The following is a 69137-nucleotide window of genomic DNA, read 5'->3' on the forward strand; positions in this document are numbered from 1 at the left end:
TCACACTGCTCCCTAAGTACTACCAGGAGTGATCCCTGAGCATAGAGCCAGGAGGAAGCCTTGAAAATAGTCGTATATATACCCAAAGCAAAAAAATCAATAACAAAGATAGGAAACAAGTATTGACAAGAATGGTGGAAAAGAAATTCTGGTACACTTCCTGTGGGAATATAAATTGGTGGGACCTTAAGTGAAAACGGGGGTGGGGGGCACAAGGGATGCCAAGTTGTATGGGTCAGGGGGCAGAGTGCAGCCTGGCGGGCGTAGGGCCCCAGATTCAACTCCCAACAGGACACGGCTTATTGTTTCTTTGAACCACCAAGGCAGCAGTGTAAAGAACTGAAGGGTTTAGCACTACTGGGTGTAGCTTGGGTAGTCCCCAGAGAACAGCATGGAGAACTCGTTTGAAAATAAGGACGGAAGGGCAGAGAGAGAGCAGAGTGGGTAGGTACTTTCCTTGGACTGCTGAACTGAGTTTGTTCCCCATTTCCACAGTCTCCCAAACTCCACCAGGAGTGATCCCTGTGCACAGAGCCAGGAGTAAGTCCTGAGAGTATCTGGGTGAGGAGGAGGAGGAGGAGGAGGAGGAGGAGGAGGAGGAGGAGGAGGAAGAGAGAAAGAGAGAGAGAGAAAGAAAGAAAGAAGAGAGAGAGAGAGAGAGAGAGAGAGAGAGAAATTAAAGTCTGAAAAGAAAGCTCACATCACACATCACACATCACACATCACGGTCCTCCTGTTGTTCACCGATTTGCTCGAGCGGGCCCAGTAACGTCTCCATCATGAGACTTGTTACTGTGTTTGGCATATTGAGTGCGTCACGGGTAGCTTGCCAGGCTCAAACGGATATGAACATGCTTTGCAGGCAGGAAGTCCAGGTCAGATTCTCTAGCACTTCATGATCCCCCTGGTGCCATCAGGAGCAACCCCCAAGCACTGAACTCAGGGTGGTCTCATTCAGATGGCGCCTTACCAATGAAGCTTCCTCTACCACCTCAATAAAATGGCAAATCACCTCCATTACACTAGTCTCTGTCTTACCTGCTTTATCTCCATAGCACTTAGATCCAATACTGCACATACCATAGTATTTATTTCATCGAGTCATTTCTTTTTTTGTTTGTGATAGCACAGCAGGTAGGGCATTTGCCTTGCATGCGACCGACCCAGGTTCGATTCCTCCGTCCCTCTCGGAGAGCCCAGCAAGCTACCGAGAGTATCCCGTCCACACAGCAGAGCCTGGCAAGCTCCCCGTGGCGTATTCGAGATGCCAAAAACAGTAACAACAAGTCTCACAATGGAGACATTACTGGTGCCCCGCTCGAGCAAATCGATGAATAATGGCAGGACAGTGCTACAGTGCTACTTGTTATGAATAGCATGCGATGTACCCGCTCTTAAATTCTATAATTTAAATAAGTGGGGTCCTGAAACATCTCTGCAGAGAACTGATTCATTTGTGAGTCTCTGGGTCATGGCTGTTAACTCACTTAAGTGTCACCCAGAAGAAGTTCATGTGCGTGACAGCCAGGACCTTGAAGGAGTGGGGAGATGGCGAGGAGTGACCAGTCCCCGTTCATGGAGGCCTAGAGTTCTCAGTCACCGGTCATGTGTATCTGGGTTTTTCATCAGATTCTGGAGGTTTGTGGCTGCCAGGATTCGCATAGGGCAGGTGGAGGGACAACGCCTTCTCCCATCTGAGACATCCTGGTGGAATCGGCCTAGCGCAAATTCTGGAACATCTCTGAGTACTGGGTACTGGTTCCAAGATTCATCTGTGAATCTCTGGATCAAGGCGGTGAATCCGTCTAGTCATTTCTTTCCAACTGTCCCACAGATTACAAATTCCATGGACACACAGGAACCAAGCCCAGATTCAAACCCAGTTCTGACTCCAAAGTCAGGTGACAAAGTTATAGTCACGTGGGGCAAAGGGAATAAGCTTCATCTACTTGGACCAAAGGTAAACAACTTTGTTCAAGGGGGGAGCTTAAAGGCAGGCTGATCTCTTGCAAAACGCAGTACCTAAAAGAAGAGAGAGAGAACAAGGGGGAATGCCACAGAGGCAGGGTGGGATGGGGGGTTGGGTGGGTGGGAGGGATGCTGGGACCCGTGGTGGTGGAGGATGGGCACTGGTGGAGGGATGGGTACTTGATCACTGTATAACTGAAACCCAAACACAAAAATTTATAAGTCTATAACTGTATCTCATGGTGTTTCACTAATTAAAAAAAATTAAATAATAAAAAAATAAAAAATAAAATAAAATAAAGGCAGGCTGATATTACCTTGGGCACCCCCCCAACTTCTCCCTCCAAACGCAAGGCCCCAAAGCACCGCATCCTCAGACTCCACATGGTAAACTGCAGGTCAGGTTGAAGGGAGGGTCTTCAGGCCTTTAGACAACTACCTTGAGGCCCAAACAAACAACAGGCAAACAAAACGAAACAAAGATCTATCTTCGGAGGTAGGGAGCAATAGTGCGGCGAGGGGCTTGGCCTGCTCCTCGCCCAGTTTGATCCCGTATTTTCCCCCAGGGCCCCCCAAGTACCACTAGGAGCAATTCCTGAGTGCAAAGCCATGTGCTCACACCCAGCTGGGCATCATTGGGTGTGACCCAAAAAGAAAAGAAAAACGAAAACGAAAACAAAAAACCAGACCTATTATTTTTTGTTTCGTTAGGGGAGCAGACACACCTGCACACCGGGCAGTGCTAGGGGCATTTCCTGGCTCTGTGTCCAGTGACCCCTGGTGGTTTTGGGGGACCGTAGGTGGTGCTGGGGGTTTGAATCAGGATTACCTCCTGCAGTATCTCTCTGGTTCAAAACCCAGTATCCTTTTCTTTCTTTCTTTCTTTCTTTCTTTCTTTCTTTCTTTCTTTCTTTCTTTCTTCTTTCTTTCCTTCTTTCTTTTTTTACCTTATCACAGCACTGTTGATTTACAGTTATTCATACTTGACTTTTGGGCTGGAGCGATAGCACAGCGGGTAGGGCGTTCGCCTTACAAGCGGCCAACATGGCCGACCCGAGTTCGATTCCTCCGCCCCTCTCGGAGAGCCCGGCAAGCTACCTAGAGTATCTCGCCCGCACGGCAGGGCCTGGCAAGCTCCCCGTGACGTATTCGATATGCCAGACACAGTAACAACAAAGTCTCCAATGGAGACGTTACTGGGCCCGCTCGAGCAAATCGACGATCAACGGGAGGGCCTTTACCTTACCTTATACTTGAGTTTTGGGTATACAGTGTTCCAATGCCAATCCCTTCAGCAGTGTCCAGTTCCCTCCCAAATGTCCCAGTTTCCCTCCAACCCCCATCCTGCCTTTATGATGGGCCCGCCCCCCCCAACTTTTTTTCCCCTTTAGGCACTGTGATTTATAACACTGTTACTGATATAGTGTCATGCGTGCCACGTTTTGTTTTTTTTTTGGTTTGGTTTTTGGTTCAGGGGCCACACCCAGTAGTGCTCAGGGCTTACTACTGACTGTACTCGGGGATCACTCCTGACAGGGCTCAGGGGACAAGGATGGAGCGCCAGAGATCAAGGGCAGGTGGGCGACATTCATAGCAAGGGCTATCTCTCCAGCCCCCCCCCCCCCCCCCCGTGCACGCCTCTTTACCATCTCCCAGCAACCCTCCCCACCCCAGAGTGACCCTCCCTTTACTTGTCATAGTATTCCCCTCCCAGGCGATTCCTGCCGCACTCCCCACACAGTGCTAAGTTTCCTAGAAGGATCAGTTCTCAAGTCTTTTCCTATTGCCTTTGAACTTTTGTTTCTTCTTTGTTTGTTTGGTTGGTTGGTTGGTTGGTTGGTTGGGTTTGGGGGCTTGGGGAAGATGGGGGAGCCACACCAGGTGATACTACTCAAGGGTTATTCCTCAGTCTGTACTCAGGAACAACTCCTGGTGATACTCGGGGGACCATACGGGATGCCGGGATCGAACCCTGGTAGGCCACATGCAAAGCAAGCACCTACCCACTGTACTACAGTTCCAGTCCCATCTTTGGGCATTGTTATTCCCCAACTATTTTCTTTATATCCCGCACATGAGAGAGATCATTCTGAATATGACAGAGATAACTGCATACCCAATATCTTATTTACTTATTTTGGTTTGGGGGCCGCACCCAGAATTGCTCAGGGCTTACTGCTGGCCCTGTGCTCAGAGGTCACTCCTGAGAAGTGCTCAAGGGATCCTATGCTTAGGATCTAACCTGGGCTACCTATGCGCTCTACTCTCTGACCAACATCCATTATTTTATTTAGGACATTTAGCTTTTGCTGACCCTAACCCAGCTCTCTTCAATCACTCTACTCATGTAACCAAGGACTTAGCCAAAATACCTGGGTCATCAGATAAGGTTCTTCCCATTTTCTGCCTTAGTTTTAGGAGTGGGGAAGAAGATATTTTGTCTCCTCTAATTCATGGGGAAAATAACTAAAAAATTTGAGCACTGACTGTCCAGTGACAGGACTGAGTCACTCTGCAGGGAGTGAGTCACAGCAGAGACTGGATTCAAACACGCAGGTAGTGTTTGCCTTGCATGAGCAGCGGGGGCCACCAGGGTCTCACCTTACAGTGCTTAGGTTCTGGGGGCTTTGCAGTGTGAGAGAAAATTCGAGTTCTTACATATGCCAATCATTTGAGCTCTCTCCCTAACCCAGGTATGGGACAGTTCTTAAAAGTTTGTTGAATCAGAAAGCAAGATACATAAATAGTCTATATAACTATGGCTCTCCTGTAAAAGAAAGATATATATGACCAAAATGAAACAAACATGGACTGGAGCGATAGTACAACAGGTAGGGCGTTTGCCCTGCGCTCAGCTGACCTGGCACCCCGTATGGTCTCCTGAATCTGCCGGGAGTGATCCCTAAACTCAGAACTGAGTCAGGAATAAGCCCTGAGCACCACCAGGTGTGGCCCCAAAACAAAACAAAATCAAAAATATTTCTGAAAGTTACTCCTTCTCGGTTCCTAAGAATTTGGTCTTTCCCTGACCGTGTTGCTTGGCCTCGATTGTTTGCTTACCTGACCTGCCACCTACAACCTGGGAGAAAATTTGTGGTAGGTGGCAGGTTAGATAAAGGTTAGCAACATTTTCACGTGTCTTGTAACTTTTCCCTTATCACCCATAAAGAACATCCAGTCCTCCCTTGACTAAAATTCATTCGTAGGCTGAAGAGCTAGGACAGAGGGTTGGGAGCCTGCTTTGCATGCAGTCAACTAGGGTTCAATCCTCAGCACCCACTTCGATTCCCAGAGCCCCCCAGGAGTAATCCCTAAGCGCAGAGTCAGGAGGAAGCCCTGAACATGGCCAGGTGCGAGCAAAAAGGTAAAGGTAAAGGTAAAGGCCCTCCCGTTGATCGTCGATTTGCTCGAGCGGGCCCAGTAACGTCTCCTTTGGAGACTTTGTTGTTACTGTGTCTGGCATATCGAACACTCTCGGTAGCTTGCTGGGCTCTCCGAGAGGGGCAGAGGAATCGAACTCGGGTCAGCCATGTTGACCACTTGTAAGGCGAACGCCCTACTGCTGTGCTATCGCTCCAGCGAGCAAAAAACAAAACACAAAAGAATCATCAGTGGGCTGCCCGGGAAATGTCAGTGAAGGGACGCTTAGGCTCAGGACACCAGAAACCAAGGAAGAAATGGCCTTACTCCGGCACAAAATGTCTGTAGGAATAGAGGGATTTTGTGGATACGTTTTGTGGCCTAAAGGTCACTCAGAAGGCAGGATTTTCCTTCCCACACACAATAGCTCTTGGGCGAGAAGACAGAAAACATTCTAAGAGCACACAGATGACACCACCTTCTGGCAGGCTTCCCTGCCTCCTTCCCAGGTCCCTACTGCCCCTACAGATTGCCCTTCTCCCCAAGAGGCCAGGACTTGACTCATTTCCCAATCTTTCTTTGAGCAAATGTCATCGTGGGCAAGGCATTGTCTTGTAAGAAAACAGCACGCAGTCTCGCACTCACATCCTGGCCACTGAATTCCTGAGCCTCAGAGTCGTCACCTGTACAATGGCAATAGTCTCTCATAGAGAACCCTCAGGCCCATTGGCAACTCTCTTTGGGAATACTCTGATACCCCAATACTCCAGTCCTCAAATTCTCAGATTCACATGGCATTCACCTCAGATTCACCAGGAGACCACCTGGCAGGCCAGAATCACAAAGGAACACTTACCAGGCCCAGTCCATGAGCGCGCGCACACACACACACACACACACACACACACACACACACACTCACTCACTCACACTCACACAGAGCCCAGCCTCCCCACCCAGACCTCCAGCCAGCCGCAGTCAGTGAACAGGCAGCCAGCGATGGCTAATGATACCCGTCTCATCTCCTGGACACAATAATTGACAGGTGGGACAACAGATCCCCAATTATTGCGGGTCTGTCCTGAGGTGTGGTCCCAGGCAAGTCCAAAACCGAATGTGGCTTCCCCTCAAATATGTTCTTCGCACTCCCCACCTCAGAAAAAAAGCACTGCCTGGACACGGATGCTGGAAATGAGGGTCTGGTCCTCAATCTCCCTCTTAGTTAGGTCTGATATTCAACCCAGAGCCAAATCTGTCCCTTCTAATTCTCCAGTTCTCTCCACCTGCCCCCTCACACCCCCTCCCCACCACCACCACCACCACCAGCACCGGATTCAAGTTGTCTTTTCACAAATTTGCTGGCCTTTCCTCAGCCCCAAAGCTTAGTCTCTGCTGCAAAACCCTCAGCGACTCTGAGAGAACTTCGTGTCAGGAACTCTTAGCCCCTCCATCCCCACTCACCACACCCCACTTTAGCACAGTCTGGCCCCAGCTTCCTTTTTTCTGTTTGTTTTTTATTTTGTTTTGGGGCCACACCCTGCAGTGCTCAGGGATTACTCCTGGCTCTGCGTTCAGGATCTCCTCCTGGAGGTGCTCTGGGGACCGTACCCAGATTGGCTGCTTGCAAGACAGACGTCCTATCCCCTGTCCCTCCGCCGGCCCCACCCCCTCCCCAGCTTCCTTTTTCACTTCCTCACACGCCGCCCTCTGCCTCAAGCTCTGCAGTCTCCCTTCTGCTGGTCCTGTTTTTGCTCAAGCTAGTCTCTTAAGATTAAGAGCCTTCTGACTGCCCCACCTCTATTTTTGGCTTAATGAGAAGAGTTGGCTCGGAATTTCATTCTTCCAGAAGATTCTTTGCTCCCAATAACTTTCTACGTGCCACCCAACTAAAGCAAAGTTCTCCTCGTCACCACCCCTCGCTGAGCACTCTCCTAAGCAGCTTCGACTGTTCTTTACAACAAACCCTTGTGCCTCTTTTCTCCTCTTGCCATTTGATGGAAAAGAAAAATGAGGCTAATATAAGTTCAAGCAAAATTCCCAAAGTCAAATAGGGAGTGGTTTAGTAGTGCCGACAGCCAAATATACTTTTTTCCTTGGCATTCTTATTCCCTGCACCAGGGGGTCTCACTTGTAAAGCAAAAGTTCCAGCCCTTTGACCCATCTCCTCCACTTTTGGGGATCTTTTTTGGCGGGGGGAGTCACACCCGACAATACTCAGGGTTTACTTCTGCACTCAGGAATTATTCTTGGCGGTGCTCAGGGGACCACATGGGATACTGGGGTCTGAACCCAGGTTGGCCGCTTGCAAGGCAAATGCCCCCCCTTCTGTACTATTGCTCCGGCCCCCAACCCCCACTTCTCAAAGTCAAAGTCTGGATTATTCTTCTACAATGATAAAAATTCCAAGAAAAAACTAAGAAGCAGCCCTTCTTGTGAATTTAGTGGATACTCCTGGCTGGCATGCAGTACACAATCAATGTCGTCTCTACGTGCCTTTACAAACATGCTGACTTCAACAGTACTAAAAACTCACACCTTCCCGCACTTCCTTTACCTGAAGCAGGAGCTAGAGGTGTCCCTGACTCCCCTCTCCCTTGCCACACCCGTCTCACATCGTCAAGCTCCAGCTCGGCTTCCCTGCAAGACAAGGCAGGGTCTGGGATTTGTGGTCTCCTGAGGGTGTCCAAGCCGCATCTACTCAGACACCAGGAGACACCAAGCAGTGCTCTTAGGCCTGGAATCCTGGCCTCCGGCTCCCCACCCCCACCGCCCTCCTCCCCCATCTCTCTACCTTCCTCCACAACCACCAACCACCACTGTGTCTGCTTTGAAACAGGAATAAATCTGGAGCCAGTTTGCCTGACGGCAGCCCCACCCCCAACCTCTCCGCGTGGAAGCCAAGGCCAGCTCCTTCCAGTGGGCACTGAGGCCTGGTTGCTGCCCCTGGAGAATGGGAAGGAAGCGGCAGGAAGTCCTTCAGGAGGAAGAGGATGGCAGAGGTATGCATGGTATGAATATATCTTAAACGACAGAAAGAAAATAGCTCAGGCCACAGAGGGTGAGAGTCCAACAACCCCCAACACTACCAGCCTCTCAGGCATAGACTGTCCTCAGGCGTCCCTTCCTGAGCCCTGTCATTCCTGTTACTATCAGGGCCTTCGCTCTGATGAGCTCACAGAGCATGGACCCACCGGCCTCTCTGCTCCCAGAGCACACACAGCCCAGACCAGCTTCATGGGCCAGCCTTGAGGGCAATTCACTCATCACAGTCAATCTGCGCCCCCTCAGTGCCCCTGCTCTTGCTGTTCCTCAGCAAGAGAAGTCTTCTTTCCCTTTGCAGTAGCTAAAACATGGCTTCTCTTTAGTCCAGCTTAAAAACCATGCCTGAGGGCCAGAGAGATAGTACAGGAATGAAAGCTCACACTTTGCATATGGCCAAGCCCAGTTTCAACCAAGCCTGACGAGTGTAGCCCTGGGGCCCTGCCCCTGAGCTCTGCCAAGTGTGGTCATGGAGGCCCCTGAGCACTGCAGGGTGTCCTGGGTATCCTGGTACCACAGGGCCTGAGCAGCACAGCACTCTCAGGCTCTAGCATTGACCATCATCCCGATTGGCAGAGAAACACCAGGAGGGGCTCCCTGGGCCTCCTGAACACCAGATGGGAGACCTCCCACCACACACGCACAAAAGAACATGCCTGCAGGTCTGTCCCCACCTCTCTGGGCCACTCTGTAAGCTCTGACTCCACTCTGGATGCTCTAGTTTATGCTGAAAAATCTCAAAAACAAGGACGAGCCAGAGAGAGTCTTGTTTGATTGTCTCTCTTTTTTGGGGGGGGCGTCAAGGGGGCCCCACTTAGCAATGCTTGGGGATTGTTCCTGGCTCTCCACTCAGGAATCACCCCTGGAAGTACTTGGGGGATCCCATGGGGTACCAGGGATCAAACCCATGTCTACCTCGTGCAAGGCAAGTGCCCTCCCCACTGTAATAACTCTCTGGCCCCTGTTTGTTTGTTTTGCATGTATGACAATTCCATCCCTGGCACCATGTAAGGTCATTACCAGGAGTGACCCCCACACCTCTGCCCCTGCCGAGCACAGAGTCAGGAATGGCTCCTGCATCTTCCAATCTCCAAGATGACCCAACCTTGGACAAGGCAGGGCTCAGGAATCCATCTGAAGTCCTTTCACCTCCTTTGAGCCGGTTCCCAGAGGCCATCATAGGAGACAGCTGAGGTTAGGAATCCAAAGCTGCTGGGAACCTCAAGGCCAATGTCAACACAGAGTGATACTATGGAAGACACCTGCCAGGTGGAGTCCACAGAGAGGGGAGATGCCCCACATTCACAGCCCTCCCCCAGTACATACACAATCCCCTGGAACAGAGGCAGTGGACCCACAAACCCCTGAAGACAAGCCCACCCCATCTCACTCTACTCCAACACCAACGCAGTCCAGCTATTTCCAATGAGAGCTGAGACTAGCCAGAGTTCCCAATAAAACCTCCCAATAGGGGCTGGAGCGATAGCACAGCGGGTTGGGTGTTTGCCTTGCACGCGGCCAACCTGGGTTCGATTCCCAGCATCCCATATGGTCCCCTGAGCACTGCCAGGGGTGATTCCCGAGTGCAAAGCCAGGAGGAACCCCTGAGCATTGCTGGGTGCGACCCAAAAAGCAAAACAAACAAGAAAACCCTCCCAATCAAACCCTTTGTGCTGTGTTCTATAGTACAAACTATAGGTCCCTATTGCACACTTCCCCAAGAGGAATTTCTAATTTTTAAGGCTGACCACATGACCATTGTTTGTCCCTGAAAATCCCACCTGGAATTTTTTTTTTTTTCCGTGGGCGGAAGGTTGGGCCACACCCAGAAATGCTCAGGGATCACAGTATGCAGAGCTGAGGGATCAAACCAGGGTCAGTCAGATGTGAGGAGAGTACCTTAACCCCTCTCCTGTCTATCTGGCCTCGCCCTCAGAGCCTCTCATTTAACCCACTGAAGCCACAGGAATCATGTTCATCGGAAACCACAGTTCCCAGAACGTAGACTAACCATTCAACCTAGCCAAATGTTTGTAGACTTGCTGCTTACTGTTCCTGAGTCTGAATTCCCTTATCCATATCAGCAGTTATTCATTTGGCCTACTGTTCACTTTACAGGAAAAAAAGAAATCACCTGGCCCAGCCCAGAAATTTACCTTCTTTAACCAAGAAAGAGAGCTTTATTACCCAGCCTTACCTTCCTGATAAAAACACTGAACGCCCTGAACAAACATGATGACCTCTTAATACCTGTGTCGCAAATCATAATGAACAAAAGGAAAGAGAGAAAGAACAGTGCCTGCCATAGAGGCAGCCTGGGGTAGTGAGTGGGGTGTTGAGGGTTTTGGGGGGTGGAAGGGAAACGGTGGACACTGGTGGTGGGAAATGTCCACCGGAGGAGGGACGGGTGTTGGATCATTGTGTGGCTAAAACCCAATCATGAACAGCTTCGTCATGGTCTATCTCATGAATATTCGATTTTTTTTTTAAAAGAATACTTTAAGCAGAATGTGTCCCCCAATTGCATGGCCAGAGAGATAGTGTAACAGGTGTGAAGCTTGCCTTACATGCAGCCAACCAAGGTTGGATCCCCAGTATCCCATATTTCCCCCAACCCCCACCCCCACCAACCTCGCCAAGAGTAATCTCTGATTGCAGAGCTAGGAGTAAGGTGTGGAAAAAAAAAATCCACAACAACTGCACTTGAGGCTACAACTTCCCCTGGATTGTACCAGACCTCCACTCATACCCCACCCGTCTTTGCGGTATATCCACTATGTAAAACACTGATCTATACAAAAGATGGTTGTGGGCCTTACAGAAGTTTATGAAGGTTTAGAGACGTCGTTCAAAGGGTTGAGGTCATGCTTGGCTTACGGGAGGTCTGGTTCAATCCCTGACTCCTCATATTCCCCCACGCCACCAGGAGCAATCCCCAAGCAACACTCCTTGAGTGTTTACAGCTGTGGCCCCAAAGCCAAAAACCCAAAACACCTCATAGTGTCATAAGTACTCTCACATAGGATGTCAAATGTGGGCATTATTTTTATTATCTAGTTCCATCACATACTGTCCGAAGCTACCTGACACTTTCTATAGAAGCTAAGAATGGAGATACAATAACGGATTTGGACAAAACCACGACTATAAAATGCTAAAAGCTGCACTTCGGACCCGAATGTGGACTTCAGAAGAGAGTAAGGGAGGTTTAAGTCCTGGGGAGGGGATAGCGTTTGCCAAAGGTCTCACAGCAGGTGCAAGTGGAACAGCAGGGACCCAGGCGATGGCAGGCGAAGGAGAATGTGGGGAGGGCTCGGGGCCGAGGTGTTGTGCTGAAATCGAGGGCCAAGCAGCCAAGCAAGAGGTTCTCCAGCTGACACGGCTCCGTTTCCCGTGCCCCGCAGGGCCTGGCATTTGCTGCTCTCTGGAGCTGCTCCTTCTGAGCCAGGGATTTTTCAGTAGTTTTCCAGAAATGCTAAGCAAATATCCCTATTGTCTGCTGAGTTAACCAACTTCATAGGTCAGACAAGGGTCCCCTAAAAATGTTGCCTCAAGGTTAGCACCTTCTAGGTGGCCCCCCTCCCACCAAGTACCACCCACACAGACAGACGCCCTCTACGAGGTTCTCTTACCAGGGCTTTGCTGGGGGCTCTGAATTCCATTCTCCGTGGCGGCTTTGGAGCATGACATATTGCTCAAACTTGAGCACTATCTCGGGATTGTGCGTGCTCTTCCCAGCAACTTGGAGGAAAACGTTGTTTGGTGCCCTTCATGGAGAAGCAATCATAAATGGCCTTCCAGGGGCATCTCACCAACCTTTGAAAACGGCCTGGACTACTGGTATTACCTCAAATATAGGGAGGCTAGAGATATTGGAGTCAGTGGATCATGCAACTCTCTCTCTCTCTCTCTCTCTCTCTCTCTCTCTCTCTCTGTTCACACCCCATGGTACTCAGGGGTTACTCCTGGGGAGGCTTGGGAGACTATATACGTTGCTGGGGATGTACCCAGGTCAGCTATGTGCAAGGAACGCACCTTACCTGCTGTACTGTTTCTCCAAGCCCAACAATTTTTCTGCAGGTTGCTTTCTGCATTTCTGTTGTCCCTCTCACTCTAACCCCTGCAGCTCTCATCCTCGGGAACCAGGAATGTGTCATCTTGGAAGACACACATCTTCTGCCTGGGATAGCTTTAATGAAAACTTTCCCCACCCTCCCAACCCAGCTCACGGGGCCCAAGTTCTGTCTCCATCAAAGCCCCCCAGCGAGGAAGCCACTGACACAGACACGGGCCCTAGGTGTGGCTTTATCCACTGCTCACACTCCAACGTAGGGCTATTCAAACTGCATGATCCTGGACCAGAAGTCGAAGCTTCTCTCTTCTCTCAGTTTCCACCATGCTAGAATTCTCTGATGCTAAGAGGTTACAATTTTGTCATTGACATCGTGACAACTGCCAGGCCTGCCTTTTTTATTTTGAGTTTGTCTTGTTTGGGGTCACTCTTGGCAGTGCTCAGAGCTTATTCATGACTCTGTGCTCAGAGATCACTCCTGCTGGGCCTCATGGAGTGCTGACAATCGAACCCAGATCAGCTGCACGCAAGGCACAGTTCTACCCACTGGACTATCGCTCCAGCCCCCAAGGCCTGCATTTTTGTTTTCCAGAAGTTGAAATTTTGTTTGTGGGGTGGTGGCAGATGGACGAGATACCTGAATAGGTGAAAGGTGCTATTGCCGCCTCCCCTCGGATGGCAGCGGTGGGCTATGCCCAGGGTGGGCCATTTCTGGTGGCCGCCACCCCCCTGCCAACTCAGTCCACCCATCTCCCTGCCCAGCCCTGATAACTGAAGATAGCAGAAAATGTCGGCTTCTTTGCAGCCCATTCGCCCTGCTCTCTTTCCTCACGGTCTGCCCCATGGTCCAGTCAAAGAAAGTTTATGGGGAAGTAGGCAGGGCCAGCTGGGCAGGGAGCCAGCGGAGGAGCTGTGGGAGATTCCCTTGGGGGCCCTGAGCTTTCCCTAAAGATGAGGAAGGAACAGAGGCCGGAAGTGGGTGAGAGCACTGGTAAGGGTGGGGTGGCCAGGATTCATTGTGGGGCAGAAGCCCGGCTTCCGGCCATTGACCTGTTGGTGGCCGGGGACCTCTAGCCTAGCTCCGTGGGGGCATCTGGGGCGCCTGTACCCACTGACTGTTCCTACGGGCCTGAGTCAGGCAGATTCCCTCTGCGGATTCTCTGCCCACCACCGCCAGGAAACCGGGCAGCGCTTTCCAAGGGTCTCCCTGGAGTTTGGGGAGGAACAGGTTCCCCCACCCCCCACCCCTGCTTCAGCTTACAGCCTAAACCGGTGCTCCATGCTCCGAAGGGTTCTCGTACAAAATGTGCGCCCTCTCCGCCCCACGTCAGACTCCGGCCCCTGGGTGAAGGTTAGGTGGACTCCGGGCTAGTGGCCAGGCTCCACCCCAGGCCTCCTGCAGTCCCTGCAGCCTCAGGCTGGACCCCTCCTCCAAGCTTCCAGGCTGGTGGCTGAAGCCGCCAAACCCGATTTTCCAGTGACTGCCCAAGGCCGGCACAGGAGTTGGAATCCCTCCATCAGGACTGGACCCCTGCCGTCCTCCGTCCAGCCTCCTGACCTCACCCCGCCCCTGCCGCTCCCACACCTGGGCCACCTCCACTTCCTCCTCCGCCTGCCAGCCTGAGGTCTCTGGCGCCCTGAGGTGTGGTCCCTGGCGTCCCATGCCTGGTTGCAAGCTTAGCCCCAGGGGCGGGACAGGCAAGCCCAGCTTGATGGAATTCTGGAAGGCTGATGGCCGGGCTGAAAGGTGCAGGATACAGGAGCGTGGCCCCCTGGTTCCTCAGATCTCCAAGGGAGACACAAAGACACTGAGCACTTCTCCCAGACCCAGTGCCCCCACCCCCACCCCCCACCTATGATGTTCTGAGCCCAGGGTGACGCTGCCTGTCTCCCACAGAGCTGGAACTCAGGCAGGAGAACTCCTGCTGTCTTGCTCACTGCTCTTTCCTCAGAGCTTGCTCCCCCCCATCCCCCACCCCTGTGTCAGACCGAAAAGCTGAGGCAGAAGGGGCTGGGCACCTGCCAGCCTGCCCACCTCACCAGGCCCCTGCTCCGAGCAGCTGCCACTTCCTCCAGCCTAATAGCCTGGGGTTCTCAGGGGACGAGAGGGAGTGATGCATCCCGTGCTCAGGAGGTCACCTCAACTGGAGGGGGGGGGGGGGGTGAGGGGCCCTCTGGCTGCTGCAGCCTCTGGGAGCTGGAGGGGGAGGAGAGCTGGGAACCTGGCGGGGGAGGGGCATGGACCAGGCGTCATTGCAGAAGGAGCTAAAAATAGCTGGCAGCAATGATGTCATCAGGTTCCCACAGCTCGGCACCCCTCTCTTTCTGGCTCTCTCACACACTCACAGATACACACAGACACGAGTGTGGGCATGCGTGCAGACACACACACACATTCAGATGGGGAGGGAGGCTTCTGGGTCCCAGAGCCGAAGGGGCAGGGAAGCGTGGTGAGTGTTGCAGCAGCATGTCCGCGTGCTGGTTTTGCATGGGTCTGGCTGCAGGGGTCTGGCCCTCTGGGTGTCTGCAAGGTGCACGCGTGCGAACGTGGCCATGGCTTGCTCCAAGAGACCTGCGGGTTGGCTCCATGTGCATGGGGGTCAGTGCATGGCTCTGGTCAGGGGCACACGGCTGCAGGCATGCATGTGTGTTTGTGAGTCCCTGTGCTCCCACGCTGTCGTGGGTTTGTCTACGAGTGGGCCACCGTGTGGACCTTTGGCACCAGACCAGCCGCCTTCTGGTTCTAACTGAGGTCCATGCAAGCCTCCAGCCCGCCTGCCCCTTCCCCTCACTCCGGAGGCACCTCATTCCCTGCCCTGCAGTGTCGGGGTGCTCTGCTGCTGACCCCCACGCCCACACCCCAGGAGAACCACTCTCTGGTCAGCCTGAGCACAGAAGGTCAGCGTATATTCCATCTTTTTAGACAGAAACCCCGGGACCAGCCCCGAATCGCAGGAGTCACTCCCCACCCCCACTCAGGGCAGGAGCCCTAGACCTCAGAACAGGGAGCCTGACCCCTGCGGCCAGGCGTTAAGAGGCAGAATCCCTCACACTGACTGCAGCAGCCACTGGGATTCAGCCCCACAGAGAGTCGCCCCGCAGAAACCCAGTGTCATCACTGACGCATGGTCACACAGAAATGCAAATGGAAAATCCCCAGGCCCCAGTGCTTTGAACCCTCCCAACTCTGGACTCAAACTTAGTCTCGCCCTCTCTCTCCCAGCGTGTTAATCATTGGGGAAATTACCTCAGAAAATGGTTGGGGGGCCAAAACCATCCCTCTTCTCCCTCAGGAGGACTCCTGCCTCCCTCTTGGCCTTCATTCTTAGGGGAGCCAGTGCCCTTTCTCTGTGGCAACCCAGACCCTCCTGGACACACTTGAGACACACAGGCCGCTTCCAGGAATATTCCATGGCTAAGGGACTTGCCATGGGTCTCATTCTCCTAAAGAGCCTTGAATATAATCTCAGGGCTAGGATGAAGGAGACGTTACTGGGGCCTGCTCGAGGCAATGGACGAATAACAGGATGATTTGTGATTGATTTGTGAAGGGACTTGCAGGCACTTGACTGCTGGCCCCCCTTTGAGGTTCACTCTCGCTCACTCACCAGCAACTAGGCCGGGAGGCTCAGGGAGCAGCTCCCACACGACCACTCGTGGGTGATACTCTAAGAGCAAAATCTTTCATCCTTTTTCTGATCTGAGTCTCTGCCTCGCTCCTCAAGGACCTGCCTCCCTTAACCCCTGAGGTGTCCTCCATGGAGGGGCTAGAGCCATAGTACCGTGGGTAGGGGGGCCTGCCTTGCATGCATCTACCCCGGGTTTGATCCCTGGCACCTCATAAAGTCCTTCAAGCCTCCCAAGAGTTACCCCTGAGTGCAGAGCCAGGGGTAATTCTGAGCTCCACTGGGTGTGACCCCCTAAACCCCAAAAAAAAAGACATCTATTGTCAACCGTTTTTCCCTGTGCTGAGGGAACATAAGGAAGGAAGCCCCCCCCACCCCCATAGGACAGATCAAATGCTGAAACTGAAGACGGAGAGATGGTGCGTGTGGCTGGCTTTGTCCTGTCTTTCCATTAACTGTGATCCCTGCTGCTACCATTAAAGCCTGGCCCTGAGAACATTCAGCCCCAATCCTGCCCTCCGTCCCTGCACAGTCAGCAGGAAAAAGCTCCGAACAGAGCCGACAGGGAGTGCTCGGTGGCCTGGAGCACACGCTTCGTAAGCAGGAACCCCGAGTTTCATCTCGGCCATCTCTTGCATGGTCCCAGGAGTACCCAGCTGAAAGTAGCCCCTGAGCACTGCTGGAGATGACCCAAAAACCAAAAGAAAAAAAAAGAAGAAGAAAGAAAGAAGGGAACCTCAGAATGGATAAGGCAAGCAGGGCAGAAGTGACTTCATTTATCTGTTGTTCAGGACCCCTGGTTCCTCGAGATGGAGGTCCAGAAAGAGCCAAACTTGCTGGTTCGTTCATTTCTGGGCATTTCTAGAGTATCAGAAGACTCCCATAGTGATAGAGGCGTCTCAGAACTGGAGAGAGGAAGAGGACGGAAGAGCGTGAAAAACTCAATGATTCTAGGCGCCATTAGAGTCACCCACTTCACCAAGTCCCCCCTTCAGGTCAACGCGTTGATCGTTAGGGCACCGGGCCCTTGGCGCGCCCGTCGTCTACACTCCCTCCTCCTCTGGGGTGGAATTCCACAGCGGGTAGAGCTCCAGGCCAGGCTAAGGTGAGCCGAGCCTCAGCGATCCCATTTGTCCGTGGCCCCCTCACCTTGGGGTGGGAAGACCCACACGCTGGTGAGGAGGCCACTGTCGGGTTCCCTGGCCATGGCTGCACGATTGGAGGCTGGAGAGGCGTCCGCGGGGCCTTGCGCTTTCTGACGGTACCTTCTGCGGCTGCACTTGAACATCTTGGGAAACCGAGGTCGGGGCCAGCCCAGACCCCTCCTGGTGGAACTTAAGCCCCCGGGCCGAGGGGCACGGAGCAGCTGTGAAGGCCCCATGGACAGAGGGAGTTTCTGCGGTGTGCTCAGGGCACTGTGGCTAGAGCAGCCCAGGGCCTCTATGACATCCTGAGTGTGCGTGCAGGTGAGGTGCGGCACCCAGGTCCCAGCCCCCACGCCCTGAGGCAGCCTCCTTCCCTGCTAAGGCCGGCCCAAGAGCCTGGAACCTCGGCTAGGCCCACGTCAAGAAAGAACGCTGGGAAATCCACAATTCCTTTCTCATTCACTGATGAGCACAGTACTGACAGTGCTCATTGGGCACTTGCGGGGTGACCCGCACCATTGCCACAGACTTTCATCAAACATCCCAGTGAATCTCCCAATAGCCCTCCAAGGAGATTCTGTCACTATTTCTATTTCAGAGGCTTTTGTGGCCTTTAGGTTTTTAGAGGGGAAAAGGGTCCCATCCGGCGGCACCCAGGACTTATTCCTGGCTCTGCTCCGGAGCACTGCCCTGTCCTTCCATTGTTCATCGATTTGTTTGAGCGGGCACCAGTAATGTCTCCATTGTGAGACTTGTTCGTTTTTTGGCATGTCGAATACGCCACAGGGAGCTTGCCAGGCTCTGCCACGCAGGCAAGATACTCTCAGTAGCTTGCTGGGCTCTCTGAGAGGGATGGAGGACTCAAACCCGGGTCGGCCGCATGCAAGGCAAACGCCCTACCCACTGTGCTATCGCTCCTGGCTCTGCAGAAGGGATTATTCCTGGCAAAGGCTCAGGGAACCATATAGGATGCCAGGGACAGAATCCAGGTCGGCCATGTGCAAGGCAAGTGCCCTACCCGCCATACTATCACTCCAACGCTTATTTCAGACATTTAAAAGGCAAAGGCCCTCCCGTTGTTCGTCGATTTGCTCGAGCGGGCCCAGTAACGTCTCCATTGGAGACTTTGTTGTTACTGTGTCTGGCATATCGAATACGTCACGGGGAGCTTGCCAGGCTCTGCCGTGCGGGCGAGATACTCTCTGTAGCTTGCCGGGCTCTCCGAGAGGGGCGGAGGGATCGAACTCGGGTTGGCCATGTTGGCTGCGTGCAAGGCAAATGCCCTACCGCTGTGCTATCGCTCCAACCCCTTCAGACATTTAATTTTTTTTTTCTTTTTGGGTCACACCCGGCGATGCACAGGGGTTCCTCCTGGCTCTGCACTCAGGAATTACTCCTGGCAGTGCTCGGGGGACCATGTGGGATGCCGGGGATCGAACCCAGGTTGGCCTCATGCAAGGCAAATGCCCTACCCGCTGTACTATAGCTCCAGCCCCAGACATTTAATTCTTGGTATTCTTGGTAAGTAGTGATCCAACTCTTCCCAGAGAACATCTGGTCATATACTACCAGCCTCTGGGCATGGCATTTTTCTCAATTGATTACTTGGTACATAACCTAGTTTCATATGTGTTTCTATTTAAAGATGCCAGATTTGTTGGGGGGAGGGGTGATGCCAGGGGTCAAGCCCAGGGCCTCACAAACGTGAAGTTCGTGCACTGCCAACAAGCGGTGTCCCTGGCCAAGACACTTCTTTTTTTGTTTGTTTTTTGTTTAGGGGCCCTACCTGGCTGCTCTCAGGGACTACTCTCAGCTCTGCGCTCAGGGATCACTCCTGGTAGTGCTCGGGGGAGCACAGGGTGTAGGAATCCAACTCTGGTCAGCTGCCTGTAAGGCAAATATCCTCCCTACTGTACTGTCACTCTACCACCCCTAACACACCTCTTGTTTTCTTTTATTGAATCACTGTGAGATAGACCCTTACAAAGCTGTTCATGGTTGGGTTTCAGCTATGACTAAAACCTGTGTTGTATGACTCAACATACAGCGTACAACAGCCATCAGTCACCCAACACCCGTCCCTTCACCAGAACGCATTTCCCAGCACCAGATCAATCTTACAGTTCCCCTCCCATCCCCCACCCAGCCCGTTTCTATAAAGGTAAAAGGTAAAGGCCCTCCCGTTGATCGTCGATTTGCTCAAGCGGGCCCAGTAACGTCTCCATTGGAGACTTCGTTGTTACTGTGTCTGGCATATCGAATACTCTCGGTAGCTTGCCAGGCTCTCCGAGAGGGGCGGAGGAATCGAACTCGGGTCGGCCATGTTGGCCGCGTGCAAGGCAAACGCCCGTTTCTGTGGCAGCCACTTTTCTTCTCTCTCCTCTCCTCTCTCTCTCTCTCCCCTCCCCCCCCTTTGGGCCCCTTGGTTTGCAATATAGATACTAAAAGGCTATCAGGAAGATCCCTTTGCCTGCTTCTAACACTCAATTCTTGTTCATTGTGATCATTCCTAGCTATTATTGTCATCCTGGTTCCTTCTCTATCTGACCTACCCTCCGCCCCACACGCACTTGCGGTTGATTCCACTGACCAGTCTTCCTAGCCCCCATTTTCCCTGGCCATGGATATTTACTCTGCTACTATATATATTTTTTATTTCCCATAAATGAATGCAGTCATCCTATATCTGTCTCTCTCCTTCTGACTCATTACACTCAGCATGATACTTTACATAGACATCCACTTTTAGGCAAATTTCATTACTTCGTTTTTAACAGCTGTATAGTACTCCACTGTGTAGATTTGTCATCGTTTCTGTATCTATTCATCTGTTCTCGGACATTCAGATTGTTTCCAGATTCTGGCTATTGTGAATAGTGCTTTAATGAACAGGAGTGCAGATGGTGTTTCTACCGTGTTTTTTTTTGGGGGGTCCCCAGGGTATATTCCCAGAAGTGGTATGCTGGATCAAATGAGAGCTCAATTTCTAGTTTTTTGAGGAATGTTCACATTATTTTCCAAATAAGGCTGGACCAGTCAGAGTTCCCACCAACAGTGAAGGAGAACCCCTTTCTGAGTCACCGACTTTAAAATACATTGTTAAGTGGTAAGCCTTGAGCTCTCAGCCAGCAGCAACTTGACTCCTGCTGAGTGAAGTTTGATCTAACACACTTATCTCCTGTGCCCAACACACACTGTTTGTGCTTGGGAATATCAGACAGTATTCACACGTTTTGCCTGAGGGCCAGTTTTTGTTTTATTTTGGTTTTTGGTGGGGGAGGGGGACACACTGGATCAGACTTGGTGCTGTTCAAAGAATGGTGCCTGAGGACCGCTCCTCAGGTGCTCAGGGACCGCACTGCCGCAAAGCCTGAAGTCCGGCCCTTTCGCTTTCTCCCCAAGGGCCAGTAGATCTTTGTTTATTTGTTTGTTTGTTTGTTTGGGGGCCACACCTGCTGTGCTCAGGTATTACTCCTGGTTATTCACTGCAGAGTGAGTAACTCCTGGTGACGCTGGGCCAGGGACTGAACCTGGTCGCTGCAGGTAAGGCAAGCACCTTATCCACTGTGCTATCTCCCTGCCCCCTGGGTCAGGGATGAAACCGGACCAGCTGCAAACAAGGGAAACATTTTATCCACTGTACTATCTCTCTGCCCCCCTGCCCCAAGGCCATTTTGAACAGAAAAATCACCAACAAAATCACAGAAATGTTAGACCGGGAGATGGCTTAAGTGGTTGACCATGTGCTGGGCATTCGCTCTCAGGGTCTGAGTTCAGTCCATGTCACCACAGGCCTCACTTCTAGCAGCGCCCTGTATAAGTCTGGTGGCCCTTCACCAGTATCTTCTCAAATGGGCCCTTAAACACACACTCAACAACAGCCACAAAAACCAAGTGGGCTGGAGCAAAGTCGAGCAGGAAGGGTGATTGACTTGCATGCCGTGGACCCAGGTTCAATCCCCGGCATCAGATAAAGTTCCCTAACCAGGCGTGCTCCCTGATCACAGAGTCAGGAGTAATCCCTGAGCTCCACTGGGTATGAGCCCTCCACCCCCACCCCCACACACACCCCAAAAAAAAGCGTGACAGCATCTAGGAGATGTCCCAAAGGGCTGGAGCACTGGTTTTGCATTCAAGATCCCCAGGTTTGATCCCTGGTATGATGTGGTCCCCTCAGTACCACCAGGAGTGGCTCCTGGACACTGCACCAACTATGCCCCACCCCCAACAGCAATAATAGAAAGTGCGATACGACATGGACCATAGGAAGAAGACTTGTTCGCGGCGTGAAAGCTGGAACAAGGAGGAGTCTGGCCCTGCTCAGCTTCGGCTGAGAGCCTGTGCTAGACAACTCAGATTTGTTGTACCTCGGCACATGTCTGTGAGTAGCAAAAGTGCCATCGGTCTTGGTTTGGGTGATGAGTAAATGGAAGGAGCAGGTCAACTCACGTTTATGAAATCTATGAATAACGAGGACCCCCTGTGCAAGGTTGTTAGGCGAAGTCATTGTCAGAATCAGGTGGGAGTTGGAATCCTGGATGCACGGTCATTAGACCTGGGTTCGATCCCTGGCACCACAAAATAAAGACAATGAACATTAAGCCCATGAGGGTTAAGGTCCAAAGCCAAGACACTTAACTCTGACTATTCTTCATTCATTCATTCATTCATTCATTCAGAAAATGTTCACCAGTAACTTCCTATGCTGGGCACTGGGGAGCAGGAGAATGTGACCTGATCGCAGTTTCCTAAGTGAAAGAGGAAGCCTTGTAGGCAATGGATGCAGAGGAAGGAACAGCTCAGTCCCCGCAGCGCTAGGCGTCCAGCCTGGGTCTCCTAGTCTCATCTAGGAGACAGGGACATAATGGATCTGCCAGACTTTGCACCGATTCATTATCGGATTTAGGATTTGCTCCTTCTCCAGAGATTCCACAGTCCGTCTCCCTTTTTCTCTTACTCTACCTGTAGGCACGCCCCCACCCAAACCATCTTTTCTCTATCCCCACAGGAACCCACCAGGAGCTTTAATATCATCCATTTTAAAAGATTCATATTTCCTCCCCTCTAATATCTACTCTTGACATTCTCAGTTTTAGAAATCTCTCTATCAGCATCTAGTCACTGGGCCAGGGATTGCGGCTCAGCGATAAAAAGCCTGACTTGCAAGCACAAGTCCCAAGTCCATCCACGGCACTTGAAAAGTAAGGATGGGGCCAGAGTGAGAGTACGGCGGGTTGGGTGCTTGCCTTGCGTGCGGCTGACCAGGTGTTTGGTCCCTATCTGCCCAGACTTTCCCTCAAGCGCTACCAGGAATGATTCCTGAGTGAAGAGCCAAGAGCAAGCCCTGAGGGGCAAGACAAATAGCACAGCGGGTTGGGCCTTGCATGCAGCCGACCCGGGTTTGATTCCCAGCATCCCATATGGTCCCCCGAGCACTGCCAGGAGCAATGCCTGAGTCCATGAGCCAGGAGTAACCCCTGTGCATTGCCAGGTGTGACCCAAAAAGCAAAACACACACACACACACACACACACACACACACACAAAAGAGTAAGCCCTGAGCACCACGTGGTGTGGCACACCCCCAAAAACCAAATTATATATAAAACCTCAACTGTGCTCCTTCTGGAAGTCAGTCATCTTAGGGACTCCCTGAATAGAGAGAGTTTATTTGGTAGTTAAGCCATGGTTTCTTGGGGCCAGAGCTAGAGCACAGTGGGTACGGTGTCTGCCTTGCACACAGCTGACCCAGGTTTGATTCCCGGCACCCCATATAGTCCCCTGAGCACGGTCAGGAGTAACTCCTGAGCGCAGAGCCAGGAGGAACCCCTGGGCATCACTGGGTGTGACCCAGAAAGAAAGAAAGAAAGAAAGAAAAGAAAAGAAAAGAAAAGAAAAAAGACATGGGGGGTGGGGGAGTGGAGAGATAGTAATAGGGGTTAAGGCCTTTTCCTTCTCTATGGCCAAGCGGCTGGAGCGATAGCACAGCGGTAGGGCGTTTGCCTTGCACGCAGTCAACATGGCCGACCCGAGTTCGATTCCTCCGCCCCTCTCGGAGAGCCCGGCAAGCTGCCGAGAGTATCTCACCCGCACGGCAGAGCCTGGCAAGCTCCCCGTGACGTATTCGATATGCCAAACACAGTAACAACAAGTCTCACGATGGAGACGTTACTGGGCCCGCTCGAGCAAATCGATGAACAACAGGAGGACCGTGACCGTGATGGCCAAGCCCTAATTTATACCCAGTACCACATATGATCTCCTGAGCAGGGACAGGAGTGATCCCTACCAGAAGTAAGTCCTGAACACTGCTGGGTGTGACCCCCAAAAGGGACCAGATGGGACAAGTAGTGTGATAAAACTTGGCTCGGTCATAATCTTTGTGACCATAACAAGCAGTAAACCTTCCTATGACTGACTCTTTTTTCCCATATTTAAAAATGAGAGAGAGATGGAGAGACAGAGAAGAGAGAGAGAGAGAGAGAGAGAGAGAGAGAGAGAGAGAGAGAGAGAGAGAGAGAGACTCTTATAAGAACATTGTAAAAGGGCAAAAATTTTTGCTATATATGTAATACACTTAAAACCTGTAATACACTTAAAAACTGGGGAGCTGGAGCGATAGCACAGCGGGGAGGGCGTTTGCCTTGCACGCGGCCGACCCGGGTTCGATTCCCAGCATCCCATAGGGTCCCCTGAGCACCGCCAGGAGTAACTCCCGAGTGCAGAGCCAGGAGTAACCCCTGTGCTTCGCTGGGTGTGACCCAAAACGCAGAAGCAAAAAGCAACTGATGTACAATCTCAAATACCACTGGGGTGGACCAAACTCCCCCTCCCCCCCAACATTTTTTGTGGGGCTTTTTTTTTTCTTTTTTGGCTAGGGATGTGGCTCAGTGGGAGAAAAACTAGAGGCTTCCCTTGTCTGGGTGAGGCCCTAGGTTCAATCCCCAGCATGGCAGACTTTCAAGCCAGCTTCTTCCATCCGTCCTTCCCCTGCAACTGTGACCCGCCCCCATGCCCCCACGTTCTCACTCCTGCTGGCTCTGGTTAGGCAGAGGTCTCAAAACAGAACAGAGCTGGGCCGCAGAGATAGTCGAAGGCTTAAGGCACTTGCTGTGGATGCAACCGGCCCTGGCTCGATCCCCTGCATCTCACCCAGCACCTCTGGGCATGACAACAAAACCAAAACCAAACCCAAGAAACTACTTAACAGGACCAGGCAGACGGCTCAAAGCTGGAGCACATATTTTGCCTGTGGGTGACCAAGGTAACTTCCCCAACCACCAGCCACTTGATCCTGAGAGCAACCACCCAAATGTTGTTGGGTGTAACCCCAAAACAAACAACGCCAACAAAAGCCCCACCATACCGACCAGGAACTCGAGACTCACAACCAACTCTAGCAACTGTCTCCGGGAGCACACGGCGAAAATCCACAGAACCAGAACCTGACACTTGGTCAGCGTCTCCTGAATGCCAAACCTTTTCCAGAGTGTTGGGGCGGGACAGGCAGCCAGAAAGGATGGAGGGAAAGGGTCTCCGGGCCTGAGGGTGCCGCTTTTGTGGGACTGTTGTGCCACCTGCCGGGGACAGGGTGTGCAGAGCCGGCTGGGAGAGGCCGGGAGCTGGGCAGGAGCCAAGCCGGAGGGAGGAGAGGGAAAAATCAGGGGAGGAGAAGAGGGGACGGGATGTCTTGCAGAAGAGCTGGGTCTGGGAGGCATTGGCAACCCGGAGGACGGTCACAAGGATGACCCAGCCCGGCCCGTTCCTAGAAAGTGGGCGGCGGGGCGCTGTCGCAGGTGTGCCCGCGGGGCAGGTGCGAGGTGGCCACTTGCGTCCCGCGCGTGTGTCCGCGCCCCACCCCGAGGCTGTGCGCGAGTGTCCGCGGACGGAGGAGGCTCCCGGGGGTCGGCGGCTCCTTCGGGGGTTGCAAGACGCACAGAAAGGGGGCAGCGGGGGGCGGTCACTCGCCTCCCGTCTGTCATCAGGATGGACACTGACTGCTGCCCGGAGGCTGCGGCCGCGGAGGGGACGGCGCTCCGGGCAGCAGTGGGCAGCAGGGGGCAGCAGGGGCCAGCAGGGGCCAGCAGGGGCCAGCAGGGGCCGCCAGCCGCCGGGCGGGGTGGGGCGCGGGGGCGGGCGAAAGGCGCCCTTAAAGCACCTGCCTCCGCAGGTGAGCGCCCGCAGCTGCACCCCGGCTTCCTGCACCCCGGCCTCCTGCACCCCGGCGTCCCGCCCGGCGGCCGCCCTCCTCCAGCTGCCCCCGGAGCCCCGGCTGGACCCGCGCGCGGAATTCACTCCCGACAGCCCCGACCGACCGGTGAGCGCACGGGCCGGTTTCTCCCGCGAAATGCAGAGTCCATCTGGAAACGAGTTTGGGGGGAAGGGGCGCGCGGCTGGCCAGATTTGCCCTGGGGAAGGTTCTGGGAGGATCTCTGTTGGGCTTGGGGAGAGACCCAGGTCACCAGGTGCCAGGGAAGGACGTGCGTGGAGTCCGGCCGGAGGCGCCCTGGGGTGTTGGGGTATTGGGGTGGCAGGTGCTGGTCGGGTCTGGGCAGTGCAGGGCGGAGGCGGAGGAGGGGAGGTCGTGATTGCCAGTGGGGAGAGCCTTTGCCAGTGCTGGGAGTCAGTGTCCCCATCTTCCCAGAAAACCTGGGGTTCCTGGGTCACAGGACCCTGTGGTCCGGTGTGGTCTGGTGCGAGGCCAGGCCCGCCCGGGACGGGAGCCAGGGGCTCACCCCCCTCTCTCTGCCTCCCAGGAGCCACCATGCAGTGCTTCAGTTTCATCAAGACCATGATGATCATCTTCAACATGCTCATCTTTGTAAGTGCGGGCTTGGTGGGGGCTTTGGGTCTCCCCGCAGGGAGGGTCACCACGCGCACGAGGTCCCACGAGGTTCCCCTTGGGAGGGGCTTCAGCAGCACGCCCCGTAGCAGGGTCCTGGTCTGCCTGTCGAATCAACACCCGGGCTGTGAAGTCCCGGGCATCTGCCTTCCAGATGCCCGGGATGGCAGGGGGACTGGGCGCTTTGCCCCTTTGGATAGGCATCGGGGTCCCAGTAGTCGGAGGTGCCACTGGGTTGATCCTGTGCTAAGTGCGGGGGTGATCCGCCAGCAAGGTCTTTCTCTGCCCTCAAGGACCTCAGGCCCAACATATCCTTCAGGCAAAAGGAGCGACCTCCTGGTGTAGGTCTGATCCTACTTAGCCCAGGGCCAGGAGAGCCCTTCGAGGGATTTCATCTCCTGGTCAGAGGAGATTTTGTGGAGGAAGGAAGGAAGGGAGGAAATCCACAAGTGGAAAGACCCAGTGTTCAAAAACCAGGAAGAGATTATATATATCTATAGGCTTGTTTGCAGGAGTTGAGCAATCGGGCATGAATCCTGGCGATGAAAAAACCAGGGGCAGAGCGCTGAGAGGGTGGCAGAGAGGTGGGAGAAAGGGCAAGGAAGGAAAAGTTCCGGGCATCATGCTCACCTCTCAGGAGTGAGTCCCGGGGTGGGGGCGGGCGGGGGGGGGATTTCCACAGGCACAGGGCACCCGGGGGGGTTGCAGCTCAGGCTGAAGTTGGGCACTGCAAGTCAAGTGTCCCAGTCATGGCCGCTGCAACCATGGGTGTGTGTGAGCACTTGGGGAGACTCCCTTCAGGAAACTTCTCCGCAATAAAGAAAAAGCGCTGCCCAGAAAGCCAGTGGAGAAAGAGCGATGGGAGTAGCGGGGGAGGTCGAGGAGAGCGAGGCGTCATCGGAGCAAAAGGCCTCAGCAGCCGCCCAGCACAGAGGCCTTGGAGCCACGTTAGAGTAGGTCGGAGTGAACGGAAGGAAAGGTGGAAATGTGGGTGACGCGCCGATGACTCTGGGGCAGTGTGGGGTGAGTCAACTCTCACACCCCAGTGGCCTGTGTCTGTCTGGGCTTCCTTGGGAGCTAACCTTTATCCCTGTATTTAGAGAAGTCAATGGGATTTTGGAGATTTGGAGAGAGAGCCAGGGTTCTGGCCCCAGCGGGGTTAACGGCAAATCCGGTTTGGTTTCTGTCCTCCCTTGCCCAGGACTTGCCAGACTGGGCAGGGCTGGCCCGAGACTCCTTGAAATGTGACCCTGCAGGCCCCAGTTTTCTGTCCTTGGGCAAACATGCCTGCGGTCCATTCACAATCTGCTACCTCCCTCCTGGTTCCAGCCTCAGTGTCGATTTAGGGCTGCAAAAAAGTGGGACCTGGGTGCCAGCATGGTGTCAGGCTGACTTAGCCCCGGGATGCCAGACCAGTGAGGTTTTGCTCCCGAAACCGCGGGACTGGCCTGGGTTCTTTCGAGTTCGAGGTTTGGGGTTGGTGCAGGGAGCTTCTAACAGAGCTCTGGTGCCTCAGTTTCCAACAGCGAGGCAAGGAGAGAGAAAGGCTGAGATGAAGGGCAGGCCCTGGAGATCTGGAGCACCTTGGACGGGGGGGGGGGGGGGGTCCCTTCCCTCCACCATGGTCACCAAGGTTGGAAGCAGGTGTCAGCCCCGCCCCGCCTGTGTTGCCATGGTGACTGTGGTGCCAGCTCAGCGCAACCCCCCTCCTTTCCTATTACGCGTAGACAGAGCAGTTCTGGACACTCACTAGCCAGAGACAAGATGGGGGTGTCGGGGCGGGGGAAGGTAGGGGGCTGGGTCAGGTTGTATTCACCTGCTTCTTTTCACTCCCAGCTGTATGACATGATCCCGGCAGTGAGAGGGGCAAGGGAAATCCTTGCTCCCCAATTCCCCGGCGATTTCTGGAACCCCTGCCAAGGTGTGCAGCCTGGCGCTGGCCCCAACTGTCCAGGGCCCATCCTTCTTCCCCCGATCAATGTCTTTCCTCCCTCTGGGGCTTCCTCTCCGGGGGAGTGTCTCCTCTCCCAGCTCCCTGAGGACGGCGTAGGGAGCTGTCTGTCTGGACCATGCCAAGCCTCCCTCTCTGTCCCCAGCTCTGCGGCGTGGTCCTGTTGGCGGTGGGCATCTGGGTGTCCGTCGATGGGGCGTCCTTCCTGAAGATCTTTGGGCCGCTGTCGTCCAGTGCCATGCAGTTTGTCAACGTGGGCTACTTCCTTATCGCGGCGGGTGCGGTACTCTTCGCGCTCGGTTTCCTGGGCTGCTACGGGGCTCAGTCTGAGAGCAAGTGCGCCCTCATGATGGTGAGTCCTGCCCTGCTCCCCTGCCCCATGCCTCTGCCCCAGGGGCCCCTCGCCCTTGGCACCAGGGCCTGGGGATCCCCAAAGCCCGCTCTGGACTCCAGCGTTCTCGGCGAAGGGTGTCCTGGCTTCCTTTCACGGGGGGGCGGGGAGGAGGGCTAGGAAGGCAGAGGGGCCGTCTCCCCCCACAACGCGCCCTGCTCCCTCCTCAGTTCTTCTTCATCCTCCTCGTCATCTTCATCGCCGAGGTCGCTGCCGCTGTGGTCGCCTTGGTGTACACCACGATGGTGAGTGGCAGGACTGGGGCAGGTTGGCAGAGGCCCGGGTCGGGGGAGGGACGGGCTGGCCTTGGGAGCTCGGATGGCCACTTCCCCGGGCCCCCCCCCGCCAGGCTGAGAACTTCCTCGAGCTGCTGATAGTGCCCACAATCAAGAAGGACTACGGTTCCCAGAAAGATTTCACCGAAGTCTGGAATACCACCATGAAGGAGGTGAGGCGGGGGAGGGGGGAGTGGGGTGCGTGGCGTGGGTGAAGCGGCGAGGCCCCCTGACTGAGACCCCCCGACCTCCCTCTCCTCATCTCCAGCTCAAGTGCTGTGGCTTCAACAACTACACGGATTTTGAGGACTCCCCCTTCTTCCAAGAGAAACACGAATTCCCCCCATTCTGTTGCCTCAGTGCCAACGGCACGGCCACGGGGGCCTGCACCAAGGAGAAGGCCGAGGAGCAGCACATCCAGGTTGGGGCTGGGGCCAGGGTTGGAGGCTGGGAGGCCCCAGGCCCTGAGAGGGAGCCGAGGCTGACCCGTGTTCTCCTCCCCGCCCCCCCAGGGCTGCTTCAAACAGCTTCTGACCGACATCAGAACCAATGCCGTGGCAGTGGGTGCTGTGGCGGCTGGAATTGGGGGCCTGGAGGTAAGGGGGTGAAGAAGCTGGGGTGGGACATACCCACTGGACCAGGGCCAAGGACTTCCTGGAGGAGGCAGACTGCCAACAGGGGACGGAAGTTTAAGGGCACTGGTGTCATCCCTCCCCCTCCAGCTGGCGGCCATGATCGTGTCCATGTATCTGTACTGCAACCTCAAGTAAGTCCACGTCCGTCTCCGCCGCCGCCGTGTGAGGCCTGGGAAGGACTCTGGTGCTCCCGCGCAGCAGTGATGGGAGAAGCAGGATCAGACTGGAGTGGGTCCCGGCTTGCTGCTCGGGACTGTGGTCCAGTCGGATCAGGCTGTGCCTAACTTTTCCTTCCATAGTGGGATTGGGTCCACCTGGTCCAGAGCCGCCTCAGTGCAAACCAGTTTTCCCAGCCAGTCCTCCGTCTATTCCCTACATCTTGACATGTCCCCGCTCTTCCCCCCAAAGCCTGGCGGTGCTCTCAGGGATCCCAGACCACTGGGGGATGAGAGAAAGGGGCCCGGTGGCCTAGGTCGATGCAGCAGCAGTCACAGAGTGGGTGTGCAGGAGTTTCCAACTCACAAGCCGATTAAAAAACATTCCATTTAGACTCTCGTGTATCCTTGGGGGCCCCCGGGTCTAAGCTAGCCCAGACGCCAGGGGGGCTGGGGGCTCAGAAGGCAGCGGGAGGAAATGGTGTGGAGGGGAGTGGCTGTTTCTCCTCTTCCTTTAGAATTCCAGGCCTCACAGGAATGGGCAGGGAGGGTTCGAGGAGCCGGGGGACTGGGCCAGCTGCCTTGTCAGGAGGAAAGACTAATCTGAAACTCCCCACTCCTGGGTGCTGGGGGCACTGGACTGGAACGCTATGAAAATACCAAGCTTGTGCCCGAGTGGCGTTAAAACCAGAAACTGGTAGGGAAGCCGGAAATGTTGCTGGGCACTGGGAAAGGGTCACGCTCAGGCTCCGAGAAGTCCTTGGGAAAAGCCCCCAAGCAGCCTCCGATGGGGCTTCTCGAGGACACTTGGGCCCGCCGGGCGCTCCACAGAACTCATCCCTCTGTCTGAGCCATCCCCATTCCAGGCGCCAGAAACAAGGGCCGAGAAAGGCCGATGTCTTAGTTTCCTTCGGTGAAGAACCGGGCATGGATTCGGGCCCAGAAGAGTCTTAACTCCAGAATGGCAGGTGTGTGTGTGTGTGTGTGTGTGTGTGTGTGTGTGTGTGTGTGTAACAGGGAGAGAGAGAGGGATTTCAGAATGCCAGGTATGTGTGTTGATGCGATTATTTGAAGGCCATATTGTCCCTGTCCCTGAGGTCGACTTGACACATGTTGAATCTGGAAGCCACAGCTGGAGGCTATGGTGAGTTCCACTGAGGAAAAGTCCCACACGGCGAACCAGTCTCCCTCCTCTGCTTCCCTGGACCCCTTCTCCCAGGGCCGTCCAGAACCCACGCCCCTCAGTGAGACTCCAAAGGATTAGCAACATGGTCAGGGCAGCAACACGGTGCCTGAGAACTAATGTGGGAGGCCCAGATCAGCTGCGAGAGGAAGGCCACTGGCTCTTCCCCCTGCTCCCCTCCCCCAGGGGCCTGCATGAAAGCTCGAAGCCATGTGTTTGCTCAGGGCAGGCCGCTGCCTTATCGTGGGCTCACTGCTTTCCACCCTGGTGCTGTGGCACCCCCAGCGCTATCTTTAACTCCAGCAAACACTGAAGGCGTCAGGGTGCTGAGAAATGTCCACACAGCCCCACACAGGACCTGCTGGCTCCAAGCTGGTGGAGGAGGAAGCAGAGGCAGAGGTGACAGAGGTGACAGTGCTGCTCGGTGCCTGCCTCCACGGCCAGGACGCCCACGGGCTCACCCACGGGCCACCTCAGAAGTGCCACGGGTAGGTCCCTTCTCTGGGGGGGGCTCAAAACTCATCCTTCGGGGTACCTGAAAGACAGGATAGCAGGTACGGCACCCAAGTGCCCTGCATGCAGCTAACCTGGGCTCAATCCTGAGTACCATAAATGGTTCCCTCTGAGCCCCATCACGAGTGACCCCGAGTGCAAAGCCGGGAGTAGGTCTTGAGCACCGCCAGGTGGTGGCCCGAAACGAAAACCTCATCCCCTAATGCCAAGCCGCATTCACAGAACCACCAGTGACGAGCCCTCAGCTTGGGCAAAGGCACCAGCGCGCGCAGAACGACAGAACAATGACTTTCTTCTCCTGTTGCTTTTTATGTTGTTTGAGTTTTGGGCCACACCCAGTGGTGGTGCCCAAGGCTAACACTTTTCCTCTTTCTCCTCTGTCTCGCGCTCACACACTCATACACACACACACACACACACACACACACACACACACACACACAATCACAAGACGCACATGCCCAGAGGTTTTTATCCTTTTTTAATCAATGACCACCTCATCCAGCTTTGGAAACCTGGACAAAGAAGAGGCTGAGAGGTGGCCGATTTCAGTGTCTGAGGGTCTCTGAGTGTGTCTGCTTCAGTAGGTGGGCCCAGCCGGGCCTGTCCACGGGGCGGGCACAGCAGTTTCCTGAGTAAGAGCCAGCCCTACCCGCAGGGCAGCACCCGGTCCGGAAAGGGAGCAAGGGCGCTTCAGGCGCCTGCCTGTTTCCCAGGCCCTCGCCACAGTCAATAAATAGGTTAGATTGGAGCCGGGCCTGGAGAAGGGCGCACACGAAGGGCAGGAGCCACTGCCAGGGGTCCCGGCGACCCCCAGGGAACTGTTCTCCTGCCCGTTCCCAACAAGGGGGTAAATAAATAGACCTCCAAACTCAGGAACGGGGGTGGAGTGGGGGGGGTGGAGCAGGGGGACCGTCCCCTTGGAGTTAGTAATTAAGTCGCTTGTTAAGAACAAACCAGCCCAGCCCCGGCTAGCGTCTACAAAATCCTACAGGATGGGGTGGAGGGCTGGCCTGCTGGGGGGTACACAGTACCCAGCCTCGCAGGGTCCCGGAGGGCTCATGCCTGTTCTGCGGCTCCCAGGGCTCCCTCCTCCTTTGGGGGTGGCTCCAAAAAAATCGGGGTGACCGATGACGGTTTCTTCACCCTAGAACAATAATTTGAATAGAAATGTGTTGGCAGAGGCCATTCATTCGCTGCACCGTCCCCGTCCCCCCGACCCCCACTCGCTTCCCAGGGCAGGAGGGTCACTCACGAGTAGGGGGAGGCAGGGACCCCCACCACCAGGAAGTGGTTCTTCTTCCGAAACAATCTCCACAGGCCCCGGTGGTTACCGCGCACATCCAGGTCCCAGATATGGAGGCACTGGGTGAGGAGGGATGGGGCGGGGGGGGGGGAGGAGTGAGAATGCTGGGGGACGAGGGGCGCTGAAGACCCACGGCCCACCTCCGCCCTCCCCGAGTCCCCTTCCCCCTTTTTACGAGGCGGCGTCTTCTAGACTAGGACATCGATAAGGGAGTGGGAGAACGGGTTCTCGGGGTACACAGGGCGGGTTCCAGGGTAGAAGGCTCCAGAACCAAGCTGCGGTCCCTGTGCCACGGGGTGGGGGTGGGGCACCTTGGCAAGCTGGGTCCAGGTGGTGAAGTCATCGTCTTTCTCCATCCGGATGAAGGCCACGTAGGTGCGACCTTCTGTGTCTGGCAGGAAGGAGTCCTCACAAGGGTTCCTGGTGTGGTCCAGAACCTCGGCCTCACTGCAGCACGCGAGGGAGGGTTAGGACAGAGCCCGCCTTGCCGAGTGCCACACAAAGGCGCGGCACCCTGGAAAGCTCTGCTCTTGTTGCCTGTAAATTTGTTTGTTGTGGCAGGGGGGTAGGTGGCGGGTGGCACACCTGGTGGCAGTCAGGGTTTACTCCTGGTGCTGTGCTGAGGAATGGCTCCTGGCAAGGCAAGTGCCCTATCCACTGTGTATCCAGTCCCAATGACATGTTTTCCCTTTGGTTCTTGTTTTTGAGTGTGGGGGCTACCCCGGGTGTTCTCGGGGCTTCCTTCTGGCTCTGTGCTCAGAGGAACAGAATGCAGTGCCCGGATCTAACTGGGGTGGCTGCTGCAAGCACTGTTAGCTCCGTCCTAGCTCTCTGGCCGTTTTTTGTTTTTTTTCTTCCCCCTTTTCGGAGTGGGAGTCGGAGCCAGCGGAGCTCAGGAAGCTGAACCTGGGCCTCCCACAGGGGCTGCCTCTCCTGCCCCAGCTCAGCCATTTTTAGACAAGGGCACTTGCTTTCCGTGCTGCAGCTAGTCCCACACTTTAGTGACCGAGACCCCCGGGCCTGCCTCCTCCTTGCCCGCTGCCAGACTCCGCGCCCCCCGCCGGCTCGAGGCTGTACCTGAGCAGCCTGTGAATTTCCACTTCGTACGCTTCCTTCTTCAGGCTAAAGGGAGGGAGAAATCGGTCAGGTGCTTGGAGTCTCTCTGGACCCGACGGCAGGGCAAGGGATGCCCTGGGACATGGGGGGAGGGGGCCAGCAGGACTGGAGCTGGGAGAGACGGCCAGGGAGGGGTCCTCCAGGCTCCTCGGCCTCCTCCCCTTCCCCTGCCCCCACCCCTCACCTGTCCACGTTCCTGAGCTGGACACCTGGGACGGTGTTGAACTTGTGCTTCTTGAAGTAGGCCTCCTGGAGCAGGCGTGGGGTGGGGAGAGCCTGCGCTTAGCCACACACGTCCACCGACTCGCACACAGGAACACAAAAAATTCTGGGCCCCAAGTGGCACCTCCACGTCCCTCCTACCCCTCTGAGCTTCGGACAGCCGCCTCGGCGAGTTCCTTCATCCGGGCTCACCTCGTGCCCACAGGCCCGCACCGGTAGCTCCTACTGACCCAAGCTAGTGCCTGTCTGCAGGGGTCCTCCCTGAGCCAACGTGGGGTTGTTCCTTTATACTGTTCTTACAGTTTCAGGGACCAAACCCAGGGCTCCCCATGTGCTGTGCCACAGAGCTAAGTCCCCAGCCCAGTGTCTGCTGCTTGAAAATGCACCCCCTCCCCCGCCCCCCTAAGCCAGCAGCAGGCCTGAGGGCAGCAGGGAGCAAAGGAACTGGCTGAGCCGCGAGAGGAAACTGTGTGACTTAAAGCCCCAAGAGGAGTCTGAGGCAAGTGCCTCCGGGAGATGAGCGGGTATCGATCTCATTTCGGCTGGTCTCCGAGGGCTTTCCTGGCTTCTAGGAGGTTCCAGGCTGGAAGGGATCTGTTTCTTTGGGCCGGGCTGTCACTGGGGACACGGCCAGCAGGGGTGGGCTCCTGGGTCTTGTCCCTGCTCACCTCAGGCGCGGGGACGGGCCCCAGCACTTGTGAGGACACGGAGGCCAGAACTGGCAGGGCTGCAGCGGTTCTCGGTGGCAGAAATACCCTCCCCACACCCACAGTCTAGGGCTAAGAATAGTGATAATAAAAATAATACTCGCCAACCCTTATATAATGCTTACAAGCAAAAGCATTCTACGTCTATTGGCTCATTTAAAGCTCATAATCCTAGGAGGTATATACTGAATTTTTTTGGGGGGGTGCCTGAGGTTAAGCCCCGATTCTCATACATGCCAGCATGCGCTCTTCCACTGAGTTACATTCTCAGTGCATCAGACCATTACCACTACTTTACAAATACAGAAACAGAGGCGGGGGCCGCAGAGTACAGTGGGTCGGACGTTTGCCTTGCACACGGCTGACCCAGGTTCGACCCCTGGCATTGCATTATGGTCCCCCGAGCACCGCCAGGTAATTTCTGAATGCAGAGACGGGAGTAATCCCTGAGCATCACTGGGTGTGACCCAAAAGTTAAAAAAACAAAAACAAAACCAAAACCACAGAGGCAAAGAGGAGTCCCTTTGCTTGTTGGCCAGTAAGCGGCGGGACTGTGATCACTCTGTCAATGCTCTCAACCACTGGAACTGGATGGACCACGCACGGCCCTCCCTGGGGCCCTGCCCTTCCCTGTAGCCCTGCCCCCCAGCCCCCGACTCACATGAAAGTAGCCGTTCATGTTGAGGCCCACGATCCCGAAGTGGTAGGACCGGGAGACGTCAGGGATGATGCACTCTCGGCCCCGGCGCTGTTCGGGCATCCGCATCCACATGTCCCAGTCCCAGAGCTGGGGGCCCAGGGGGAAGGTTACGAGGTTCCCGGCTGGAAAGGGACCCCAGCCCACTCCCCCGAACCCGCCACGGCAGCACCTTCTCCGGCGTCGGCCACTTTGGCTCCAGCTCATCCTTGTACAGGGACTTCCGGAGCACCCAGCCCAGCCCCGGCATGGTCTCCACGCGGTACAGCAGCGCCGGGTCCTCGGCGGTGTGTTCGTAGCCCTGTGGAGAGGCAGCCAGGAGGGGATCGGGGCTCAGCTCAGGGTCCCTCCGTTTCCCCGGCTGAGCCCTGGCCACTCAGCCTACCTGGTCGTTCCAGGCGGAGATACAGTACACGCTGCTGTCCTCCTCCAGCAGGTGGATGGACTGGCTCAGGAAACTGAGGGGCAGAAGCCACAGTTCAGAGGGAGCCGCAGATGGACTCGGCACTCACGCTCCTTCCCTCCTCCAGAGCCCGCTTCCCAGACAGCCCTACTCCACGCTGGCCACTGGCCTCCCGCCTGGACGCCCCCCACTTTTTTTTTGGCTTTTTGGGTCACACCCGGCGATGCACAGGGGTTACTCCTGGCTTTGCACTCAGGAATTACTCCTGGCGGTGCTCAGGGGACCATACAGGGATGCTGAGAATCGAACCCGGGACGGCCGCGTGCAAGGCAAACGCCCTCCCCGCTGCGCTATCGCTCCAGCCCCCCCCCCCCACTTTCAAGCTCTCTCGGACACCTCCCGGCCTTCTTCCCTAGAGACCCTGTCAAGCCAAGAGCCCAGAGGAGAGCTTGTAGGCGTTCAGGGAGCCGCACGGAAGGGCCCTCCCCTGACCTGAAAAAGTCCACAGCGATATCCAGGTCCTCTTCCAGAACCACAGCAAACTTGGCTTCCTGCAGGGGAAAGAAGACACGACCCCCAGGGCCGCCTTTCCCATCCGGGTCTCTTGCACGCCCTGCCCACTTCTCAGGCAGCACGACCCCCATTCTCCAGGTCAGCGAGAGGAGGTCAGGGAGGGAAGAACGTGCCCGGCACAAGAACCGGACTCTGCCACTCTTGCCCTCCCGAAGCCAGAGGTTTCTTCCTACTCACGGGAAACAGGTTGAACGTGGCAGTGAGGCTGGCCTTGTAGTGCTGGGGGAGAGAGGAACACAGTCACGAGCTCTGGGGTCGGCACAGGGCCGGGTGTCTGTCCCGTCCACCCCCACCCAGGCAGTACCTGAGACACGCGGGCATTCTTGATGCTGATTGGAGTGTGCTGGATGCCCCTCAGACCGAACAGTGCCACCACGTCCATGGGCTCCTGGGGGGGCAGGGCCACCGGCCACCAGGTGACACCCCTGCCTCCCACCCGCCCAGCCCTTTCACAGGGCACAGGCAGACAGACCCCCTGCCAGTCCTCAGGGGTCACTGCACTCGGCACCCACAGCTCTGGGCTCTGCTCCGCCGGAAGCCCCCACACCTCACTCACCTCATAGTAGCCATCGATGAAAACGGTGATCATCTGAGGCGACACCCCCTGGGCTGACAACAGGGAGCGCAGCATCCTGGGGAGCCCGGAGACAGGTTAGGGCCGTCTCCCCAGAGCAGGAGCTCCCCCACACCAACACAAGGGCTTAGGTCCCCCAGGGTCACCCACAGAAGTGAACGGGCCGGGGGCCCGTGGCGTCTCCTAGCACGGCAGGCGAGACCGGGGTTCCTACCCGCTACGCACCCACCCCTCAGGCTCACCTGTACAGGTAGTTGGGCCGGTTCCCTGCAATGACAGCCACGGGCACATTCATGACCTTGTTGTTTGGGAGCTGAGGGAGAAACAGCTCTGAGCTCACACTTGCCTCACGCCCTCTGCGACGTGGTCCCTAGGGAAGCGTTCTGAGGGGACAGGGAGTCCAGAGCAGACAGGGGGTGCCTGGCCTGTCTCGGTCCCTCCACACACTGAGTCCAGCTCCGACCCAGACTTGCCCACGCAGCCTGTCCTCGGCCCCAGATCCAGACGCCCCGTCTGTCTTCCAGAGCTCAGTATACTTCCTGCTTCCCTCCCAGGCAGGCTGGGGGGTGAAAAACCTACCCCAAGTCCGTCCCGGGGGCCCCCTGCCAAACTGGGAAAAAGCCAGCCCCGTGCGTGAGCACCCACTCACCGGGTCGGGGCTGAACTCGATGGGGGTGGGGTCCTTGCAGCTGCACACGCTCCCGTAGCCCTCCACCTTGCTGCAGAAGCGCCGACGCCGACGATTCAGCTCCGTGTCTGCCCAGTGGCACTCTGCCTCTGAGGGAGGGCCGGGGACGTGGCATGGGGGCATGAGGCCAGTGCGGTCGGGAGCAGACCCAAGAACCCGCTCGAGAGAATAAAGCCCCACAGAGGACGCGAATGCCCAAGGCTCAGACCCACTGACCCCACCTTCAGCTGAGCTCAGGGGCACATCTGTCTTCAGCAGGACCGGATCCCCCCAAGAGGAGAGGGCAGGGGACTTGGAATGCTTCTCCCCGAGGACAGGGCCTGCAGAGGCGGGAATGAGGGACAATGGGGGCTCTGGCTCATTCGGGAGCCTCCCTGCCCTCTGTGCTCAGGAGTGAGCCCTGGCGGTGCTCGGAGGGGCCACACGCCGAGCCGGGGATCGAACCGTCTATAAACAAGGCGAACACCTTCCCCTGCTCCCCGCCCACTTTCCTCCAACCCCCACCACTGGCCCCGATTTGTGCCCCCACCCCCACCCCACCTCATCTCCTGGGAGTGCTCCCAGGCCCTTGATGCTACCGGGTGGGCGGCCTACAGTGCCACACCTCCTTTTCGTCCCACGAAGGCCCAGGTGTCCCTCCAGCCCAGGGCAGGGCCAGCCTGGCTGCCCAGGCTCCTCAGCAGAGCTTTGGCCGTGTCTTTGAGGTGGAAGGAGCCCTCGTCCTGCAAGACCAGAGCAGGCGGTCAGGCCAAGGCAGGCCGCCCGGAGACCTGGACTCACCCGCGTGAGAGCGAGAGAGAGATCAGGAACAGAGAGTGATTGGGGAGATCAGGAACAGAGCCCCGTGGCTAGGCCTGCTTCACAGGCAAGAGAATGAAAGGCACTGAGCACCCTGAGAACCCTCCGGCGCCCCCAGGCTACTCGGTGCTTCCCCAGTACTCTGTGCTCCAACCTGTGTTCCCCCCCAAACATCGCTCTGGCCTCTTCGCCCACTTCTGCCCCTCCCTTCTTCAGCTCCAGCTCCACTCACATCCTCGATGCTGCCCAAGCTGGCCAACCTCCCACTCTGGGCACCATTTCTCGACATGACACATTGATCGGCTGCTCGTGCCGCTCCTGACCTGCTGGACTGTAGGTTGGGCAAGGGGGGGGCCTCGATCTCCAGGGGTGCCCAACGGTTCTTTGTTGAATAATAAGAAATGACAAGACTAGACTTGGAACCGAGTGACCTTTCTCCGCTCTTGCCGTTATGCAGAGCAAGGGCCTAGTAATCAGGGCCTGGAGAAAGGTCAGAGCCAGGGAGAGAGGAGACGGGCCACGCGGAGTCACTACTGACCTTGACAGCACAGATGAGCACTCGGCCGGGTGAAACCATGTTGAGGAAAAGCACCATCGCCTCATCCTCGTGGGGGGAGTATGTGTCAAACACACGCTTTGCCATCACGTGGCCCTGGGGACACAGCTTCTGTCAGAGTCACGAGCAAGGCAGGCTCAAGTTCCCTTCATCCAGGGCTCCCAGTGCCAGAACCTCACCGTGGCCTGGTTGAGGACGATGACATGGATACCCCGGCCCTGCTCCCGAGCCTCGTCCTCCAGCACCTACGGAGTGGAAGAGGCGAAGTTTCACTCCATCATTCAGGATCTGTCTGACGGGCAGGTCAAAACGAAACAAAACAAAGCACTGCAGAAAAGAATGCAGTCCTACCTACACCTGGGTTCACACAGTTCTCTGGCTCAGTTCGAAGGCCACCGCACCAGCACCCCCGACAAAGAGATCGCACCAAGGTCTAGGGGGCGATGGCTCAGAGGGCCGAGTGAATGCTCTGCGTGCCTGAATTCAATCTTGAGCACTGTATCATTCCCCTAGCAATGCCAGCTATTGCCCAAAGGTTAAAAAAAAAAAATTATGTATGGGGCCGGAATGAGAGTACTTGCATGCTACTGACCCAGATTTGATGCCTGGCACCTCATACGGTGCCCTGAGCACCACCAGGAGTGATCTCTGAGTGCAGATTCAGGAGGATAACCTGAGCATCACCAGATGTACCCCAACCCTTCCAAAAAAGAGAACCCCAAATCAATGACGTCTTTCCCTTAACCCTCCCCTCTGTGGCTTTCATGGCATTTAGAGCTCTGGACTGCCGGATAGACATCGGATTGAGATTTCCATCAGAAGGAGCGACTCAAACTAGGACCAGCTCTGATCAGTTCCAGGCCCTCAGTATCCAGAATAAGCCCGATACCACAGAAGAGACAGGAAGTAGTTATGGAACAAACCCCTGGGCAGGCTGCAGAGATAACGCAAAAGGCTAAGTGCATACTCGGCATGCAGGAGGCTCACATCTGATCCCCTGAACCATATGGCTCCCCAAAGGACCCCTGAGCATTGCCGGGGATGACTCCAACACAAAAACTAAACAGAAACAACAAAAGGAAAGAATGACCTATCCATTAATACTAAAACCACATTTGCTGTTATCCCAGGTAATACGCGTCACATGCCTTCTATTTAGCCCCGGAGAGTAGAAATCATCAATTCTACTCTACAGAACAGAAGCCTCCCAAATCACACAAGAGGGAAGGGCAAAGGATGGGGTTCAGGGTCGGAGCAGATGCCGACATGACTGAGATCCTGGGTCTGATTCCCAGCATACCCCAAAAGAGTCACACGTGGGCCAGAGCCGGAGTCCAGTGGGTAGGGCATTTGCCTTGCATATGGCCGACTGACTTGGGTTCAATCCTCGGCGTCCCATACGGTCCCCAAGCACTGCCAGGAGGAATTCCCAAGTGCAGTGTCTGAGTAACCCCTGGGCACCATCGACTGTGACCCCAAAATCTCACACACAAAAAGGCACAGCAAGAAAGCTGCCAGTTCCCACTCACCGACGGACTCTGTCCTGAACAGAGAGAAGAACACCACCGGACACCGTCCACTCACCGTGGTGCCATCCACTGCCACATAGACTTTGCTGCGACTTGAGTACACTTCCACGTCCAGGACCCGCCGGGCACCACTGCCTCTGCGACGTGAAGGCTCCAAGTGGCTCAGGGCCTCGTCTGGGGGGGGTGGGGGGCACCACAGGTCATGGGAGTCCCTCCAGCGCTCTCACCCCTGCGGGCCTGCCTGCAATTCTATCCCTAGGAGCCCAGGGGACCCCTCCTCCCTGCGGCCCACCGATCCCACCATCAGTTTTGCCCCACCATAGCTCTGCTCCAGCTCCGGGTCATCGTTGGCCTCGTCGATCGCTCGCCGCGTGTCCAGGATCAACTTGATGTTGACGATGACGGTCACCAGTAGGAAAAGCACAGCCCCTGTCTGAGGACACGGATGGGGGGGACAACGACAGGGGGGGTCCCCGTTGAGTCGTTGAGGGTCTTCCCGAGGAGGGCCCTGGGGGCCGTGAGCCTCCAGGGGAACCAAGGACCTGCTCCCCTCCCCTCTGTCCCCCGGCTCTCACTCCCGGGGCGGTCAGGGTCTCTCCGCACCCATCTCCGGAGCAGCGCCCTGCGAGGGTCCCACCCACTCAGCAAGGGGCCCCTACCCAGGAGTCCTGCATGTCCCAAGGAGTCGCCTTGGTTTTCCTGGGGCGCCCCATCGCTGGGCTCTAGCCGGGTGGGCGAGGCGGGACTTGGGTTCTGATTCCAGAACTCGGGGCCCGGCCCAGGGCTGGGGTGGGAGCAACAAAGAGCTCCAGTCCCTGGGGGGGTGGGGGTGGGGGGACACACAGACCGGGGGGGGGAGGCGGGACCCCGTACCTGGCAGCCCCTGCGCAGGGCCCGCTGGTGGGTCAGCTTGTACCTCCAGGCCAGGCTCCAGCTCCGCTTCTTGCGCGCCCCGAAGGGCCTGGGCGGGGGTCCGGCCTTCCAGTCCTCCATGCCGCGGCTGGGGTCAGCGCCGGCCCGGCCAGCCCATGCCCGGACCTGCGGGCCGGAGGGGCCAGGGACGGGGCGCGTGGGGCGAGGGCCCTCCGACCTGGGCGGGGGTCTCCGGCCCGGCCCGCGCCTCGCCCGCCCCCCCCCCCGCACTCACGGCTCAGGGGCCCCGCGCCCCGCTCGGGCCCCGCTCGGACCCGCGCCGCTGCGCCCGGCGCCCCGGGGCCGCCGCCGCCGCCGCCTCCATCCCGCGCGCGCCCCGCCCCCCCGCTTCCGCCGCCGCGGGGTCAGAGGGCGGGGGGCGGGGCTTGGCGCCGGGGGCGGGGCGAGGGCGCTTCCTCCGGGGGGCGGTGCTCGCGCGTCCGCCAGGACCACCTCTTTTTTTTTTTTTTTTTTGCTTTTTGGGTCGCACCCGGCGATGCTCAGGGGTCACTCCTGGCTCTGCACTCAGGAGTCACCCCTGGCGGTGCTCAGAGGACCCTATGGGATGCTGGGATTCGAACCCGGGTCGGCCGCGTGCAAGGCAAACGCCCTCCCCGCTGTGCTATTGCTCCGGCCCCCCTTAAGGTCTTTTCATTTTTTTAAATTTATTTATTTAAAAAAAATTTTTTTTTCCTTTTTGGGTCCCACCCGGCGATGCTCAGGGGTCACTCCTGGCTCATGCACTCAGGAATTGCTCCTGGCGGTGCTCGGGGGACCAAATGGGATGCTGAGAATCGAACCCAGGTTGGCCGCGTGCAAGGCGGCCCTACCCGCTGTGCTCCAGCCCCTGCCGATAGTATTTGAGTGTATTTTTTTGCCTTTTGGGTCACACCCGGCGATGCACAGGGGTTACTCCTGGCTCTGCGTTCAGGATTCACTCCTGGCGGTGCTCAGGGGACCCTATGGGATGCTGGGAATCGAACCCGGGTCGGCCACGTGCAAGTCTTGCCCGCTGTACTATCACTCCAGCCCCAATCTAATGTTTTTTTTTTTTTTGCTTGCTTTTTGGGTCACACCCGGCAACGCGCAGGGCTGACTCCCGGAGCTGCACTCAGGAATTACTCCTGGTGGTGCTCAGGGGACCATATGGGATGCTGGGAATCGAACCCAGGTTGGCTGCGTGCAAGGCAAACGCCCTCCCCGCTGTGCTATCGCTCCAGCCCCCCGAGGACCCTCTTGAGCCTGCGCGGCCACCCCTGGAAGCTTAGGTGGGGGGGGACTGGGGAGGCCGTTTTCAGCCAGGAGGGGCCGTGAGTGTCCCCCTCCCCGCACCAGTCCTCCGACTGCGGCGTGCCCAACCCCCCGTCATCCGTTCTCGGGATCTAGCGAGAGACTCCCGAGTCAGTGCTCCGCCCGCGTGCCGTCTTCCCCCGCGTCGGCGCCTGGAACATTCTTTGCACCCCGCACAGCCCACGGGACTTGGCCGGTTTAAATCCCGAGTCCAGCGCGCGATTCCCAACGGGCCGATTTCGGATTCCCGCAGTTGTCCGGCTCCCGGTCTTGAGGGGGGCAGGGTCGCGGCCCAGACCTGGCCACTTCCTGGCTAGTGGAGGGGGTGGGATAGAGCCGGCGACTGGTTGCAGGGGAGAAGGACCCGTTGGAGACTGTCTCCAGGACGGGCAGCTGGGCCTGGGGTAGTGCCCGGTGGCATTGCCTCGCGCAGGAAGCCCAGGGTCAGTTCCCCCACTGCGAGGTCCGGTGAGGCCCTCCAGGAGCAGCCCTTGAGTCCCTGAGCACACCCGCCCCCCAATCATACACCCCGACGAAGGCGACCTCCAGAGGTGTGTGACGCCTTCTATTCCTGGGGCTCTTCCCTCCCTCCGGAGAAGGCTGCCTTTCTCTTGATCACGCCCCCTTCTCTTGCCCTCTCCCTTTCATTCCGAGAGGGAGGGGTCCACCTACTCTGTGCTCAGGGCCCACTCCTGGCTCCGCACAGGGTCCCCTTCTGGCTCTCTGCAGGGGCCATACGTGGAGGTGCTGGAGGACCGTAGACTGGGCTGGACCTTTGCCGTAAGACACGTGCCTTGACCTCTGTACATTTTCTCTAGCTCGTGCTCGCCTTTGACTTTTTTTTTTTCCCCTTTTTGGGTCACACCCGGTGATGCACAGGAGTTACTCCTGGCTTTGCACTTTGCACTCAGGAATGACTCCTGGCGGTGCTCAGGGGACCCTATGGGATGCTGGGAATTGAGCCCGGGGTCAGCCGCATGCAAGGCAAATGCCCTACCCACTGTGCTATCGCTCCAGCCCCTACTAACGTTTCTTTATTGAAAAGAATAAAAGTGATCTCCATTCTGTCTTTGGGATCCCACCCATGGAATTAGACTTTTGCAAGAGACATATTTGGAGGCAGAAGATATTTGCTCTACAGTCTCACCTTTGAAAGTTCTTGAGATTTTCCACAAGGCAGCGGCTGATCTGTCTTAAATATTCTATAGAACTTGTGTCTCAGTCCTGAGAATAGATCAGTCCAATGACCTGTGTCTCAATCCTTGATGCAGGAAAAAGAGACAGTTCTGGAGAGAAAAAAAAAAAGGGATCAAAAACAAGGAAACGGGGGGGGGGGGGGGCTGGAGAGATAGCACAGCAGGTAGGGCGTTTGCCTTGCACACAGCCGACCCGGGTTCGATTCCCAGCATCCCATAGGGTCCCCCAAGCACCGCCAGGGGTAATTCCTGAGTGGAGCGCCAGGAGTAACCCCTGTGCATCGCCGGGTGTGACCCCAAAAAGAAAAAAAAAGGAAACGGGGGCCTGAAACATAGTATAATGGGTTAGTACTTGTTAGTACTTGTATGTGACTAACCTGGGTTCGATCCCTGGCACCCTTCTACGACCTCCAGGAATGATCCCTGAGCACTGCCTGATATGTCTCCCCCACCCCCCAAAAAAGAAAGCAAACTGAAATCCAGTCAGGAATTCTACTAGTGCAGAATTATTTCTACATGTCAGTCAAGGAGTCTACAGACGACAGGTCCTACTGTGTGTCTGCATCCCTGACATGCTCCGATATCTGGCAAAACAGCACGAGCTTGTCTCGGCTCAGTCACTTGTTGTGGCCTTTCTGCAGTCTGTCGAGCTCTATCTGAAGCTGGCGTGGTTTCCAGTAAAGGGACCGCCTCAATTCTTTTTTTCTCAGGAATCATAATCAAAATGTGACCAGTACACCTGAAACCTGAAGTTAATTACTCTTTTCTTGATTTTCAAACGATTCTGGACCTGCCAGGGAGCTGCCAACTTCATAGACTGGCACTGTGTAAACTAGGTATCAGGCTCTGCTCTCATCTATGACTTTTAAGATCAGTCCTTTATTTTATGGAGGCCCCTAAACAGAGAGAGAGAGAGAGAGAGAGAGAGAGAGAGAGAGAGAGAAAGAGAGAGAGAGAGAGAGAGAGAGAGAGAGAGAGAGAGACTAAGGAGGATTAGGTCAGCTCAATGGGCTGAGCTCACGCTTTGTTTGCAGGGTGGTCTGGGTCCAATCCTTGGCATTGTGTGATCCCCCTGTATTATCTCATGCACACACACACACACACACACATCACATCACACACATCATCTTTTTAAAAAGCTATGCAGAGAATTCATATGTATGGCCAATCTTTTTAAAATTTGTTTTGTTTGGAGACCACACCCAGTGGTGCTCGGGGCTTACTCCTAGCTCTGTACTCAGGGATCACTCCTGGCAGGCTCAGAGGGCCATACGGGGTGCCAGCGGTCAAATCTGGGTGCACCGTGTGTAAGGCGAACGCCCTGCCCACTGTCCATCTCTCCGGCCCCTTTATGGCCAAGCGTGGGAAATGAGCAATCCACAACAGGATCAACTCTGAGCAGCCCGTGTGGATCTCCTTAGGGTCTGCATCTTTCTTGCCCAGAGTTTCACTTTTTATCCCTCTGAATTCTGGCAAACTCCCGGTGGCGTGCCCAATATGCCAAATACCAGTAACAAGGATGGGTCTGATTCTCCTAACCCCGAAAGAGCCTTGAATGTGGCACTTTTTTAAAACAAATCTCAGGGCTAGGAGGAAGGAGACGTTACTGGGGCCTGCTGGAGGCAATCGACGAACAACAGGATGGTCGTGACCGTGACTCTGAATTCAGGGTTCGAGATCGGGCGTGCGACAGAGTCAGGTTAACTTCTGCAGTTCGCATTTAACTCTTCTGCTCCTGGAAGTGGCATTCACCCCTTCGCAGCTGTCCTTGGAACTCCCAGACCCCGTCGGAGGGCGAGGGACCGGTCATCCAGCAAACACCCGGGGGCCTGCCGTGCTGGGCTGCCTGGCGGGGACCCCGCGCCTGCCCAGGGAGAAGGCGCCAGACTCGTGGGTGCCCCTTCCGGTCAGCAGAGCCCCTTGCGCCCGGCGGCTGGAGGCGGAGTGCGCAGCTCTCGGGTCTTTACACTCGCGGCCCTGCGCGGCTTTTCTGAGCCTTACGGCGCCCTCGTCCCGCCCGGGCCGCGCGGGGGGACCCGCCGGATCCGCTCGGCGCTGGCCGGGGAGCCGGGAGGCCCCCCGGGACGGGACCCCCGGAGTCCGGCGGCCCAGCCCGGCCCCGGCAGGCGTTGGCCCGCATGGAGGGGGCTGCGGAGCCCCAGGCGCCCGACCTGCGAGACCTGGAGGGCAAGGTGGGCAGGAAGACCCCCGAGGGGCTGCTGCGCGGACTTCGCGGCGAGTGGGAGCTGGGACCCTCGGGACCCCCGACGCTCCCGGGGGCGCCCGGCGCGGCCCAAGGCCTGGGGGGCAAGATCCTGGCCCTGAGGATGGAGCTGGTGAGTCTGGGCTCCCCATCCGGGGGGACCCCGGGGTGGGGGGGACGCAGCCCTAGAGTCTCCCCCCAGAGCTGGGCTGGAGAGAAGGGGCTCGAAACTCCCCGGGAGCCCCCAGATCCATCTGAACCATCCATAGCCCCCCCACCCCACCCCCAGAGTGGGTGGAGTGTGCATGAGTCCTCAGGACTTGGGGGTCAGGCAAGGGCTCCCCGGGATTTTTTCCTGCCAAGTGAGCCGAGAAGGAGAAGGTGCCCCCTGGGAAACCCCAGCGACAGCCCCCGGCTCCCTGCTCCTGGGGGTGGGACAGACCCGGCCCCAGGGGAGGTGTAGCTCCGAGCACGCCCCCCCCCCCAACTCCCCTGTTTGGGGACACCACTCTTTTTTTTCTTTTTGGGTCTCCCACAGCGATGCACAGGGGTTACTCCTGGCTCATGCGCTCAGGAATTACTCCTGGCTGTGCTCAGGGGACCATATGGGATGCTGGGAATCGAACCCGGGTTGGCCGCGTGCAAGGCAAACGCCCTACCCGCTGTACCATATTGCTCCAGCCCCCGGGACACCACTTTCCTCACAGCAGAGATGCAGGCGAAGACTGGCAGCGCTAGGGCCACTAAAATCCTCCTCTCCTTTCCTGCCGTTGCCCCGACCCTGCTTAAAAAAAGTATTTGCAAGTTCCCAGACCCAGCGGCTACCTTACCTCGGCCTCAGCCCCTGCCCCGCTCCCCAGGTACAGGGGGCATTTGGACCCTAGGGTACCTCCTAGGGGAGAAGAGGAGGAAAGAAAGGGGCAGCCTCCCCCCACCCCCTTCCCTACATTGTCGGTCAAGATTCAGTGCCAGAAGGGCAGCGGCCTCCTCCCCAAGGCCCCCCTGCCCAGGCTCCCTTCGGCCTGGGCTCCTGTTCAGGGGCTGATTTAACACCTGCCGTTACTTCGTTACTTCGCAGCCAGCTCCAGGGATTGAGGAATTCCCCACTGCTCTCTGGCCCAGGATCAGGAGGCCACAGTTGGCGGCAGGCAGGCAGCGGGCGAGTCTTCCTGGAACCCCACTTTGTGCCCTGCTCTGTGCCAGGCGGGGCTGTGCGGGAGTGGGGGAGGTCATGGGGCTCCCAGGCTGCGAGGAAGGCCTTGTGGAGAGAACAATCTGAAACACGCCCCAGAGGAAGGATGCCTCGAATGCCTTGTGTGCACTTGACCTTGAAGATCGGAGGTGGGCTCAGGTTCTCCAGAGCAGGCTGACTGCCCACCCGAGGCCCTAGTCTGCCTCACCTGACTTGATTTCTGCTCAGGGCCCAGAACAAGGCTGCCTGAGATGCCCTGCTCCAGAAACTCACCTTCACCAAGTGCATGTGCCAGGGCTCAGGCAGTTTACCGAATCAGTGGTGGTGATGGGAGTGGGGCCCTTCGGGCCATACCCAGTGGTGCCCAGGGGTTACTCCTGGCGCTGCACTCAGAAATTACTCCTGGTATTGCTCTGGAGACCATATGGGATGCTCAGGATGGAACCTGGGTTGGCCACATACAAAGCAAGCGCCTTACCTGCTATACTATTGCCCCTTCCAAATGGGGTGTTCGTTTGGCTTTTTGTTTTTTGGTCAGACCCTGCGATGCTCAGGGGTCGCTCCTGGCTCTACCTCAGAAATCACTCCTGGCCAAAAAAAAAAAAAAATCACTCCTGGCGATACTCAGGGGACCATATGGGAGGTCAGGAGTCCAATCTGGGTTGGCCACCTGCAAGGCAGTTGCCCTACCTGCTTGATATGTTGTGTGTGTGTGTGTGTTTGTGTGTGTGTGTGTGTGTGTGTGTGTGTGTGTGTTTAAGCCACATCTGGCTTGTGCTCAGGGATCACTTCTGGTGGGGGCCGGGAGACCATACGAGGTGTGGAGGAACTGAGCCTCAGTCAGCCACATACACGCACGGCAAGCTCCCTGACCACTGTACTATCGCTCCAGCCCTTCCGGCCCACATTTTTGATGACTTTAAAGTTGAGAGGAGCCACCAGCATTTTCCAGCCTCAGACTGCAGAAGGGTGCCCTGAGCGTGACTGTGCACATTTGCGTGTATGTTTCGAGGGAGTCAGTGGAGGGGCTCCCCTGGGCACTCTCTGGCTCCTTTCTGCCTTGGGTGGACAGGACCTGTTGGTCAGCTTTAAGGAAAGATACTTGTTTTGACTTTCATAATGGGGCTCTGCACTCTTTTTTTCTTTCTTTCTTTCTGAGCCACACCTGGCAATGTTCGGGGATTTCTTTTGGCTTTGCACTCAGGACTTACTCCTGGCAGGGGGACCCTGTGGGATATGCTGGGGATCGAATCAGGGTCGGCTGTGTGCAGGGCAAAGGCCCTGCCTGCCCACTGTACTATCGCTCCAGCTTGTTGCTCTGCACTCTTGACCTGGACTGTCCTGGAACCCAAGCCAGCCATGAGAATTTGGCAAGGGAACCCTCCGGAAGAGTAAGGGGAGTGGGGACAGAGCAATGGTGCAGAGGGTAGGCGCCTGCCTGGAATGCACCCAGCCCGGGTTTGATCCTCAGCTCCTCGGTACCCCATGTGATCCCCTAAGCCCAGCAGGAGTGATCCCTGAGCACAGAGCCAGAAGTACGCCCTGAGCACCAATGTGTGTGGCCCCAAGACCAAAACATCAAAGCAGGAGAGGAGGAAGTTTCCTTTGTGTCCCACAGACCTGGCAATTCTCAGGCCACTTCTCTCTCCCTCCTGGGGCCAGGGTGTCACGCACTGCTTGAGACACTGCCCTGCCCCCTGGATTGTACCCAGGGAGGTACAAGGGACAGGCCTTGGAGCCACTCAGAGCAAAACTGGGTCCAGGTGCTCTAGTCTGTTCTTCCAAAGACCCCTCGCCTGCTACCTGCAAGGAGATACTCCCCCCACCCCCGTTCCCCCCACCCTGGTTGCTCCGCGCTTCTGCACGTGCACCCTCGCCCACTCAAAACTTCAGTGGACCAAGCCCACTCTGGGCTCCAAGGGAAGGGAGACAATGGCAGCCCTCTTCCTTCATCCTCCTCCTTCTTGAGGACTGCCATGGCAACCCACCTCCACAGAGCTTCAGGCCAGAAGGGGGAGGGCAGGGGCTCAGGTCCTGAGCCCGCTGCCCTGCTGGAACTGGCTTTCATCTCGGACAGGTCCCAGGGCCCCTGCTCTCTGCTGACCTCCATTTTCCCGTTGGTGGGGACAGGGAGGAACGGGCAGTGTGGACAGAAGTTTCCTCAGAGTCTCCCTAATAGCAGATCTGTGACCAGGAAGCCAGGACCGGGGTCTCCAGGGTGTCACCCCAGGACCTGACTGAACCGAGCCCTGGGAGAGCCCATGTGACCCAGAGGGACGTGTCTGTGCTAACGGGAGCAGTGAGGAGCTCAGATCCCCCCCAGGAAGAGATTTCCCTCAGGGTGGTCTCCTAGGCTGCCTCTCTCCAGAGCTGTTTTTCCCTTTCCTGTTTGCAAAGAGGTGGTGTAATAGTAGCGTTGCCTTTTCTGTTGAGAAGCTTTTCTCCAATCTGGGGACAGAGGCGTCATAGCCGCCGGGGATTCCCATTGTCATGGGATGATAGAATCTAGTCCACAGGGGCTGGGGCAATAGCACAGCGGGGAGGGCGTTTACCTTGCACGCGGCCAACCCGGGTTCGATTCCCAGCATCCCATATGGTCCCCTGAGCACCGCCAGGGGTGATTCCTGGGCGCAGAGCCAGGAGTAACCCCTGTGCATTGCCGGGTGTGACCCAAAAAGAAAAAAAAAATAATAAAAAAAAAGAATCTAGTCCACAGATCTGTTTCCCACCAGCATGGTCAAAACCAACTCCCTGAACCAGTAGGGCCAAGGAGAGCCAAGAGAATCAGAACTAGCATTGACCTTTTCTGGTCCTCAGTTAAGCCCTATAAACGAACAGTGTCTGGACTACTCCCGAGGAGCTCACAGCCTGGTGAGGGTGGAGGGAGACGGACTCCTAACTCCGGGAGAGTACAGACACAGTTAAAACCAGTGAGGGCTTCCTGGAATAGTCGTCAGTACAGAATGATGCAATCAAATGTGGGCTCTGGAAAGGGCTCTTTGGTGTTTTTCGCAGGGAGTGGTTTTTGGCCACACCCAGCGCTGCTCAGGGCTTACTCCTGGCTCTGTGCTCAGGGATCACTCCTGGCAGGCTCCGGGAACCACGTGGTTTGCCAGGGACTAAATCCGGGTTGCCCGCATGCAAGGCAAATGCCCTGCCCTCTGTACTATCACTCCGGCCCCCAAGAATTGGTATTCTTTATCTAACACATCTTCTGATAGATTAATTCTGTCTTGAGGAGGAACAGGAAAGGCATCTGAGTGGAGATAGCATGTGTGGGCCTTGCAGAATTAAGTTGGCAAACTAAACATACATGACCTTCATCCTGAAACGCCACAAAAAAAACTAACAGAATTATTTTAAAAGGTATGAAGTGGGGCTGGATGATGGTACAGTTGATAGGGCACTTACCTTGCATGCATTCCCCCCAAGTTCGATCCTTGTCACCCCATATGGTCCCCTAAGCCCTGCCAGGAGTGATCTCTGAGCACAGAGCCAGGAGTAAACCCAAAAACCAGCAAATAAATAAAAGGTATGAAACCCTATGCAAATGATAATAAGAGAATAGCACTGTGGGGCTGGAGCGATAGCAAGGCGGGTAGGGCGTTTGCTTTGCACGCAGCCGACCCAGGTTCGATTCCCAGCATCCCATATGGTTCCCTGAGCACTGCCAGGAGTGATTTCTGAGTGCAGAGCCAGGAGTGGCCCCTGTTCATCGCTAGGTGTGACCCCAAAACCAAAAAAAAAAAAAAGAGAATAGCACTGTCCTGCACTGTCCTCCTGTTGTTCATCGATTTGCTCGAGTGGGTCCAGTAAAGTTTCTATTGTGAGAGTTGTTACTGTGTTTGGCATATCAGATACGTCATGGGTAGCTTGGTAGGCTTTGCCATGCAGGCGAGATATTCTGGGTAGCTTGCCGGGCTCTCCGAGAGGGGCAGAGGAATCAAATCTGGGTTGGTCGTGTGCAAGGCAAATGCCCTACCCGCTGGGCTATCACTCCAGCCCTAATAAGAAATATAGGAACATAATTTTAGACACTGAAAAGCAGAAGAATGCTAACTTAGTACACCTGGAAAAAAAAAGCTGAATTCTAAGTCAGCATTGGGAAATCTGAAAAGCAGCCCATTTTCTGCAGCAGAAACCTCAGTAGCCTCAGGAGTGAGAAGGATCTCATATTTCTGGTATTTGAGTGCAAGTGATCAATCCCCAACAATTCATGGAACCCTCTCTCCCCCCAAACACCCCTGGGAGTTCTCCTGGGAACTGCTGGAGTAGCTCCCAAGCATTGCTGGGTGTGACCCCCCCCCCAAAATAAACATTTGTAGAAGTCGTTTACGTATGCTGTATGGTGGAGCAATGGGAGAGCACCTTCCTTGTATGGGGAGGAACGGGGTTCAGTCTGCAAAAACAACAGAGTCTCCAGCACAGGGGGCCAAACAGCAGTACAGTGGGGAGGGCATTTGCCTTGCACAAGACCCACCTGGGTTCGATCCCTGGCACCCCCTATGGTCCCCTGAGCACTGCCCAGAGTAATTCCTGAGTGCAGAGCCAGGAGGAACCCCTGAACATCACTGGGTGTAACCCAACAAAGAAAAAGAAAAAGAAATCTCCAGTACAAATATAATTTATTAAAATTCTATAGATATTGGAACATCAGAAAGCTTGTCACAGAGGGTATATACTTCATAACCTTTTAATAAAAGCTCAGCAATGAATTGTAGCCATGAAGTAGCTAATGATTTCTTTTTGTTGGTGTGGGCTTTTGAATCACAGTAATGGGACAGGGATGGGGAGGTCATTCCCAGCAGTGCCCAGGGGACTAGGATCAAGCCCTGAGCACTGAAGGATGTGACCAAAAAAAAAAAAATCAGTTCTTGGACCTGGATTTTGCTATATTTCAGAACTACTTCAAGTAAGCCCTAATCAAAAGCAGAATTTATTTTGATTTTTGTAGTCATTGAAGTCAAAAGTAAACACTAAATTATGCTAGTTCAAATGAAATCATCACTGAAAACTTTCTGTTTTCATGTTTAATTCACAATATTTACAATACTAAGAAGGTAATATATATTTATGTTTTTCTACATGACTGCCTTTAAAACTGCTGCAAAAGTAGTGGCTCGGAGTTTCTCTAATTTAGTTCAGGTTCTCAAAAAGTGTATTAGGTAATAAATTATTGTGAACAACTTGATAAAAATAAAATATATTTTTTAAGTGTATTAGGAGGCTGGAGAGATGTTACAGCAGGGAAGACTCTTGTCTTGCGCGCGGCTGACCCGGGTTCAATCCCCAGCATGTCATATGGTCCCCTGATCACCACCAGGATTGCTAGATGAGTAATGTATCTCAGGATTGATACCTGAGCAGAGCCAGGAGTAATCCTTGAGCATCACTAAGTGAGGTCCCAAAACAAAACATACAAGCGGAAAAATCAAGGACTGTAGGGAGCGAGAGTGATAGCACCACGGGGAGGGTGTTTGCCTTGCACACAGCCCACCCGGGTTCGATTCTCAGCATCTCATATGGTCCCCTGAGCACCGCCAGGAATAATTTCTGAGTGCAGAGCCAGGAGTTAACCCCTGTGCATCACCGGGTGTGACCCCAAAAAGCCAAAAAAAAATCAAGGAATGTATTAACTGAAAAAGAGTCAACCATCTTAAAATAATAATAATAATAATAATAAAACTTTTTTTTTTAAAGAATTCATACTCTAACATGCCTCTTAGTGTGAGGGAACTGGGTGACTGGGTGCCAGCAGCTCCTCTTTATCCTAGGGGAAGACTTGAAAGTAAGTTTTTTTGTTTGCTTGCTTGTTTGTTTTTGGTATTTTGGGGTCATATCCGGTGATGCTCAGGGGTTACTCCTGGGGATTCTCAGGGCACCATATGAGATACCAGGGATTGAACCCAGGTCAGCCACATGAAAGGCAAATGCCCTCCCCGCTGTACTATTGCTCCAGCTCCTAAGACACGTTTCAGAAGGAATTAGACAGGGCTAGAGAAGACTAGAACCAGGGTTCCCATCTTTGACGCTGCATATGGCTCTCCAACCCCTGCTAGTGATCCCAGAGTACAGAGCCAGGAGTAAGCCCTGAACACCACTCAGCCTGGCCAGAAAACAAAAAGGGAGGGAAAAACAAAACCAAAAACAGGACAGGAGAGATAGTATGCCAGGTAAGGCACTTGCCTGGCATGTGGCTGAGCCCAGGTTTGATCACTGGCGTCACACAGGGTCCCCCATCATTGTGCCAGGACTAAGCCATGGTCACCACTGCGCACGGCCTAGAACCAAGTAAAACTAAATATGGGCCAGCGTGCTGTCTCAAGTGTTGAGATTTTTTTAAAGGACACAGCAATTAATTATATACACATATATACGTATATGTTTAATTTTGGTACTTAGGCCCTGCTGTGCTCCTGGCCAGGCTCAGGGGACTGTACTGGGTGCCTGAAATTGAACCAGGTCAGCTGCGTGCAAGGCAAGTGCCTTTCCTGCTATTCTGTTTCCCCAACCCCACCAGGAATGTTTTCATAAGAGAAACGGGGGAGATGCTGGGTCCCATGCTAGCGCGGCCCCCCATAAGTAACTCTTGAGACAAAGGCGAGGCTGCACAGTTGCCTGAATGGCCCAGGCTAGGGAGGCATCCTCGCGGGGACAGACACCTCTCAGCCCCGTCACGTACACTCTGCTGAAGCCGACGAGCTCCAGGCACAGCAGGGAAGACCGGGCTCTGCATCGCTGCCTGCTGTCAAGCTGAGTCTGTTCCCATGCCTGAAATGTGCAAGGCCCTGAGTCTGATCCCTGGCACCGCATGCCAGCACCCTCAGGCCACCAGGGTGGCCCCCAAGGACCAGCCCGAGTGTACAACTGCCTGAACCAACTCTGCCCCTTAAAAGTGACGTCAGGCCCTTAAGTTCTCAGGGATCTGCGCAAGAGGAGCCTTCTGTGGTTAGAACACATGCCCTGGACAGCCCAGGCTCTGGTTCCCAGCCCATAATGGCCCCTTCAGAGCTCCACCTGGTTTAGCCCTATTGACCCCGGAACACTGCCGGGAGTGTCTCTCACAACGATAAAAATAAACAAAATTAACGATTTTTTTTTTGGGGGGGAGTCATGCCCAGCAATGTTCAGGGGTTATTCCTGGCTCTGCACTCAGGAATTACTCCTGGTCGGGTACTTGGGGAACCACATAGGGTGCTGGGGCTCAAACCCAAGCAGGCCACAAGCGAGGCAAATGCCCTACCCACTGTACTATCGCTCTAGCCCCGATTTTTTCAATTTTTTAAGAGCTGTATTGTGACAGGCTTTTGAATGTCAGCTCTGAAGTGTCTGGATTTTTTTTCACTCAAAGTGGTCTAGAGCCCTTAAGGGCTGGTGAGCGGCTGAGGGACAGGTCCAGACTTGTGCTTGGGGAGGATGAATAAACGCACCAGAGCCAGCAGGGACCAGAGAGGTTACCCAAAGTCCAACTTACCCCAATGCTGACAGGTGGATGAGCGTGGTGGCAGGAAGCCTGAATCTCCCGCCCGTGGGAACTGGGCCAACCCTGCTCCCCCGGCAGTTGCCACCAACACTCCAGAGGGCCAGGGTTTAGCTCTCTATTCCCCAGTTTCTGCCTCGTTTTGCTCCAGTTTACTTCCCAATTAACACCTGGCTGGCTATTTCTTCGGTTTGTTTTGTTTTGTTTGGGGGAGGCACACCCAGCAGTGATGGGGGTGTCAGGGAATGGGTTGGGGCTTCACCAGGCAAAGCAGCCTTTGGAGCTGTTTGAGCCCTTGTTTTAGTCTTACTGGTAAAGCTGGATGAAATCAATAGCTAATATCTTGCCTATCAAGTACAAAACTCAGGGCCCCATCACCGCATGGCAAGTGGGGCACTCGTTTTGCACTTGACCAACTTAGATTTTTGGGTTTTTTTTTTGCTTTCTGGGTCACACCTGGCAATGCACAGGGGTCACTCCTGGCTCTGCACTCAGGAGTTAGTCCTGGCGGTGCTCAGGGGACCATAAGGGATGCTGGGAATCAAACCAGGGTCGGCTGCGTGCAAGGCAAACGCCCTCCCCGCTGTGCTATCGCTCCAGCCCCGACCAACTTAGATTTGATCCCACCACCCCAGGGAGGGGCCCTTGCCTTCTATGCGGCCAGCCTGGGTTCGATCGATCCCAGCATCCCATCTGGTCCCCTGAGTGCAGAACCAGGAGTAATCCTTGTCACAGCCAGGTGTGGCCCAAAAACAAACAAAAAATTCTCACATCCTGGGAGAATTATTTAGCTCTATTTTACAAAGGAAGAATTTGTCTTCCCTGAGGTTCAAAGAAGATAATAAAATTATACTCAGAGCCGGAGCTACAGTACACCAGGCAGGGCATTTGCCTTGTACGTGGCTGACTTGGGTTCGATCCCTGGCATGCCATGTGGTCCCCTGAGCCCCACCTGGAGTAATTCCTGAGTGCAGAGCCAAGAGTAACCCCTGAGCACTCCCAGATGTAGCCCCCCCAAAATAAAGAAAGGAAGGAAGGAACAAAAGAAAGAAAGAAAGAAAGAAAGAAAGAAAGAAAGAAAGAAAGAAAGAAGTTTATGCTCAGTCAGAGAGCTAATCAGTGATAGGGCTAAGATTTTATTATGAATTTTGGCAGGTATTAAACACAGGCTCCCTTCATGCTTGTAAAGGGTGAGCTACTTCTCCAGCCTAGAGTGGAAATTTTATTTTGTTTGGGGGCCATACCCCAAAATGCTCAGGGGTCCATTCCTCACATACTCAGGGGAAAGTGCAGTGACAAGGATGGAGCCTGGGCTCCTGCATGCAAAGGATGTGCTCAGCCCTCTGAGCTGTCTACAGGTCCCTAGAGAGAAGATTTTAAATAGCGATCTATCGGGGGTGTTTTTTTGTTGTTTTGCTTTTGGCTTGGGGGCCAAGTCCTACGGGCCTCAGGACTTACTCCCGTCTCTGTATGCAGGGATCACTTCTGGTGGTGCTTGGGGAACTCTGTGTGGTGCTGGGGACCACACTGGGGGCAGTCATGTCATGTCCTGCCTCCTTCCACCCCCCCCTCGCTTTTTTGGCCACACCAGCAATTCTCAGACGTTACTCCTGGCTCTGTACTCAGAATGACTCCTGGCAGTGCTAAGGGGACCATATGGGATTCCGGAGATTGAACCTGGGTTCGCAAGGCAAACACCTTACTTGCTGTACTATCACTCCGGGCCCTCCAGCCCTTTGTGTGTGTGTGTGTGTGTGTGTGTGTGTGTGTGTGTGTGTGTGTGTGAGTCTGTGAGTCTGTGACAGTGATTGAACCCAGGGCCTCACATCTACCACTGAGCCACAACCCTGCCTAAATGTCTGCTTCTAAACCAATGCCCCAAACCATTCTCTTCCCATAATTTATTTTTTCCTTTTTGGGTCACACCCAGCGATGCTCAGAGGTTACTTCTGACTCTGCACTCCGGAATTACTTCTGGCACTGCTTGGGCGGACAATAGGGGATGCCAGGGATCGAACCCAGGTCGGCCGCATGCAAGGCAAACACCCTAACCGCTGTACTATCGCTCAAACGTCTTATATATCTACTTTTCAAAAGAAAAAGGTTTTGGAGTGGCTGTGTACAGTGCTCAGGGGTTATTCCTGACTGTGCTCGGGGGACCATACGCAGGGCCAGGGATTCAAAGCAAGGTGAGCGGGATACAAGGCAAGCACCCGAACCCCTGTGTCATCTCTCCAGCCTTATTCCTTTACATCTTGTGGTGCTGGGACCGAGTGCGGGGCCTCTCGTGAGCAAAGCAAGAGCTCTGCCCCTGGGCTCCACCCCTGGCCCCCGCCCTCCTGCTCGATAGTGCCAACGCAGCGTCCAAACCCTGGCGCTCATTCCCCCCTCTGCTCCCACTCCTCCAGGCTTACCTGCGAGCCATCGACGTGAAGATCCTGCAGCAGCTGGTGACCTTGAACGAGGGCATCGAGGCGGTGCGGTGGCTGTTGGAGGAACGGGGCACGGTGACCAGCCGCTGCAGCAGCCTTACCAGCAGCCAGTGCAGCCTGACGGGCGGGAGCCCCGGCCGCTCGCGGCGAGGCAGCTGGGACAGCCTGCCGGACGCTAGCTCTGGCGACCGGCTGGACAGTGTCTCCATCGGCAGCTTCCTGGACACAGTGACCCCGAATGAGCTGGAGGAGCAGGCCCCCCTGGGGGTGCCTCGCTCCGAGAGGGACTGGGCGAAGGTGCTACCGAGCGGGGAGAGGGCCAGGACTGAGGTGGAGCTGACAGCCACCAAGCTGGGGAGCTTGAGGGCCGCATGGACGCTCCCGGGCGAGGGGCAGCCAGCTGGGGCTGCCGAGCCCCCCGAGGAGGAGCAGGCCAAGCTGGGCTTCGAGGCCCAGTGGTACTGGGAGCAGTGCCAGGATGATGTGACCTTCCTATAAGCGTGTGGCCCTTCCATCACTCAGCCCTGACCTCCCTCACATCTCTCTGTCTTCCCCGATCTGGGACCAGGAAGAGGCGGCTGGGGGATGGGTTGCTATGGAAACCTGGTCTCGCCCTTCCTCCGGGGCCTGAGAAGAGGTTCTGCCTTTGTCCCTCCATGTCGGGTCCCTAAAGCTGTTCCCACAGAGGTGTTGACTCCAGAGGTTAGACCTGTGGCTCCTGGTACTTCTACCCCTTCCTCCCCAGTTGGGTGAGAATTTGAGGGGCTTCAGACCCCTAGGGGACCACTGATGAAGACAGTAGGAGGGGAATTACCTCGTCCGCGTCTAGGAACCTTGATCCCTCTCTTGACCAAGATTGCAAGGGACACGGACACTCAGGTCCAAGCTGCCATGAATCGGCCTTCCCAGAAGTCCTTGGGCTGGTAGACCCACTTCCCCTACCAGTCCAGTGAATGACGTCATTTCCTGCCAGGATCATCCCTCATAGCCTTTCCCTCTGAGAGCCCTTTGAGGGGTAATAGATTAGTTTTGCTTGCAGGTGTCTGAATCCCCTACATGACACCATTCTTCATACGCTTCTAACAAGGAGGAATATGTTATCCATCTTGGCAGGAAAGATTCTGTCAAATGTACTTCTTTTCTGAAGCGTTCTTTTCTTTCTTTCTTTCTTTTTGGGTCACACCCAGCGATGCTCCTGGCTCTGAACTCAGGAATCACTCCTGGCGAAGCTCAGGGGACCCTATGGGATGCTGGGAATCAAACCCAGGTCGGCTGTGTGCAAGGCAAATGCCCTATCCGCTGTGCTGTCGCTCCAGCCCCTTCTGAAACGTTTTTTGTTTTTTGGTTTTTTTTTTTAGATGTAGGAGTAGTGCTATTTATTCAGCCACCGATTAGGCTGATTGAATTGGGCATGAACTCCACCCTTTCTGAAACATTCTTAACTTTACAAACGCCCTTATGTTATCCAAGGGGGGGCTCCCTTCCTCCATGGCCACACCCCTTACTGGTCCAGCGGTTCCACAGCAGGGCTGTTAGGGAAGAAACGGACCAGTTCCTTACTCTGCCCCAGCCCTGTCTGGCTGTGGGTTGCCCCCATTCTCGGATTCTGGCTCCAGATCCGGCTGCCTTTGTGTCCCTAACCCTTCTCATTTTTCCACCTTGGGCCTCCGGCCTTTCATATGCAGATGACACTCCCAGTCTTCTCTCTCCACTGTTGGGGACCAGAAGCACGGTGAAGCTTGACGTCTTAAAGCTTTCCGGGTGTGCAGAAGAGAGAGAGAGAGCATGGGTTAAGTTGTTTACCTTGTGTGCGACCCCCAGGACCCTCTATGGTCCCCTGAGCACCGCCAGGAGTGATCCCTGTGTATAGAGGCAGGAGTGAACCCGGAGCACTACTGGGTGTGCACACCTCCCCCCCCCAAAAAAAAGACAAAGAACAAAAGTCCAGATAAACAAAAACTCCAAGGGACAGTGTCTTTCCGGATCCTGTGATTTCTCTTCCCTTCCTCCGCAGACCTTCCATCATGTGGTCACAGGGACTCTGCTGGTGGCCGCGACACAAACATTCCCCTTGTTTGGGTCACAGTGAGGGGCGGGGTGTGGCAGGGAGAGACAGAGGCGCTTTGGTCCTGGGGCCCACATCCCGGGAGAGGGGAGCCAAACGGAGAGGTCTTTCCTGCCTGTCTCCGAGCAAGCCGGGGACTCCTGGTACGAGAGGGATTAGGCTCTGAGTTCCAGAGCTCTCGTAAACCAAACCGAAGTAGGAATTAACAGCCGGTGCCAACCTGGGGTTTAACAAAGGGACAACCCAGAGAGAGGGTGGGAGGGGACTTGGTTGTGTCCGATGTCAGAGAGTGAATTCTTGGAGGTTAACTGTATGAACCCCAGTTTATTTCGCAGGTGTTGTTCCCTGTGTTTCCTGGTGTGTAACCTGAAACCAGATTACTGGAAGGTGAAATGGTCAGTAAGGAGTTTCAGGTGATCCTCGGCTATTTCCTTGGCCTTCTCGAGTTGAAGAAGGCTTCCCCAAATCCTGGAATAACTCCTGCAATTTCTCTATCTTCGTCCCACTCTGGGGCAGGGAAGAAGTCCTAGTTTTCTGCAGCCTCCAGCCCCGATCCCTTTGGAGCAACGGAATTCAGTCTGTGGCTTTTCCTTAAAACTCGCCTGGGCCAGAGCTATAGGACAGTGGTAGTAGGCTGACCTCACATGTGGCTGACCTGGGTTTGATCCCCAGCAACACATGGTTCCCCCGAGCCTACCAGGGGTGATCCTTGAGCACAGAGCCAGGAGTAAGCCCTGAGCACCGCTGGGTGTGGCCCCCAACCCAAAAATGAATAAAGCGCCTCTCTCTCTCCCTCCCGGTCCCTCAAGGGATTGGAATCCCTCTAAAGTGCTTGGCCTCTTCAGCTCTTGCCCCCAGCAGCCCTCCCCTTCCCCACTTTCTTGATTCTGGTATTCCTGACCTTCCTGGGACCTAGGAATTCAAAAACCATTTTCTGATTCCTCCCGAATTGCCATTTTGTCGGGCGCCCTTGGAAACCTCGGTTCCTGTTTGAAGGCCCTGGGCGACAAATTCTAAGTGGTAGAGGCCGCCTGCCCTCTTGCGGTCATTGTGTGCCATCGCCAGGGCTGGCTGGGTGACACTGGCAAGAGAAGGGCCTGATGTAAGCCCCGTCCCCTCCCGTCTAGAGAGAGAGGCTACAGAAACAGGCCTAACGAGGACAGAGATGTGCCCAGTGTCACCCGTAAGACCACGGCAGTGTCTAGGTCAGAGAAGACATCTGTGTCTGCCTGCCTACCTGCCCACAGTTCCGTTACTTGTGAGATTCTGCCCAAGGCCAAAGCAGTTTCTCTGTCTCTGTGTGTATGTTTGTGTTTGTTTATTTTTGTGTGTGTGTAATCAGGCTCCAAGTCTGGAGAATGGGAAGTGCCTCTTGCATCATTTCTATTAGGGAGAGCTAAAGCCAGACTGGGAAGAAATGTCACTTTTTTTCCCCCAAGCCCGGTGGACATGGTAGAGGGATCTAACCGATTCTGTCTTCATCCTGTGTCGAACCACCCCGTGTGTCTCAAGGCAGATTATTCCCAGCAAATTCCCCTGGATTCTCTCTGGATAGGGTGAATTAGTAGTCTCAATTATTTCTTATTCCTTAATAGCTTTTTGTTGTTGTTGTTTTTTGTTTTTGCTTTTTGGGTCACACCCGGCAATGCACAGGGGTTCCTCCTGGCTCTGCACTCAGGAATTACTCCTGGCGGTGCTCAGGGGACCACATGGGATGCTAGGAATCGAACCCGGGTTGGCCGCGTGCAAGGCAAACGCCCTACCCGCTGTGCTATCGCTCCAGCCCCAATAGCTTTTTTTTTGGGGGGGGGGGGGGCTTGAGCAGTTTGAGCCACACCTTTGCAGCACTCCTGGCTCTGTGCTCAGGGGGGTTCCTGGCAGTGTTCAGGGGATCAAACCGAGTTCCAGGCTAAATGCAGCCTTCAGCCCTGTACTTTCTCTCTGGCCTTTTTATTTCTCAGTAGTTAAGCCCAGATTTATAGAGCACAGTGCGGTCTCCCCATCCATTGATTTTGAGCCCCTTTCACGTTTTTTCTTATTTTCTTTTTGGTTTTGGGGTTTCACCCAGCTGAGGGGGATGTGGGGTCTTGTTGACAATCGGGGGAGTGCCCGTGATCGAGCCTGGGGCTCCTGCATGCAAAACACGGGCTCCAGCCCTTTGAGCTCTCTCCCTGGCATTTCTTTATTTTTCAAAATCTTATTTAATTTATTTTTGGGGCCTTGCTGGGAACTGAACCCAGATCTTATGCAGGCAAGGCATGTGCTTTACCACTGAGCCACCTCTCCAGCCTCTAAAATTTTCTTTGGATTCCCGATTCCTGTTACTTTTCCTCTTCCCAATGTAGGTACACACTGTAACGTGTTCAGTGTGTGTTGGATAAATGTGTATCTTTAAATATGCATATAATTATGTGCCTATGTGTTTTAGCATCTGTAAGTGGCATACTGTAGCAGTCGGCTATGACCGTCATATCTCTGTGGTCTGACTTAGTCAGGACCAAGGTCCCACCTCCCTGGGAGTCCAGGTCTTGCTGGTGGGTCCATTCTCCTCGCTGTCCATTGTAGTCTCTGGCTCCATTCATTTTTATGGTTAAGAAACCTGATCTTGCACCTTAAAATTCTCCATCAACTTCCCAAAGAATTGTTTCCCATTCACTAATGGCCATTTTTATAGATTGATTATTTTACTAGGAATTACATATTGATAATTTTCTAATGCTGTTATTTCTCATGGTATTAATCCAATTTCTGTGCAGAAAAGCTTTCTCACCTCCTCTGAACCATTTGGTCACTTGAAATAAAGCTCAGAACAGCGAGATAAGATGCTTAAACTCGTCTTTTTTTTTTTTTTTTTTTCTTTTAGGGTCACACCTGGGGATGCACAGGGATTACTCCTGGCTCTTGCACTCAGGAATTGCTCCTGACGGTGCTCGAGGGACCATATGGGATGCTGGATGCTGGGAATCGAACCCGGGTTGGCCGCGTGCAAGGCAAACACCCTACCCACTGTGCTATCACTCCAGCCCCTTAAACTCATCTTTCAAAACAGGAAATTGATGTTGTAGCAATGTGGTGTACAAGATACTTGTTTTATGTTGCCCTCTTGGGTTTTCATGCTTGTTTGCTTTTGTTTGTTATTCTCACATGGTGTTTCTGGCCCCCTACTCAGGAGTGACCCCTTGCAGTACACTGAGGTGCTAGGAATTCAAACCAAGGGTATGACCTATAGCTCCTTAACCATCCCTCAGGCCCACTACTCTCTCATTTAAGGTTATTATCGTGAGGGGCCCAAGCAATAGTATAGTGGGTGAGGAACTTATCTTGCGTGCAACCAACCCAGGTTCAATCCCCAACACCCCAGATGGTTCCCAAGCCTGCCGGGAGTGATCTCTCAGTGCAAAGCCAGGAGTAAGCCCTGAGCACAGCCAGATGTGGCCCCCACAGAATAAAATGAAATGATTGTTCTAAATAGTATTTTCATATTCAATAAGTAAAAGTAAAGTAAAAGTAAAGGCCCTCCCGTTGTTCATCGATTTGCTCGAGCGGGCCCAGTAACGTCTCCATTGGAGACTTTGTTGTTACTGTGTTTGGCATATCGAATATTCTCGGTGGCTTGCCGGGCTCTCCGAGAGGGGCGGAGGAATCGAACTCGGGTTGGCCATGTTGGCTGCATGCAAGGCAAACGCCCTACCGCTGTGCTATCCCTCCAGCCCCATCCAAATATTCCAGTATGGAATTTTATTACTATTATTGCATCTAAAGTTAAAATAGCTTTAATAGGTTCCGTTTTCACCAGTTTTCTGATAAATTTTTGTTTCATTTTGTTGTTTGGTGCTACACCAAGTTTGTGGTCTGGGGCTATTCTCCGCATCGTGCTTGGGGCTGCTCCCACCGCTACTTGGGGGGACCACGTGGTGCCAGGGACTGAGCTTGGGCCACTAGCATGCAAAAACGCATGTGGTACATACATGTGGGTGAATTGTATCTCTGGCCCCTGTTACCACCTTTGTTTGGTTTGGGGGTCACACCTGGTTGTGTGGAGCCCATGCTTTGCATGTGGGACCCAGTTCAATCCTTGGCACCAACTGCATGGTTCATTGAGCACTGCTGGATTTTTTAAAAAAAATTTTTGGGTCACCTCAGAAATCACTCCAGGAGGGGCTTGTGGAACCATATAGGATGCATAAAGGCAAGTGCCCTACTCACTGTACTAGTGTATGGCCCCTGTACATTGCTGGGAGCAACACACACACACACACACACACACACACACACACAAAGAGAGAGAGAGAGAAAGAGAGAAAGAGAGAGAGAGAGAGAGAGAGAGAGAGAGAGCTTGTAATAGCCCTTGGACACTTCCAGGTGTGGCCCAAAGCCCAAGCACGGTCACGGTCCTCCCGTTGTTCATCGATTTGCTCGAGCGGGCCCAGTAACGTCTCCATTGGAGACTTTGTTGTTACTGTGTCTGGCATCTCGAATACGTCACGGGGAGCTTGCCAGGCTCTGCCGTGCGGGCGAGATACTCTCGGTATTGCCGGGCTCTCTGAGAGGGGCGGAGGAATCGAACTCGGGTCGCCCCTGTTGGCCGCTTGTAAGGCAAACGCCCTACCGCTGTGCTATCGCTCCAGCCCCGCCCAAAGCCCAGAAAAATGAAATAAATGAAAAGAAAAAATGAGACTATCTTGGGGGGGTTGGTGTAGCTTGGGTAGAGTTTTCTGGAAGGGCTGGGCAGGCATTTCAGTCCGACAACTCAAGCACCCTTTGCCGCTCGGCACCCGCAGTGCCAAAACCACCAGGACGACCTTTGGCAGTGTCGAGAGGCTTCCAGGCAGCACCAGAAACGCCCAGAGGGCCATGTGGTGTCAGAGATGAAACCAGGTTCGCATCCTTTTGGTTCTGGTTTGGGGCCACACCCAGCAATGTTTGGGGGCTGCTTCTGGCTGTGCCAGGGACTGAACCCCTCCCTCCCACATTGCACAGCAAGCAGTCAACCTATTGAGTTGGTCCTGTGGTCCCTGCGCCTCTTTCTCACGGACACACACACACACACACACACACACACACACACACTCCCGCGGTGCAGCTCTTAAGGACTCGTTGCCAGGAACCACAGAAAGCAGCAATGCTGTACAGACTCTGTGGCTGGGGGAGTGGGGGGGGGGAAGGGGGAATTTCATTCTGTTCTTATTTTTATTCTTGGCTTTGGGGCCAAACCCAGCAGTGCTCAGGGTTTTCTCTTGGCGAAGTGCTCAGGGATCACTCTCCGCGGGCTCTGGAAACACATGGTGCCCGGGATCGAACCTGGGTTGACCAAGTACAAGGCAAGCTCCCTACCTACCGTACCGCTCTGGCCCAGGATTGTATTTTGGAGTCGGGGCGGGGGGGACACCAAAATTTGAACTTCTGACTGTCTACTCTAAGCCACTGAACTTTTCCTCCAGGCCCAAGAGATGAACTTTTTGTTTTTTGTTTTGTTTTGTTTTTGGGGGGTGGAGGCGGGGCGATATCTGGCAGGGTTCAGGAGCTACCCCCAGCTCACTGCTTGAAGGTCATTCCCAACAGTTCTCTGGTGACATAACTCAGACCTGCCACATGCAAAGCGTGTGTCTGACCCACGTATCTTTCTGATCCACAAGTTTTTGCAGGGGAGGGAGGGAAGGGTTCGACCACGCCTGGAGGTGCTGGAGGTGCTTAGGGGCGACTCCTGGCTCTGTGCTCAAAGATTACATCTGGGATGGTGCGGGGAGGGGAACAGGGAAGAACCCCGCAACTGTGGTGGAGGAAGGCAGTCACTGGAAGGAGGAGGGGGTGCTGGCAGGCAGTGAAGTGTTATTTATGAGACCCTCTCAGTAGCTGTAAACCACAGTGCCAAAAATGTATTTTAGAAAGTGACTCTCCTAGGGGCTGGAGTGATAGCACAGCGGGGAGGGCGTTTGCCTTGCATGCGGCCGACCCGGGTTCAATTCCCAGCATCCCATATGATCTCCCGAGCACTGCCAGGAGTAATTCCTGAGTGCAGAGCCAGGAGTAACCCCTGAGCATCACCAGGTGTGATCCAAAAACCAAAAACAAAAACAAAAACAAAAAAAAAAGTGTCTCTCCTAGAGGCAGGCTGGTGGGTGGAAGGGAAACTGGCAACATTGATGGAGGGAAGTAGACACTGGTGAAGGGACTGGTATTGGACACTCTATGTCTGATACCCAGTCATGAAAACTTGTAGGGGACCAGAGCGACGGTGCACAGCTGATCTGGGTTCGATCCCTGGCATTCCATACAGTCCCCCAAGCTCTGCCAGGAGTCAGTCTAAGTGCAGAGATAGGAGTAATTCTTGAGCATAGTCAGGTGTGGCCCCGAAACAAAAGAACAAACAGAAAAGAATAACTTCGATTCACAGTTACTAAATTAAAATAAAAAAATTTAAAGGCCTCCCCCCAACAGGCTTGGGGTACTATATGTGGTGCTAGAGATGTACCTCGGGTCAGTCACATGCCAGGCAAACACCTTAAGCCCTATTTTCCCAGAGCCCCTGAATTTCTTTTTTAAATGGGATCACCAGGAATTACAAAGTTACAAAGTTATTCATGGTTGAGTTACAGATGTTACAGTGTTACTGCTCTGTATCATTAATTATCAGGACGATGCAAATCAAAACGGAGTTATTGTATAGCTGGCTGCATGCAGCCAGCCAAGGTTCAATCCCCGGCATCCCATATGGTCTCCCGAGCACTGCAAGGAGCAACCCTTAGGCATCACTGGGTGTGGGTTGGGAGACCATATGTAGTTCCTGCTGCAGGCAAGGCAAACGCCTACTCCCATACCATCTCTCTGGCCCTCTGGTGCTGTTTAAACCTTCCTAGAAATTATTTAGTGTCATTTCACTTTAGTCTAAAAGTCTTTTATAGCCTTTCTCTTAATACAGTTCTGGTTGTAACATTTTTTTTTGTTGTTGTTGATCTGAAAATGTTTCCGGGGCCCCTTGAAGGGGAGCAGGTTGAGCTTTCCTCCCCGTCCCGACCAGGGCTCCGGCAGCCAAAGACCTCCAGGACCAGCCACCACCATGCTGAGACCACTCTCCACATGCATGAAGGTACCGGCAGAGGAACAAAGGCATGCGGGTCCCAGGGCTGAGATCTCCAAGCCTGCTCTGACCGGGGCTGAGCATCCTCCACCCAGATCCTCCACCTTCCAGTAGGCAGGGGTCACACCCAACAACTGGCCTCCTGGCGCCGTGTAATCCCATCAGTGGCCAAGACTCAGAGACTATAAAACCCAGCTCCCGGAAGTACGTGGCCGCATTTGTGGCCACACGACATCTTATTATCTCATTTCTACTTTGGACAACCTGGCAGGCTACCGAATGTAGCCTGCCCACACGGCAGAGTCTGACAAACTCCCCATGGCGTACGCAATATGCCAAATACCAGTAACAATGATGGGTCTCATTCTCCTAACCTGAAAGAGCCTTGAATATGGCACTTTTTAAAAAATCTCAGGGCTAGGACGAAGGAGACGTTACTGGGGCCTGCTCGAGGCAATTGACGAACAACAGGATGGTCATGATCATCGTGAAAATGTTTAATTTTTTTTTGTTTTGGTTTTTGGGCCACACACAGTGTTACTCAGAGATTACTCCTGGCTCTGTGCTCAGGAATCACTCCTGGCAGTGCTCAAGGGGGACCATACAGGGTGCTGGGGATTGAATCCAGGTTGGTCATATTCAAGGTAAGTGCCTTGCCGGTTGTACTAACACTCTGGCCCTGAAAATGCTGTGGGTTTTTTTGTTGTTTTGGGGGCCATATTCAGTGGTGCTCAAGGGTTACTCCTGGCTCTACACTCAGGGATCACTTCTGGAGGGACTTGGAGAACCATATGTGGTGCTGGGAATCCAAACACCCTATCTGCGGCTGTACAATCATTATTCAATTATTTAATTGAAATAATAACTCATTATTTCAATTAAATTTTACTTAAAAATTAAAACAAGGGGTCAGAGCAATAGTATTGCGGGTAAGGTGTTTGCCTTGCATGCGGCTCACCCAAGTTCAATCCTCCACATCCCATATGGTCCCCCAAGCACCGCCAGGAGTAATTCCTGAGTGCAGAGCCAGGAGTAACCCCTGAACATCGCTGGGTGTGACCCAAAAAGCAAAACAAAACAAAACAAAACAACAACAACAACAAAAAAAAAACCCAAATAAATAAAAATTAAAACAGGGCCCAGAGAGATAGGACAGGGGTTAAGGCTCTTGCCTTGTAGGCAGCCAACCCCAGTCTGAATCCCGGCACTACATTTGGTTCCCTGGAGCATTTGATCTCAGAGCACAGAGCCAGGAACAAGCCATGAGCACCACTGGGTATGGCCTACATTGTCTCTACCCCCACCAAGTTTTAAACAGGGCTAGCTTGCAAACAATCATGCACAAAAGGAAAAGGAGGGAGGGAGGGAGAGAGAGAGAGAGAGAGATAGAGAGAGAGAGAGAGAGAGAAGTATTTCCCATAGAGGGAGGCTGGGGGGATGGGAAACAGGACGTTGGTGGTAGGAAATGTCCACTGGTGGAGGTGTGGGTGCTGGATCGCTGTATGACTGAGACCCAGTTATGAACAGCTTTGTAATGGTCTATCTTACAAATATCCAATTTAAAAAAAAACAGGGCTAGCAAATAGCTCACAGGCTGTTGTGTGTGTTTTGCAAGTGGGGAAACCCCAAATTTGATCCCCAGCACTACATGGTCATACCAAGGGGAGTCGCTCCTGAGCACAGTGGTAGGAATGGTTCCCAAGTTTCTTAGGGTGTCATCCCCCTCAAACTTAAAACATTGATCAAAGCATATTTTTTTTTGCTTTTTGGGTCACACCCAGCAATGCACAGGGGTCACTCCTGGCTCTGCACTCAGGAATTATTCCTGGAGGTGCTCAGGGGACCATATGGGGTGCTGGGAATCGAACCTGGGTTGGCTGTGTGCAAGGCAAACACCCTGCCTGCTGTGCTATCGCTCCAGCCCCTGAAGCATACTTTTCAGATAATTAAATAAACTCACTTGAAGGGAACAGCTTGTTGAGTTTGAGCTTTTTGAAAATCTATGCACTCAGGTAATCATCACAATCATGAAACTTGTTTTAGCCACACCCAGCGATGCTCAGGGTCTACTTTTGGCTCTGTGCACAGGGATCACTCCTGGAGAGGATCAGGGAACCAGATGGGTGCCAGGGGTTGAAACGGGTTGACCACATGCAAGGCAAATGCCCTACCCACTGTACTATCACTTTGGTTCCAGTATGTACTTTGTTATTTGGAGGGGTGGGGCTTCCAAAGCAGTGCTAAGGGGTCCTGGGGCCACTCCCCTTGATGCTGGGTTCTCAGCCAACCAGGCTGATGGTTGAACGCCAGGGTCATTCTGGTGGTGCTTCGGGGAGGGGGTGTGGCATGTAGTGCCAGGGATTGAGTTTAGGGCTTCATGGATGCAAAGCATTCACCTCTGACCCCAGAATGACAGCCCAAGTGTTTTTTTTTTTTTGGGGGGGGTATTGGGCTGTCATGTCTGGCAGTGCTCAGGGTTCTCTCCTGAGTTTGTACTCAGAGATTAGTCTCGAGGATCTATCTCAGGTCAAGTGCATGCAAGGCAAGCACCCTACCTATTGTACTATCTCTCCAGCCCCTCTTTTCACCTCTTTGGAGGTGGGGAGAAGCCTTTCAAGCAGTGACCAGGGGCCACTCCTGTGCTACCTGGTAAACCAGGCAAGCAGTACAGTGCTAGGGTCTGAGGATGCGGACCCTCAGCCCCAGCAGTGCTGTGATTGTGCTGGTGAGCCCCCAGGAACACACCTGGTGGTGTTCCAGGGACCAAGTAGAGCTGGGAATTGACTGCATGCAAAAAGGAGTTCACCTTCATCCCTGAGCTAACTCTTGGCCCCTCAAGTTGCCGGTGTTTAAATACTGGTTCTGGGCCTGGAGAGACGATAGAGTAAGTAGGGGCTTGTCTTACATATGGCTGACACGAGTTCAATCCCCAGCACCATGCATGGTCCCCCAGAACTCCAGGCTT

At 54.7% G+C, this 69137-nt stretch overlaps 3 protein-coding genes across 3 annotated transcripts; 2 read left to right on the forward strand and 1 right to left on the reverse strand.

Moving 5' to 3' along the window:
* The first annotated feature begins 25969 nt into the window (after positions 1 to 25969).
* Positions 25970 to 29547, forward strand: TSPAN1 (tetraspanin 1). Its single transcript, XM_056130944.1, has 7 exons — positions 25970 to 26031; positions 28149 to 28355; positions 28565 to 28639; positions 28744 to 28842; positions 28938 to 29090; positions 29182 to 29265; positions 29392 to 29547. The coding sequence occupies exons 1-7, from the start codon at positions 25975 to 25977 to the stop codon at positions 29437 to 29439; spliced, it is 723 nt and encodes a 240-aa protein (XP_055986919.1). The 5' UTR covers positions 25970 to 25974; the 3' UTR covers positions 29440 to 29547.
* A 2080-nt stretch (positions 29548 to 31627) lies between these two features.
* POMGNT1 (protein O-linked mannose N-acetylglucosaminyltransferase 1 (beta 1,2-)) lies at positions 31628 to 41332 on the reverse strand. The gene is made up of 21 exons (XM_056130909.1): positions 41198 to 41332; positions 40643 to 40757; positions 40380 to 40498; positions 38975 to 39040; positions 38778 to 38891; positions 38046 to 38163; positions 37663 to 37761; positions 37403 to 37530; positions 36996 to 37066; positions 36736 to 36811; positions 36484 to 36567; positions 36357 to 36398; positions 36099 to 36157; positions 35589 to 35661; positions 35376 to 35504; positions 35168 to 35293; positions 33762 to 33826; positions 33539 to 33583; positions 32773 to 32908; positions 32411 to 32520; positions 31628 to 32302 (listed from the first exon to the last, which is right to left on the reverse strand). The coding sequence occupies exons 1-21, from the start codon at positions 41315 to 41317 to the stop codon at positions 32215 to 32217; spliced, it is 1983 nt and encodes a 660-aa protein (XP_055986884.1). The 5' UTR covers positions 41318 to 41332; the 3' UTR covers positions 31628 to 32214.
* Positions 41333 to 45819: 4487 nt separating this feature from the next.
* LURAP1 (leucine rich adaptor protein 1) lies at positions 45820 to 57572 on the forward strand. The gene is made up of 2 exons (XM_056130976.1): positions 45820 to 46058; positions 57006 to 57572. Exons 1-2 carry the CDS (start codon positions 45861 to 45863, stop codon positions 57525 to 57527), a joined length of 720 nt encoding a protein of 239 aa, XP_055986951.1. The 5' UTR covers positions 45820 to 45860; the 3' UTR covers positions 57528 to 57572.
* Positions 57573 to 69137: the final 11565 nt, after the last annotated feature.

The sequence above is a fragment of the Sorex fumeus genome, unplaced genomic scaffold (assembly GCF_029834395.1).
Source record: "Sorex fumeus unplaced genomic scaffold, SorFum_2.1 ptg000082l, whole genome shotgun sequence".
NCBI classification, from domain to species: domain Eukaryota; kingdom Metazoa; phylum Chordata; class Mammalia; order Eulipotyphla; family Soricidae; genus Sorex; species Sorex fumeus.

Excerpts from the sequence above, each read along its gene's own strand:
- TSPAN1 (XM_056130944.1), top strand. The coding sequence starts at position 25,975 with ATGCAGTGCTTCAGTTTCATCAAGACCATGATGATCATCTTCAACATG. Across the intron at positions 28,356-28,564 it reads GCAAGTGCGCCCTCATGATG|TTCTTCTTCATCCTCCTCGT; the intron begins GTGAGTCCTGCC and ends CTCCCTCCTCAG. Across the intron at positions 29,266-29,391 it reads CTGGAATTGGGGGCCTGGAG|CTGGCGGCCATGATCGTGTC; the intron begins GTAAGGGGGTGA and ends CTCCCCCTCCAG.
- POMGNT1 (XM_056130909.1), bottom strand. The coding sequence starts at position 41,317 with ATGGAGGACTGGAAGGCCGGACCCCCGCCCAGGCCCTTCGGGGCGCGC. Across the intron at positions 40,499-40,642 it reads GGAGCTGGAGCAGAGCTATG|ACGAGGCCCTGAGCCACTTG; the intron begins GTGGGGCAAAAC and ends CACCCCCCCCAG. Across the intron at positions 36,568-36,735 it reads TCATCGATGGCTACTATGAG|GAGCCCATGGACGTGGTGGC; the intron begins GTGAGTGAGGTG and ends CTGCCCCCCCAG.
- LURAP1 (XM_056130976.1), top strand. The coding sequence starts at position 45,861 with ATGGAGGGGGCTGCGGAGCCCCAGGCGCCCGACCTGCGAGACCTGGAG. Across the intron at positions 46,059-57,005 it reads TGGCCCTGAGGATGGAGCTG|GCTTACCTGCGAGCCATCGA; the intron begins GTGAGTCTGGGC and ends CCACTCCTCCAG.